At 39.6% G+C, this 72,089-nt stretch overlaps 1 protein-coding gene across 1 annotated transcript; it reads left to right on the forward strand.

Moving 5' to 3' along the window:
- Positions 34,833-36,702, forward strand: LOC109224583 (cyclin-D5-3-like). Its single transcript, XM_019389135.1, has 5 exons — positions 34,833-35,515; positions 35,607-35,693; positions 35,770-36,049; positions 36,130-36,263; positions 36,350-36,702. The coding sequence occupies exons 1-5, from the start codon at positions 35,309-35,311 to the stop codon at positions 36,578-36,580; spliced, it is 939 nt and encodes a 312-aa protein (XP_019244680.1). The 5' UTR covers positions 34,833-35,308; the 3' UTR covers positions 36,581-36,702.

The raw sequence follows: 72,089 nt of genomic DNA on the forward strand, positions 1-72,089 counted from the left end.
TTCATTTAGATTTAGTCGTCAAGAGTAGTTCATGCCATCTGATTTCATATTGAGTTTATGATGATCAATTGATTAGTTTCTTGGTTTGTTGATGATAATTGGCAACTCAAAGTTCAGTAGTTAGTTTGGGGTTAGGATTTGAGTTTGAATTTAGTTTTAGCTGATTAATACTCATTGCAGTGATTGCTTAACTATGGTTCAGTCAGGGTTGGGGTAGGTTAGTGATTCTAGGAATAAGCTAATGGCAATTGGGGTAATTTAAGGGTTTGGAATTTGTTAGAAACTGAAATAAAAGCCCTAGAACATTCTAGAATAGGCACTTAGTTATAATTTCAGGGAAGTTAGTAGGCTAACTTGGGTAACAAGTTAATAACTAAGGGGCTAAACTGAAAATAAAAGAGGGACTAGTGTGAAAAAGGAAAATCTGAAATTGTATCTCTCAGTGCCTATAAAATGGCACCCACATGCCTTGAACGAGAAGTTTTTTTGGAAGCCTAAAATTCCCCCAAAAGTTTCTACAAGTTTTGAGTCTCTGAAAATTTGAATTTCAAATTCAAAAACAAAAATAGCAGAAAATCTCACAAAAATACTGTTCTTATTATAGTTTTCTGAGTTCTTCATATTCGAAACAATTTCTGAGCATTCAAGGGTGTAAAAATGAGTTGAATGTGGATCTGAAATCACAATTTGGAATCAAATTGCATCCTGCTTCTCTCTCCCTGGGTTTTGGCTGTTTGTGAGCTGTGTTACTGTTGATTTAGTTGCTGTTTGTTCACTACTATTGCTGATTCCACCTCTTTCTTCATTTTGTTTTACTTCCAGGTATGTTTGGCTTCAACTGATATGTGAGGAATTGAAACAGCAAGTGTTTTGGATTATTGAAGACATATTGCTCATGTTATTTACATGTCAAGTTACTTGTATGCATGTTAATTTGAGTATTAGGCCACAGTAGTGGGATTGGATGTTCAAACGATTTGAATATCCTATTGTTTGTATAAAACTGGACTGTATGCAATTTTTCAGACTTGCTTTAGTTGGTTTGGTTGGTTATTATATTAACGTGAGGTCAAGTCTATGTATGTTTGCACAGATCTGCATCTCTCGTACTCTAACATAATTGATAGTTTAATTTGTTCATGTCAAAAGTGAAGCTTAGGATAATTAAATTGTTGTTAGCTTTCAGAGTTAGAATATTAAGGTTAGCTTCATAGGTATTAACAGGAGTATCATGAGTATTAACGGGATTAAATTCGATTAGTTGAACTGATCTCATCATAGAGTTGATAATCACCTTAGTTAATCATGGCTTCCTATAATTATTTGTGTTAATTCATAGCTTAATAACTTCACGTGAATAATTGTTTAATTCTAGTTGATACCTGATCCATTGTTTCATGCACATCAAAATCGAATAGCTTGATAGTTTGGCTTGATAGAGGTCTGGACCGTCCGGGCTTTGAAGAAGTGATTTAACAGGCCCGAAATTAAATTGGCATCGGGTCTTTGGGCTCATCACAGGCCCAGGCCGTCCAGTCTTTTGTAAATGCAATTTGGGCCTGTTTGAAAAAAAAACTCCCATTGGGCTGCTTCGAATAACTTACTAAAAATTCTGTTTTCTACCTTCTACAGTTGTTGGACTTGGATGATTTAAAAACTGAATCATAGGTTTTGGGCTTTTGAGTTAAGTGTCACACTTGAATTAAGAGGTGTTTCCTCTTGTTCAAATGTGGACTTGAGCTCGAGGCCCGACTTCCTTGATTACGTTTAAATAATAGCAATTGATAATACTAATTAATTAGGGCCCTTTTAGAGACAACACTGTAATAGAAAATCATAGTTTCTTTTAGGATGGCCTTTAAATAAAAATGAGACGAGCCTCGCCGCACAAAACATATAAATTGCGGGGCCCTCATTAAATGCTTATACTGAAATACTTAGAAATTCGGGACGTGCCATTTAGCGAATTTTCATGGCCTCCCGCAAAGTTAACAAGACGCTAGCCACTTTAGGCGCGCTTTTTAATAATTTTACTTTCTTAACTACGGGTGTGCATTTCATGCGACCCAAATCCAAATCCCAAAACGTTGAATAAGAGGTGTCAAGGATCCGGGTGCATTTCATGTGACGTGATCCAAAAACACGCTCTTAAACGACGTTCACTTTCATAAAAACTAATTAAAAGCGGTTAAACAATTCTAAAATTGCAATAGGATAACATGTATTAAAATCAAACTTTAGCCAAATATAGCAGTTGAGCGACCGTGCTAGAACCACGGAACTCGGGAGTGCCTAACCCCTTCTCCCGGGTTAATAGAATTCCTTACCCGGATTTCTGGTTCGCGACTGTTAAACAAAGTCAAACCCATTCCTCGATTCGGGATTCAAACCGGTGACTTGGGACACCATAAATCTCCCAAGTGGCGACTCTGAACTTCTTAATAAACGAATCCCGTTTCGATTGTCCTTTAATTGGAAAAACTCCTTTATTATACCTTTCACGGGGTGTAGTAAGAAAAAAGGAGGTGTGACAATCACTACAGAATTTTTTGTCACCAACAGTTCGAGATAGCTGACCAGTTACAGGTTCTTGAAGCTGTGTATTTGCTGTTTGCAAAACCTGTTGACAAATACTGCTTGTTTCTTATAGCTCACCTTCAGTTACAAATTGTGATGCCTTAGCACCTGAGTTCTGCCCCATATCTCCTCGATCATTAGGTTTAAATTGCCTATCTTTTACATGATCAGCTGCTGTTTTTTGCTGCTCCAGTTCTTTTCCTTCATCTTGCTCACCATTACTTGTTAAGTCTACTGGTTTTTTAATTGTAGTAGTAGCCTGAGTAACTCCAATTGCTAAACCATCCTCTGCATTACCTGAAAACTGGGCAGTATCACCTGCCTTGATCTTGGCATGATCAACACCACTGTGCAATCCTTTACCAGCTGACAGGATTTTAGTAGCAACTGTAGAGTCAGTTTGATTTTTACCAATATGTCCTGCTTCCTCAACATGACCATCTGCTCCTTTTGAGGTAATACCAGGTCCCAAAATAGCTGCAGCAGCAGCCAATTTGTCATACGCTTGCACTATAGGATTTACAGCATTAGAGATCCTAGCTAAAGCTATCCTAGCAGGCATATCTCTTGAAGGCTTAGATGGTCCTTTATCGAATTTCAACACTTCCTCTATAGGCACAAACGGAGCAGTAACATGTGGTGCTGTTGAATCACTCATATCCCTTGCACCATCTTGGCTTGATCTATCCCTGTCATTGACCTGCTTTACAAAAAGATTTTTTACTCCACTACCTGCTAAAGCTGTCTTATTAGGATTTTGATCACTCCTGAACCCTTCACGTAACAGGTTACCATCAGCTACACTATTTCCAGCTATATCATTGCTCACAGTATCAGTTTGTTTTCCTTCACATGTTTGCAATACCTGCTGCTCGTTAGAAATTACTTTTGTTGTTTCATCCCTTTGTTGCATAGCCCTTTTTGCATTGAGATATTCCCTAGCATCCCCCTGTAATTTGTCCAGATTACCCAGGCCTTGGCTTTCGTCTATACCAACTGCATCTTCCTTATTTTTCTCATTCCTCCAACGACATGCCTTTTCTGCATGCCGTTGATGTTTACAATATGTGCAATATTGTGGGAGGTTATCATACACAATCTCCTGCCAGTATTCAACCAACTTTCCGGAATTTCTATCCAAAATATGAATTCTAACTCTCTTAGGATGTTTGTCCAAAAGATCAAGCAAGACCTTAACCCTAGCCGTGCTTGGTCGCGTTCGTTCTTGGGTCGCTTTGTCCACTGCTAAAGGCTTTCCAACAGCTGAAGCTATAGACATCAATGACTTTTTTGCAAAAAAAATTGCAGGTAACTCAGGTAAGGAAATCCAAACAACATATTTTGATGTTTCTTCTCTTGGATTAAATCCAAAAGTCCATGGAAACGATCTAAAGAAGAACTCGTCGCCCTTAGACTTAACATATCCTGTAGTTCTTGGTAGAACTTAAACAAAATCTTCAAACAAATCAAATCTCACCAGAATATGTCGATATTCCAGTTGTCCGATATTACAGTTGCCCTTAACATCAAATTGTTTCGAAAAATTCTGCCCCAACTCATGAAGATCAGGTCTGCCATACGAGAATTTAAGGATTACTGCTTGATGTAAACCTTCTTCAATGGTGAAAGCATTCACCTCTTCAATGGTGAACTCCACAGTAGGTTCACCTTTGTCAAACGTTACTGGACAAAGCTCCAGCTTTTGCGATTTTACAGCAGAACTTTTTCCAGCGATCTGTGCTGTATACGATGGCTTGGAATTATGTTTAGGATAATTTTGTATGGTGTTTTGACTTGCCTCTCCCACAGCCAAAGGCCGGGGAGAGGGCACAGCAGCCATGGCTGCCTTCGAAAGTGAGAGAAGACCTAGAGAGAGAAAGTAGAGAGAAGGTAGAGAGAACTCAGATCTGCAGAGAGGGTTTTTTTTTGGGTTAGAAGATTAGGGAGGGTCTCTGAGGGTTAATTTGGAGATGGAATCTCGGCCGTTGATTATTTAGATCAACGACCCTTATAATCCAGGGATTTAAATAATAAAACTGAAGAATTATGGAGGTCGTTGGACTTTTGATTTTAACGATTGAGATTAAATAAAATAGGGTATTAAAATTAAAAGAAAAGCAGAGATAAACGACGGCTGTTGATCTATAGGATGGACAATTGGGATATGTTGTGCTTCTTTAGTGAGTGATAGAGACGGGTGACGTGGTGTGCTTTGATTGGTTCGAATGGGTTGGGGAGGATTGCCAACTTGGACAAAGGGGTTGTTTAGATTGGGTTGTATCCGGATTTGGGACTGGTATTTGGGCTGGAATTATTTTAATGATAGCCACTGTGTAATTAATTAAGGAACTGCAATTGTAGCCTTTTAATTTTTAATTAATTTAATTAAGCGTAAATAATATTCAATAAAATGTAGTAAAACCATAACTATCAAATATATTACCAATTATTGTAATTAATTATTTATGAAATACTTTGTTTTCTAAATCATGACTCTAGATTCAAATTATTAACATAGCAGCCTATTTAACTAAAATTGAGAAATAATTCCTTAAATAATATAAAGCCTATGTAGTTTGTATAAAAGATTGTTTTAACAATGTTGAAATTGTAAGTACATTTGTAATTACATAATACTAATACTGGGCGATTAATTTCAAATCAATACTTAATTAATTTGTAAAATATGTATTTATCTATAGAAAATACTTCCAAAGTATTTACTGTAAATTATTAAGTACAAGTAAATTAATTTTAAAAAGGAGGGTCAAAATTAGCCGTCAACATTCATAACATATATGTGACTACGTCCGAGGCTAGTATAGCATCAATCTCAAAATTAGTTGATCATGTTCAAATTAAAGCAATATAGCCTTAATATTAGATCTAGCATGGTTTATTATGCTCACATAGTCAATTAACTGAATAATACAAAGGATCAAGTAGAACACATAACCAAATAAGGCATAGAGTAATCTAGAATCTATCGCGAGCATGAATACCCATAGCACATGATATATGCTCGTCACCTCATTTATACATCACTCCCGTATGTAGCAAACATATCAATTATTAGAAAAATTTCTCTCAACCAAAGTTAGGCAAGAGACTTATCTCATCTGGGCTAGTCCAAAGATCCAAAATTGCATTTCCTTTAGAAATCACCTCTAACAGGCTCAAATCTAGCCAAACATCAACCAAGCAAGTCAACTAATGCCATAGTAAGTAACCCAAATCAATAAAGCTTCGATCTTTGAAGAATTTCCAAAAAGTAATCAAAAGTCAACCCGGGCCGTATGCCCAAAAACTGGAACCAATACCAAAATCTGATGACCCATAACCTTGCGAGTCCAAATATGTGATTAATTTCCAAATCCGAGGTCAAAACCCCAAAATACACATTGTTATCTCGTAGACAAAAACTCCAAATTTCTCTTTAAAAATTCATATTTTAGGTGTATAAATCCATGGGGAATCAATATAAATAACCAAATCCAAGTAGAATTACTTTCTCACAAAGCAGTGATGAAAATCTACTCAAAAAATGCTTCTTGTCGAGCTCCTAACCTTTATGAGAAAAGTGACTAAATCCCAAAACAAATAAAAAAAATGCAGCAGTTGTCACACCCTAACTCATATGCTAAATAATCCCGAAACTCACTCTTTATAAACCCAACATAGTCCTTGCGGTATTACACCAAAGATAGCCTTTTGCATCAGCCAATTTGTCCTTAAAATGAGGGAGATATGATGTTTTGAAGTTTTAATAGAAGTCTGAAATTTATGGACAAACTCAAGGACATAACCAGTTTTTTGGAATTGTTGCATCAGAAAGTCATAAATTAAAAAATCTTTGTTTTAGCACCCAAAACTCAATTGGAACCTCCCGTACATAAACCATATACGTATTTCAATCATAAAACATGCTACGAACCTGCTCCGCACTCAAAACACCGATAATGGGTCGTCACCCGATATTGACCGTGGTCAAACTCCAAATCCTTAACTTAACTATTCTTTCAACCTGTCACACTCAAGCCGTGGGAGGTGCGACCGGCACACGACGCTCGAAGGCCCGTACGAATCGACACCCGGGATTAAACCCTTTTAACATAGAAACTGGCCAACAAGGCCTCTAAGTTGCAGTACCAGAATTTAAAATGTACACTTCTGACTATGGAAGAGACTTTAGCATTGATATATCTACACATACACATATACATACGTTGCCATCAAAGTCACAACCCTCTTTTGCATATAACAAACTACTTGTCTAGCATGCAAGCCTTTAAGAGTATCAAATCATAATACATGTACATAACTTTGTCGGGATAAGGCCCCATCGTATCCAAAATAACTGGAACATGCACTTCGATATCTAGTGATATCTGAACAACTACTCCGATGAAGTGGAGTGCACGACCAATCAGATGGAACAAATACCCTACTGGGGAGGGACGTCACCGGGTCTATTCGTACATGTAGGCATGAACATAGCACCCAAAGAAAAGGGGCGTCAGTATGAAAGATGTACTGAGTATGTAACATGGATAACATGCGTAAACCAATGGCATATCATAAGAGATAGAAATACACCTGCTTAACCTGGATACCATAGACAAGCCACCGGAGGCTGCTAACCGTGCAATATGAATGTATGCATGCTTTTGTAAAACTAAGCCACTCTTTGGGGCCATCCATTAATTTCTATATATATATATATATATGTATATAGACACACACACATTCAACCATGCTTTTGTAAAACTAAGCCACTCGGCCATCCATATATATATACACAAACACCCATACATTCAGCCACTCTTTAGGGCATATCATCACATTTCAGTCAATACCCTGCCTCATAGAGGACTCGATCGTACCCGGCCTTAGGAGGTATCGACTATACCCGGTCTTAACAAAACTCCATGTAGTCGGACGCAAGAGGATTCGGTAGCCTCATATTACACATCACTCCATACCCGGCCTCATAGAGGACTCGGTCGTACCCGGCCTCAGGAGGTCTCGGATGTACCCGGTCTCAATAGAACTCGGTGTAGTCGGTCTTAAGAGGACTCGGTAACCTCACTGCACACATCGTCGTACCTGGCCATACAAAGCATTGGTAAAATCTCATATCATGTCTAACATACCTAAATGATCAGTAGTTGCACAAAAGGTGCTCGGTAAAGTAAAATAGAGATATATATATATATATATATATATATATATATATATATATATATATATATATATATATTCCATGCAAGGTTAATTTCAAGGAAATACCAAGATCAACTAAGAATAAATCATACTTTCTGACTTGGAATACTACCTACAAACACTTTAACTTGAAAGAAAAGTAACATTACCGGCGAGAGAAGATGTATAAGAACATAAGCAACGTTACTGGGAAGGGCTTAGAACAAACTAATCTTACAACATTTAAGTCCTTCAGAGAGAAATATGTTTACACCAAGTTATGCAAGGAAAGAAAGTTGTCCTACATACCTTGTTGAAGAACTAGCTACACTTCTGTGGTGGTTAACTCTGCTTCTGACGAATCTCCATAATCAATACAACAAGGCAATGGATATTACAGTGATGAATAAAGCTTCCTCACGCTAAATCCTTCTAGATTCACCTTCGATTTAGCCTTAGACCGTTTGGGGAACTGTAATGGGGGTTTGAGAGCAGTAGGGATAACCTAAAATGGGTAATATCTTCTAGAATAAGAGAGAAAGAGATACACCACCTATTTATACTGTATCAAGCCTAGGAAATTCCGTCGCTCCATATGTAAAATTGGTCGCCCCGCAGCAGCTGCTGCGACCGATTGGACAATTGGAAAAATCTCCTCACATGCAGTCGCCCCTTTTGTCCATTAACTTGCCACCATCTGGTTGGTTGTACTTAAACCTCATAAATCTTCCAACTTCATATGTGGGGTGTAACATCATCCCCCCTTCGAAAAATTCATCCTCAAATGTTGAATCATAGTCACTTTGCAAACTTCTTTAGTCATTCTGAGTGGAGCCCACCGTAATAATTTCATCATTGCCCCCATATTGTGGAATAAATGGGGGTGCTTGGGTTTCATGTCTTCTTTAGCTTCCCAGGTCTTTTCTTCCTTATTATTGTCCCTCTAAAGTACTTTAACTAAAGCTACTTCTTTGGTTCACAACTTACACACTTAACAATCTAGGATAGATACCGAAACTTCTTAGTAGGATAGGTCTTCCGTAACTTGAATATCTTCAATAGGGGTAATAAAATATGGATCACTCAAGCACTTTCAGAGCATAGACACGTACTGCTTCCAATTCCTGGGGAAGCTCAAGCTTATAAGCCACTTGATATACTTTTTGAATAATTTGATATGGCCCAATATATCGGGGACTAAGTTTACCCTTCTTACCGAACCTCGTCATGACTTTCATAGGCGACATCCTTAGGAATACCTAGTCTCCCACGAGAAACTCCAAATCTCGTCGTCGGGTGCCAGAGTAAGACTTTTTCCTGCTTTGAGTGGTCAATAGTCGACTTCGAATCATTTTCACCTTTTCTACAGCCTGTTGTATCAACATAGGACCCAATAACGTTGTTTCACCACTTTCGAACCAGCCAATAGGAGATCTGCATTTTCATTCATATAGTGCCTCATATGGTGCCATTTGAATACTAGCATGGTAGCTGTTGTTGTAAGCAAACTCGATGAGTGGTAGAAGATTTTCCCAATTTTCTTTGAAGTTCAAAATACAGGCTCGTAACATGTTCTCGAGGGTTTGAAAAGTGCGTTCGACCTGACCATCTGTTTGTGGATGAAATGATGTGCTGACTGCTGAGTTGATTTTGGTACCCATTCCTTTTTGAAATGACCTCTAGAAGTTAGTTGTAAATTGGGAACCTCTGTCCGATATGATAGAAACTGTAACCCCATGAAGTCGAACTATTTCCTTGATGTATAACTTGGCATAATATTAAGCTGAGAAGGTCGCCTGAATTGATAGGAAATGGGATAATTTGGTGATTTGATCCACAATTACCCATATGGAATCAAATTTTCAGCGTGATCCTGATAACCCGATAACAAAATCCATGTTGATCATCTCTTATTTCCAGCTCAGAATTTCTATATTCTGAAGTAATCCTCCTGGTTTCTGGTGTTCAACCTTAACTTGTTGGCAATTTGTGCATTGAGTGGTGTATTCATCAATGTTCCTCTTCATGCCATTCCACTAGTATAGCTATCGAAGATCGTGATACATCCTTGTTGACCCCGAATGTATCTAATATTGGGATTGGTATATCTCTACAAATATCTTCCTTCGGAGTCCCCCGACATCGGGCACCAATAACCGGTCCCGGTATCCAAGGACTCCGTCCTCAGATAGCTCGAACACTTGCTTCTTCTGAAAGGGAATGCTTTCTCTTATTTTCACCAAGGCTGGATCGTTAAATTGCCATACTTTTACTTTGGTTACAAGAGAGGATTCGGCGGCATTTTGAACTATGGCTCCTCCGCTACTGATATCGAGAAATCATACACTTAAGTTAGCCAACCGGTACAAATGTATAGTCATTTCTAACTTATAATCTTCCACATGTTGTAGGCTGCCCCATGGATTTCCGACTTAATGCGTCAGCCACAATGTTTCCCTTCTCGGGATGGTACAAAATACCAACATCGTAATTCTTTAATAATTCAAGCCATCTTCGCTGCCTAAGATTTAATTCTTATTGCTTGAATATGTACTGCAAGCTCTTGTGATAGGTGAATATATCGACATGAACTCCATACAGAGACGCCATATCTTCAAGGAAAATATAATTGGTGCTAGCTCCATGTCTTGAATGCGGTAATCCTGCTCGTGCTTCCTTAGTTGTCTCGAAGCATAAGAAACAACTTTCCCATGTTTCATTAGAACACTGCCCAAGCCCATTCTAGAGGCATCACAATATATAACGTACCCCTCGGGTCATTTGGGAAGAATTAGAACTGGAGCTGATGTTAACCTTTCCTTTATCTCTTGAAATCTCTTCTCATAGACATCGATCCACCGGAATTTTGCTGCCTTATGCGTTAACTTTGTTAATGGAGTGCTATAAACAATAAATTTTCCACAAGTCTTCGGTAGTAACCGGCTAAGCCCAAGAAACTACGCACCTCGATAGAGGTTGTGGGCCTTGGACAATTCTTAATTGCTTCAACCTTTTGACTATCAACTTTGATACTCTTGTCTGATACTATATGCCCAAGAAAAGCCTCTAAGTTCCGCTAGAACTCGCACTTGGAAAACTTGGCGTATAGCTTATGATCCTGGGTGTGTGTAGGACCTTTCGCAAATGCTCTGTGTGCTCTGCTTCTGATCGAGAATACACCAAAATATATTCTATGAACACGATCACAAAAATATCCAAAAATGGCCTGAACACCCCATTCATCAGATCCATAAAAGTTTCTGGTGTGTTGGTAGGGCCAAAGGACATAACGAGAAGTTTGTAATGCCCATATCTGGACCGGAAAGCTATCCTTGGAATATCTTCTTCCTTGATTCTTAACTGATGATATCTACACCTGAGGTAAACTTTTAGAAAAATACTTATCCCTTGCAATTGAACAAATAAATCATTGATCCTCTTGGCGCAAATAAATCATTGATCCCCTTGCAATTGAACAATTAAATCTTCTAGAATAAGTCAGAAAGTAAAACGGATACATATATATAAGTGTCATGCAAGGTCAATTTCAAGGAAATACCAAGATCAACTAAGAATGAATCATACTTTCTGACTTCGGAATACTATCTACAAACACTTTAACTTGAAAGAAATGTAACGTTACCGGTGAGAGAAGATAAATAAGAATAAAAGAACCGTTACTAGGAAGGGCTTAAAATAAACCAATCTTACAACATAGAAATCCTTTAAGAGAGAAAGATGTTTACACCAAGTCATGCCGAGAAAGAAAGTTGTCCTACATACCTTGTTGAACAACTAGCTACACTTCTATGGTGATTAACTTTGCGTCTGATGAATTTCCAGAATCAACACAACAAGGCAATGGATATTACAATGATGATTAAAGCTTCCTCATGCTAAATCCTGCTAGATTCACCTTCGATTTAGCCTAAGACCGTTTGGGGAACTCTAATGGGGGTTTGAGAGCAGTGAGGATAAACTAAAATGAGTGATATCTTCTAGAATGAGAGAGAAAGATCTACACCGCCTATTGATACCATATCAAGCGTAGGAGATTCCGCCGCTCCACATGCAAAATGGGTCACCCCACAGTGGCTATTGCGCTCGGTGGGACAACTGGAAAAATTTTCTCACATGCAGTCGCCCCTATTCTCCGTTAACTTGCCACCATCTGGCTGGTTGTACTTAAACCTCATAAATCTTCCAGCTTTGTATATGGGGTGTAACACAACCAATGATCCAAAATACAGTTGATCCCTTCGGGACCCCATCCTATCATACCAAAAACTACAAATATATTATCCAAACTTATCCAAAGCCTCAAAACACCCATGGGAACATCACAAAAAAAAGTCGAGGCTCAAACCGAATAGAATTTCTCTTAAGTTAAATCTTCATTATTTCAAAAGAGTGTCCGAATCTCACGTAAACACTTCAGATTATTTCAAAACCTTGCACACAAGTTCAATTAAAATATATAGACCTATCCGAAGTCTCAAAACACCAATTGGAGTCCAATAACATCATAGTCAACTCTTGGTCAAACTTATGAACTCTTAAGTTCTTCAATTTGCCAACTCTCGACAAATAGTGTTGAATTCTTATAGGAACCTTTAAAACCAAATCCGAACATACGTACAAAAGTCCAAAATCATCGTACGAACCTATCGGAACCATGAAAAACTGATTTAGAGTCTGTTTACCCGAAAGTAAAACCTTGGTCAACTTTTCCAGCTTAAAGCTTCGAAGTCGAGAGTCATTCTTCTTAATCAATCCCTACCATTCGAAAACCAAAACCAACCATATGCATAAGTCAGAATACATCATATGAAGCTACTCAAAGTCTCAAACCACCAAACAGAATGCTAAAGCTCAAAATGACCAGTCGGGTCGTTACGTTCTCCTCCACTTAAACATACGTTCGTCCTCGAATGTGCCAAAAGTCATTCCAAAGTCATCAAATCACAGTGTAATATCACCATACACATTACCCATTAGTAATCCCATGCCACCAAAATCCATCTATGTCCATTGGCACAACCCCAGCTGAAGATCCTTTCTTCAACCTTAGCCCATAAACAGTAGGACAAAATCCCAACATTAGGAATTCCTTATAAGATCTGATTCTCGCATATACACCTCGTAAAAGTCTCAACAAGCTACGTCAAGCCATAACTATATTCCCAGGATGTACACACACACGATGTACCACATAACTCATGTCCTCATAATAATAATTTTTGACCATAATAGTTGTTCATTACCAAACCCGGTATCGGTATACCTCATATCAAATAGAAGCTTATTCCAAACCTCCACAACACTGCAAATGATAAAAGAAACATGTAAAAGCTCTTATCCACCAGCAAATCAACAAGTTGTGGAGCTCTCTCGCCCGACGAGGACCGCTGCTAAATTCTGAGCTAACTAATGACTTTTTTCTTCCAAACATACCTTTATCCAAAATCGAGTGATCTAATTCTAGGTCTAATAACTTTATCTCACCCAGCACAAGGTGCCCGACCAACATGCCACCAAGATCCACATATGACGCAATTCGCACCCAACGAGCAATAACTCGATTATAACCAAATATGGAAGGAGAACCAAATAAGAGAACTACCCAATAAGTCCAACATGTACAACCCCAACGACACCATGTTATGAATCCATCCCACAAGGGAGAAGCAAAACACACTAAATAACCACAAAGAATCACATCATAAGATAATCCTGCTGCAACACGTAGCCTGAGCCAAACAAAGAAATCCACATGGAAGACTAAATGAGCTATAATGCTCACAGTCAATAACCATGTGTATCAATAGCAAACACGCAAAGTGTATGACCATAACCATGGAGAAACGGATAGCACAATATACCACAAACAGGAAAAACACGACTAATGTGCACTAATCAACTCAACACCCTAAGAGCCATCTCACTCAAATCTCGCCCCAAGGCCTGAACAGAACCACATCATGTATGTGAATAATCAAACAGTCTCATAACCCATCATAGCATAAGAGAGAAACACAAGTAATAAATCATGACACGAATGACATCCATTCCGCCCGATGACACACCCATAGTAAATGATGTGCAAGAGTGAGCAAGCTCGATCAGATGTAGAATACACATTCTCATTAGGCTTACTAATGGGCCCCCAAATCAGTTCCGGTCATCCCAAAATAGGTAAATAACCTTACAAAAGTCCATAGTAACATATCCATAACACATACCATTAGTTGTCTAACTCTTAACATTCCTTCACAGTCCATAACCAAGGAATAGTCTGCCTCTGAAAACATCGAGTCTCTAATCCTCAAGAATACAAGAATCTCTATATGGGATCCCAACTCCACCAATTAAATTATTGACACGTCACTTATATACAATTATCTCTGTCACCCCCGACCTCGGGGAGCGCGAGTAGCGCTCAACCGAGTTACCCCAGTCAAGCAAGCATGTACAATGCCAACTTACCCATGAATAAAGAGATGATATATTTCATTAATTAGACAATAAGAAGATCATATGGACAATACCAATTCATTACCATTAGTTACGTTATTTATAAGTCTCAAAATACATACACTTTCATAGTTTGAAGTGGAACATGTGATACAAATAAAAAATTACTAGTTTGACTTCCCCAACACCGATATACAACCCACACAATGTCTATGAAGCCTCTAACGGATACAAAAGAGTACTATGATAGTGCCGGCAACAAGGCTCCAGCTTTACTTCAAAACATAATGCACAAGTAACAAAAGATGCACAACCCCGAAATGAAGTGGGGCTTACCAAGTTTGCTGGGAAGAGGGTGTACTGCTATCATTGATCAATGTCGCCTGTTGTGGAACCACCTGCATCCATTACAGATGCAGCACCCCCTACAAAAGGGACGTTAGTACATATAGAATAGTACTAGTATGTAAGACTAAACACCCTCTCAATAGAACGAGTAACAATACAAGGAGAAAAAATCATAAAATCAAATGGAAACTTCAAATAATACCACAACATCAAGTTAGGAGCAAGAAAAGTTTTCAAGTTAATTTCATTATTTAGGTTGGGAGATCTATAGTACCAATATACCACCGTGACTTTAGCACGGAGTCCGATCACGACCCAATTAGTTAGGTCGTCTCACCCAAAGACATCCACTCGTAATCATAATCACTACCATGTGCGTGGCATGACGTCCGATCTCGATCCGATCGCTAGGTCGTCTCACCACAATACCGTGTGGATTGACGTCACACTCCGCTAGCAATCATCTCATCCCAATTAAGGGAAATAATCTCAACACATCAATCTCGTCCCATTTAAGGGGAATATTCACAACACATCAATTCGGGGATTTACCCCCAAATCAGTCCTACACCGACACGTGTAGTTTCGGGGTTAGGTTATTTCAATCTACCCTTCCTCGGTGACTAACGATACTCCCATAATGTTCATATATAAAAGTTTTTCAGCTCATTTCATAATCTTTTACACATCTTTCATTGCATTGGCACTAGTGGCCACAAATGTAATATCATTCTTGGCACGTCGACCGTATTTCATATTTTATGCTCACCCCTTTCACTTTCAAAAATTATTATGGGTTATCAACAACAAGGCATTTCTAATAACGACTTTAAGTACATATATGATCAATTAGTCAAGCACGCTTTTTATTGAGTCATGCCAATTGAAAAAAAAGGATAGCCTTTACATGCCTTTAGTGTCGACTTTATCGAAGGCGATGAACTTGGCCTTCTTCACACGTAATCTCAATAAGTGGAAAAAAAAATCAGATCCTTTAATTAGTTACATCAGTAGATAGTTTCACTTCTTAAACAACAAGGATGTCGTCGTTGCTGCCATTTTTGGTTCATTGTAGCATATACCTTCTAAAGGAAATTTACTAGTTAAAGAAGATTCTCACTTTCAAGTTTTTCCCCCTTCTTAGTATCTGCACGTTTAATTGTGTCTTAGTATTAGTGTAAAGTCCATTTAGATAACAATGTCCATTTATTAGGTGGGACCTACATAGAAATAAAAATAAATTAGATTTCCTATCCCCTTTAATCCTTTTTCTTTCGGGGTAAGTGTAAATAAATAGCAAATCCATGTATAGTAATTGAATTCAGAATTAAAAGTCCTTGTCTCATACTTCAAAAATTATTTAATATTTTCCCAAATCATTATCAATACTCAAAAGTGATTTTCTATATCACGCGTCATATAATGTATTTCATATGGTTCGTATAACTTGTTCCTCGTTCCGAACTTTAACGAAACTCATTTTCCTTAACTCGTTTAGCCTCTAACATATCACTTACTAAACATGGGAGTAGACCCTTGTAATCATTAGGATTAACATAATTAGATCTCCTATAACCTCGAAGATAATCTTATTCCCGAGCTTTCGTCGATTAACTTATGACAAAACTTAACGTTCGAAAACACGGGATGTAACAACAATCAAGCATTCACAATCCCTTAGTAGCTCAAGCATACCCTTCTCGTCAAATTCAAATCCTCAAAATGTATAAAAAAAAAAATCACCACCAATATGAAATGCATGCGATGGTCCATAATGTCCCAAATAGCATTAACATCCTCGAAATTCATACCCTATCAAAAAACCCATAATAATAGGCTCTCACTTCCACACCGGTATAACCATCTTCTAAAATAACCACTCGATTCCGGATGCTCATTCTCGACCTACTAACAATCAAACATTGTGAGACATGCCCAATGATGTCCTTCCTCATCCTCCGCCCCAATAATATTGCCTTGAATAACGATACATCTTTGTATCTCCTGGACAAATAGAATACCACATCTACGAGCCTCCTCAAGGATTACCTCCCTTGAACTATCAACACTGGAAATGCAATTCTGACCTTGAAGTCGTAACACACCATCCAAACTAAGGACAACATCCTTAGAACTACCTCACAACACCATGTCCCTGAGGACAAGCAAATGGAAACCATCATACTGGCTATCCTTAATGTGATCAAACAAGGATGACTTCTCAGCAACACAAGCGAGAGCTCTACTAAACTCAGAAATACCCGATCTCACAAATCTATCAACCATGGCTTGAACATCCATAGCCCAAATGCCTCGCCTCCGATGGAACAAGTGTTATGCTCCAAATGGTGAACCAGATATTCCTTCTCATGGGGCTACTATTACCTTAAACACACACCACGTCAAGACCAACGCGTGGATCATCATAATATACTATATTAGTCCATGAACCCATGGGCAATACCAGCACTAGGGTTGCAATAGAGGGCAACGCTTCCACAAGCGACAATAGTAGTCTGACCTCATACATAGAGGAAAAACATCGTGCACCATATATGTATCATCATCAAAGCTCTCTGGTGCCCAACTGATACCGAGTACTCTAAATCGCGTACAAATAAGGAGGAAAGAACTGAAGATATAGGCTTCAAGTCAAGATAAAGTGGCACGATAAAGAATCAAGAAAGGGAAAGTTCCTAAATCCATATAGCCTCTCGAAGATAAGAATAAACGTCTCTGTATCAATCACATGACACAATTAGACATGCTCATGAGACCTACATGAACCTACTTCTTTAGCTTATCACGACCCAAAATTCACCATTGCCGTGATGGCGCCTAACATCGTTTACTAGGAAAGCCAAAAACACATATACAAAAATAAACTTCAACAATGGTAAGAAATGGTCTCAAATAACAGAATAGTATAAACAAATAAAGTCAAAATAACGATACAAGTAAGAACCACCCCAAAATCTAGTGTCGCCGAGTACATGAGCTCTATAGAATGAGTAAATACAAGGTCTGAGTCAAATACAATACTGCCCGAAAGACTAACAGTGACATCATGAAATAAGGAAAGGGGCTTCAAGGCCTATGAACGGTACCATAGTGCTACCTCAAAATATTCAACTAGTCCAGATCCGGCTCACGGGAAACTACCACGATCAGCAATACCTATATTTGCACATGAAGTGCAGGGCGTACTATAAGTACAACTGACCCCGTATACTCAATAAGTAGCAAGCCTAACATCGGACTAAAAGTGGTGACGAGCTTGGCAAGGCCCAATGCTTACTTCTCACAGCCACCAACCACAATAACAACAGAACAATAGCATATAGGGGAAAAGCAGCTCAAATAATAACAGGTTCAACTCTAACACAATAAGAAGAGAAATAGGCATGTTTTTCATGAATATCAGTCAAGGCATCAACTTTTTCCACAGAAATCACTTAGATATAGATTTAACTAGGTAAACTGTGATTTCAAGCTTAAACATCAAATAGAGACATCAAATACCAAATAGAAGAAAATACAACTCTATATCTGCATGTCAAATATGCATGCCAAATCAATACTTTCATTGTTAAATCATCAAGTAGACACAATCTTAGCACATTCATAGTGCCTGAAAATAGTACCCTCAATCACACTCTACGGTGCCTGGCAAAATGCACATGGATCATCACACACACACACTCAGCAATATACGAGTGCCTGGCATAAGGATCTCACTAGCACATATTGTGTTCCTACACTTACATGACCCAAAGTAACATGGGTTATTACCTAACTCTAGAGGGGTGTATCCTAGTCCAAGTGCTGATTGGATCAAAATCAATGATCAATATCGCTCAGCCCAATATGGGGCCTGACGCACACGTCACCTTTCTATCAATACCACTCTACCTAATATGGGCCTGGCACATGCGTCACCTTGCTATCAATAACGACACAGCTCTATGGTCCAAGATCAGTCATGAATCCGCTTAAGTCTCCATATGCCAACATCTCACAGAATCACAATCAACATAAAGCAGGAAATATACTCACGTATCACAACTCATGTCAAACCCGTGTCACGCACAAGGATACCAACACATGTGAGATAACCTATAAAAAGTGCACAAAGATAGAGTTATAATACGCGGATATAATATTATGACTGAAAAATATGACTACAACTAAGGCAAATAATTTAACATGGCAAAAATATCCCTTTCATGCTTCAACAGATAAGCAAATGGCCTAGACATGATTTCCAGATTGAATAATAGCTCACGTAGTCATACAAGTGGAGCAAAACTATATCAAAGAAGAATGATAGAAAAAGAAGGCATATAATAGCCTAAGATCTACCCCGATCATGAATAATCATGGTGCACGCATATGCACTCATCACTTCGCATATACTTCACCCCCAATATGTACAAATATCATGATCAACGGGGAAATACCCTCAATCCAAGCCTAGGCAAGATACTTATCTTCTCCGGGCTAGTCTTTAATCTCGAATCACTCCAAAACCTCGCTCTAACCCTCCAATCGCGCAAATCCAAACCAAACATCATCCAAGAAAGTCAACCATGCCATAGCAAGTGATTGATCCATAAAACTTCATCCTTTGAAGAAATTCCTAAAAGTCAACCAAGGCCCATGTGCCCAAAATCCGAAACCAATACTAAAATCCGATGACCCATAACCTGTTGAGTTCAAATATATAATTAGTTTCCAAAATCGAGTCTCAATCGGTACTCAAATCTCCAAATTACACTCTCTTTAAGTGTAGATAAAAACCTCAAAATTTTATTGCAAATTCCAAGTTTTTGGTGTAGAAATTCATGGGTAATTGATATATAATTAATCAAATCAAGTGAAAATCACTTACCTCGAAAAGATTTTAAATACCCCTCTATTCAATTTATGTAAACCTATTTTCTTTTTAGTCTGTACCAAAAAGAATGATCCTTTCTATATTTGAAAATTATTTTTCTTTATGCAATGATTTATAGACACAAAAAATATATGTGCCTCATTTTACACCACAAGTTCAAAAATCTTTTTTATTCTTAAACTCCGTGTCCAATCAAATAGGTTCACTTAAATTGAAATAGAGGGAGTAATATTTATGAATTATTTTTGGGTACCTTTTCATTAATGATTGTTAAAGATTATTTTTTGTTCAATCTTTCCAAAAGATTACTAAATTGATAGAGATGATCTAAAATACAGAATGTAATTATAAATTTTTGAGCCAGAAGACTATCGAAGTGAGGTGGAAGGGATTACTAGAAAATAAGTATTTCTTTTTTTTTTTTTTTGTCTTAAAAGCCTTAATATTTTTTCATATTACATACATCACTCATTGATTGGTTCTCTCTTCCACGTCAGGTCGCTAGATTATCACGCACTCTATTTTGAAGATTGCTTATGATTCAAGTGTTTAACATACATATTTTAGGAGTCCAAAACCAAAATATGATTCATTTTGACTCAAGCGACCGAAATGTGTGGGAAAAAAATTAGTTACCAAAATATGTATAGCGTATTTTTAAAAGACGCTATACTTTAACGGCCATTTGGCTAGTTAAGCATAATGTCTTTTAAAAAGACGCTATATATATAGCATTTTTTACCAAAACGCTATACATATTAAGTGGGCCCACAAATAATTCTTCTGTGCTTAACTGACATAACAATAATTCAGCTGGGTATAGCATTTTTTTTAAAAACTCTATACCTCTAATAATTTAACCCCCGTGCTGGTTTTTGCCTTATTTAAAGAGGTGAATGATTTTGTAAAAATCCATTCATAAACATCTTCAAGTGTCTGAAATTTTTCAAGTGTTCTGAAATTTTTCAAGTATTTAGAAATTTCTCTTTATTAAGTTGTTTTGCATTTTGTCATAATGTCTGAAGAGCAAAAAATTAGGGTTTCATTATATTGGGGGGGTGAGGTTGTGGTGGCGAATAACTTAGTAAGCTGTAGTTTATCTCAACAATGTCACGTTAAGTTGCCACTTACAATGGAGTATGATAGATTGGTATTATTGTTATATAATAAAATGAGTGTGAGCAAACATTCGGTGAATCTTAAAATAACCGGAAGATATCCGTATTCTGTGACTACGCAAGGGGTTGCTTGTTATGTTGAGTTTAACACCGAAGACGATGAAACTCTAAGAGATTTTTTGGAGACTCCTGATGAATACAGGGAATTTATTGTGATAAAATTGTTGAAAATGTACATCAAGGTTGAAGGCGTTCGCAATAATGAGGTTGCGCAAAGTAGGGAAATCCCTCAATCATCGGGTGGTTATTTTGGAGTTGTTTTAGCCGAACAGGTTCCGGCTGAAAGAGTTTGGCCGGATCTAAACTTGTCTCCAGGGGCGAATGAGGAGCGAGAAAATAATTTCTCCCCTAGTATACATAATCCCCAAGCTGAGTGGTAAGCTCCAATTATCCTTTGTGTTACGATGTATATTTTTGAATATTGCATTTGTAATAACACTCATATATTCCACAGGGGGTACCAACCAGATATGAATTTTTCAAGTTATGAACCAACGGCCAGTTGGAATATGCCTAGTTTTGGTGTGTTGGATCATGGTGATCCATCCGGGAGTCAGTGTGAGCACGTGATTTTTGCCCTATATGAATTACTCCCATAAATTCAAAACAAAATAATTTTTCCATTATTTGCAAATTTTTTGGATTTTTGTGGCATTTTCTGTCAAGTGTTTGCATTTGTCTGTGCATGTTTATTTTATTTAATTAATGAAAAATACAAAACATATGTTGCATTTGCATGTAGGATTTAATTTTATATTTTTTGAGTTAGGTGGTAAATTAGTTATTTTATAAAAGTGGGAAAAGTCACAAAAATAGTTATTTTGCACTTTTAATTTTAATTTTAGAACTTGGGTAATGTTTCCTTTAACTTGGGTCTTAATTAATTGTGTTAATTGTTATTTAGAGTTAGGTAATTTAATTTGACTAGGGATTAATTTAAGTTTGTTTTTATTTTAACTTAGTTTAAAAAGAATTAAAAGAAATTAGAAAAAGAATTGAAAAAGAAAAGAAAACAAGAGAAGGAATTCTGATTTGGGCTGCATTTAATTTCCAAATCCCAGGCCCAAACTTTTCTCCCCAATTACCCCAAATACCCGGCCAAACCCGTCCCTACCTGGTCCAGCTTCCTCACTACACAAACGACCCCGTTTAGGTTAGATCAAATCTGAGCCGTCGAGGTTTTCTAATCTAACGGTTAGGAAGCGGGGGTGGGTTTGATATATAAGTGTCCGAATGAAATTCCTCCCCCCCCCCCATCTCTCGTCTCTCTTTCCATCCCCCCTCCCCCCCTTTTGCAGAGAACATGAACCCTAATCCGCCGCCACCGTTCCCCACCGCCTTAGGGTGGCGGCGCCTGCTCCAAACCCATCCAAATTAACACCAAAAAACCACCTCACTCCCCTCATCTCGAATCCCCACCCCGTTTGCTTCAAATCCCCCTGGAGTTTCTCAAATATTAGATCAAAGACTCGAACCCTAAGTTTCCAAAACTTGAATCAGTGGCCTGTTTTGAAGATTTGAAGTCGGAAGGGGTTTTATTCATGTGGTTTCGTTTGAGAACACATGATTAAAACCCATTTTGGTCAAAATCGGAGGGTGCCGGAGGTCTGTTCAAGCCAACTATCCGCCTATCTATTTTGGGTATTTCTGTTCATTTCCTCTCGTTTCTTTATTTTCTTCTTTTCCTCGTCTCCTTTATTCTCTTTCTCGTTCTTCTTGTTTTTGTTTCATTTTTCTTTTCGACCAATTAGTGAAAATTAGATAGCATGAACTTGTTAGTAATTTCGTTTAATTTTGTCAAACGGACTTAGGGTTAATTCTATTTTTGTTAATTCTTTTATTATTGATCTTTTTTGTCTTCATTTTTAATCCATAAGTGTCGAGTTAATATTCAAAAATGATCAAATTGCTTACTTCTTATATTGTCGATTAGTTTTTGATATGGTTTGGGTCAGAAATTGAGCTTTGAATGTTCATTTTGACTGGTTTAAGATCAGCTTTGGGCCTTTTGCGTCATTTATGACCCGGTTCAAAGAAGCCCGATTGTTTTGGCCTAGAGGATTTTCCTTGAATGTAAAAAAGGGGCTGTAAAGGGGTAATTTAGGGATTTTGAAACTTAGGGAATATTTTTCTGTTAGAATAGAAGCTTCTAGGGGATAAGATGAGAGCTGGATTGATAAGGGTAAGGAATTTCAGATATTTCAAAAAGGTTAAAAGGGGTAAAATGATCATGAATTAAAGGGGTAAAATGGGAAAGGGTCAGCTAGGTCAGGGATGCCTTGGGCATGCCTATATAAGGACCTCTTTCTCTTCATAGTGAGGCAGCCTGGAATACTCTAAAAATTTCAGAAGTGTATCTGCTTCCTTTTGATCAAAATTGCTGAGATTTATTCTTGGATTTTATTGTTAACAAGAGGCTATGATTTTCAAAGATGTTTGACTCATCCGGGGTAAAAATGGACTGAACTTGGGTATTGGAAAGAGTTGGTTCAAGTTTGTTGGTTAATTTGCTGTTCTATTGGTCTTTCTGGGTCAATTACACTGTTTGGTTGTTCGAATCTGAGGCTAACTTTCTGCTGCTGCTGCTATTACTGAGTCCTTACCTTTTGTTCCCTTCCAATTTCCAGGTATTTTCTTGCAAACCATTGTCAACAAATGATGTGCTACAAGTCTGAACCCGATCGAATCTATGTAAAGATCCAAGAACATGAGTTTGAATCTAAATGGAGACATTATTCCTTGCTGTAATTTTTGCTTGATTCTGTTACCTTATGTCATTTAATTTCCCTTGTTCTATAGTAGCTTAGCCTTCTTGCATGTTCCGATTTGCTTATTCATGTTTAGTTGCTAAGGCTGGTTGGTTATTCAGAATAAGTGTTTAAATGCAGAATGTTGACATTATGATAATGATGAAATTTATTGTATGAGTAGACTGTTGGACACGCTACAGGGGAAGATTACTTAAACGTGTCAGTTCAGTGTTCTTATAATTTGGAAATCATAAATTGTTATGTTAAAGTGTTGCCTACGGTCCTATTCTGCATTTAGAGGGCTTTGCAGCGTTTTACTCAGTTGAAATTGCCATATAAATGGTCTATGCGAGCTTCAATTCCCTGTGTTTATTTGTGGGATTAGTTTAGAAATAAAAATACAGGCCTGAACCTCTGTTGCTTTTATCAATGCACTTGATGGTAGAAATGTCTGGTGAGCTAACAACCTGTTGAGGTTTTGGTGTTGGATATGACTCGATATCGAGTCTTAATTTCCAATTTTGACTTTGCAAGTATTTGGTTTATGGAACCTTAGACTTCTGGGCCACCTACAAGAGAGGATGGTGTTGGGTACATTGGGCTTGCCTGCTGAGCCTAATAACTTGTATTGTTATTGATGTGCATCTCACGTAATGGACCTGATTTTTAATTAATCTGTGTCAATTGTTTTAGACCATAGTTTGATTTGCTAATTCGACTTCATATTTTGCGTTGGTATCAGTCGACTGGTTTTCTCGATTGGCATAATAATTTGGAATCTGGTAACTGGGCCTAACGCAGGCCCAACTAAAGAATATTGGTAATCAGGCTCTTGGGCGCCTTTTCTCAGCATAATCTTGGGCTCATTTTGAGCCCAGACTTCAAAGGCATTCATCAAAAGGGGCTTGATCGGTAATCAGTGTGTCCCCCCCCCCCCCTCTGGACATTGGATTCTCTAATACAAGATGTTTTAATAATTAATAGGGTAGAACCTTTGTTTAGAAGTAATCAGAATTCTTATCTTTCTTTAATCGATTGATCGGGATATTAAGTTAGTTGAGGTGTGCCGCGCCAAATAAAATCTCAAATGCGTGGCCCTCATTTAATTATTTCTTTTAAATCCTTAGAATTCGAGGCGCGCCATTTAGCAAATTTTCATGGCCCGCGCAAAGTTAAAAACGCATAGTTGCTTTAGGCGCGTTATTTTAATAACATTACCTTCCTAAACTCGGGTGTGCATTTCATGTGACCCAAATCCAAATCTTAATAACGTTGTATAAAATGTGTTTCGGATTGCGGGTGCATTTCATGTGGCGCGGTCCAAAGATATATTTTAGACGACGTTAACTCTTCTTTAAAATAAATAAAAGCGGTTAAAGGTTTAATATTGTACCATACGTTAAAACATATACTAAAATCAGATAATAGGCCATTCATAACAGTTGAGCGACCGTGCTAGAACCACGGAACCGGGAATGCCTAACACCTTCTCCCAGGTTAACAGAATTCCTTACCTGGATTTCTGGTTCGCGGACTGTAATACAGAGTCAATCTTTTCCTCGACTTGGGATTTGAACCAGTGACTTGGGACACCATGAATTATCCCAAGTGGCGACTATGAATTTTTTAATAAAATAATCCCGTTTCGATTGTTACTTTAAGTTGGAAAAAACTCCCTCGTATACCCTTCCGGGGGTGTGGTAAAAAGGAGGTGTGACAGTCAGTATCAACAAGATAATGTGCATTACGGGATATTAACACATTATGATTTGTAAGTAAATATATAAAGTTGTATGTATTGTTTTGACCAATTTCAGTAACTCATTATTTCTTTGATTGTGCAGTGAAAACAAGCAACTTGATGGTCCTGTCCTCACTCAATTGGCAGATGCGCAGAGTCAGGAAGATAATAGTGATTATGACAACAATACCGATGAGTCTGGAGATGACACACCCTTCCGTGACGAGGGTGATGATGAGGAGGAAGAGAATGCCGAACCTAATTTGACGAGGGAACATGCTCTACCTCCCGTTAGACCAAGAGTGTACGAGTCCCACGTGTCGTTTCATTCAAGGCATATTCCCTACCTTGATCATTTTCCAAGTACGTCGGATGTAGATTCCCTCACAAGGGATATTGACGAAATTTGAACAGCAATGTGGGATGAATCTGGACCAACGGTGCTGTCAAAGGGCATGCTTTTTCCTGATAAGGCGCGCCTAAGCAGGGCGGTGAAAATGTACGGCGTAAAAGAGTGCCGTGAGATGATTGTATGGGAGTCATCTCCGGATGTATACAAGGTTGTTTGCCGTAGATGGTTTACGGGTTATAACTGGATGCTGTGTGCGATAAAGAAGAAAAACAAATATGTGGAAAGTGGGTAAATACATTAGCACCCACAATTGTGAAATGGACACATTCAGTGGGAATCACTTCAACTTGGATGCTGACTTGATTTCTCTTCTCTTGATTCCACACTTTGAAGCGTCCATAAGGTACAAAATCAAAGAGTGTATTACATCCGTCCACCAGGAATATGGGTGTACCATTACCAAAAGAAAGGCATATCTTGGGCGCAAACGTGCATTTGAAATTGTTTATGGTGACTAGGATAAGTCATTTGCATCTCCACCCAGGTACATGGTCGCATTGAGGGTCGTAGAACAACTCGGCCTACAGGATCAGGTTGTACCCGCGGCTCGAGTTCTAAACGGCTTCAATATGGCATGTGAAACCACCAAAGCCGAGATAACTTTGCCAGTAAACATGGCCGGGACCATCCAAGAAACAAAGTTCCATGTGATCGAGGACGATATGAGGTACAATGCCTTATTCGGGAGTTCGTGTATCCATGACATGAGGGCAGTGCCTTCGACCCTTCACCAGGTTCTAAAGTTCCCAACGCTAGAGGGGGTTAAAACAGTCTACGGAAAGCAACCCGAAGCCAAGGAAATGTTTGCCATTGACGAAGTGATACCAATATCGGCTCTCTCATCAACGAAAGGGTCAAGTTCGAAGGGAAAGCAAGAGGTTAACTAGCAACCACAAACACCAGCCTCGACCCAATCGGAGAAGTAGGGGATCGACGAGGATGATGACTATGGGGTCCCTCGATCTTTCATAGTCCCCGATGACTCCGACGCCACCAAGTCGACGGTCGAAGAGCTGGAGCAATTCACGTTGACCGAACATCAGCCCGAACAAAAGGTATACCTGGGCACGAGGCTAGCCCCCGAGCTCAGGGAAAAACTTATTCAGTTCCTTAAAACTAACATGAATTATTTGCTTGGTCCCATCTCGATATGACAGGGATTCAACCCGGAATTATCACTCATAAACTAAGCCTGGATCTGAAGTTCCATCCGGTAAATCAAAAAAAAGACCCCAGTCCGAGGTCAAACATGCTTTCATCAAAGATGACATAACCATATTTCTTAAAATAGGATCCATCCGGGAAGTCAAATATCCCGAATGGTTAGTGAACGTAGTAGTAGTTCTCAAGAAGGGGCATAAACTTAGAATGTGTATAGATTACAAAGACCTAAATAAAGTATGCCCCAAGAATTCTTTTCCTTTGCCTAATATTTGATCGCATGATCGATGCCACGGTCGGCTGCGAGATCCTTAGTTTTCTCGATGCCTACTCCGGGTACAACCAAATACATATAAACCTGGAAGATCAGGAAAAAGACCTCGTTTATCACTAAGTATGGCACCTACTGCTATAATGTAATGCCATTCGGACTAAAAAATGCTAGTGCAACTTATCAACGCCTAGTAAACCAGATGTTTAAAGAACAAATAGGAAAATCAATGGAGGTTTATATTGATGACATGTTAGTTATGTCCTTGCGAGCAGAGAACCATTTGAAGCAATTGCAGGAAACTTTCGATATACTAAAAAGATACAACATGAAGCTCAACTCAAAAAAATATGCATTCGGGGTCCACTCGGGAAAGTTTCTCGGCTTCATGGTATCCAATCGAGAAATTGAGACCAACCCCTATAAAATCAAATCTATCGAGGACATCACGGTAGTTGACAACGTGCAAAGGTTAACGGGGTGCATAGCCGCCCTGGGACGATTGATCTCGAGATCATCAGATAAGAGTCACCAATTCTTTTCGTTGCTAAAGAAGAAGAATAACTTCACATGGACCCCGGAATGCCAACAGTACTTGGAAGAGCTTAAGTGGTACTTATCGAGCCTGCCGCTACTTCACACACCGAAGGCAGATGAACAACTTTACTTGAATCTGGCAGTATCAGAGATAGCGGTAAGTGGAGTCCTAGTCCGAGAAGAATAAGGTACGCAATTTCCTATCTATTATGTTAGTCGAACCTTAGGAGAGGCTGAAACAAGATACCCCCATCTAGAAAAATTAGTGCTCGCCTTGATAAGCGCCTCCAGAAAGCTAAAATCGTACTTTCAATGTCATCCCGTATGTGTCGTAACGCTTATCCTCTTCAAAATATTTTGCATAAGCCCGAACTTTCGGGCCGGTTGGCCAAATGGGCCGTAGAAATCAGCGGGTACGATATTGAGTATCGACCTCGAACAGCTATCAAGTCTCAAATTTTGGCAGACTTCGTGGCTGACTTCATGCCAACCCTGGTACCCGAGGTCGAAAGGAACTATTAGTCAGCTCGGGTACGTCCTGGGGAATCCGGACCCTATTTACGAACGGTGCTTCAAACGTAAAAGGGTCCGGACTCGGCATCTTGTTGAAACTAACATAGTTAGACAATTTATTAGAACAATAAAATTGACTAACAATGAGGCCGAATATGAGGCCATGATTGCAGGTCTCGAACTAACCAAAATCTTCGGAGCGGAGGCGATCAAAGCCTAATGTGACTCCCTCCTCATGGTGAATCAGGTTAACGGAACCTTTGAAGTTCGAGAAGAACGAATGCAAAGATACTTGGATAAGCTACAAGTAACTCTACACCGGTTCAAGGAATGGACTTTGCAACATGTGCCTCGAGATCAAAATAGTGAAGCCGATGCTCGCAAACCTAGGGTCATCGGTCGAAGATAACGAACTCATTTCGGGAGCTGCCGTACAACTCATGAGGTCAGTGGTCGAAGAAGGCCACGACGAGATAAACTCCACGAGCTTGACCTGGGATTGGAGAAACAAATACATAGAGTATTTGAAGAACGAAAAACTTCCCTTAGATCCAAAGGAATCGAGGGCCCGGCGCACGAAGGTAGCCCGATTTAGCATGTCCGAAGATGGAACCTTACTCAAGAGGACGTTTGACGGTCCGTTGGCAATATGTCTGGGACCAGGAGATACCGAGTATGTTTTGAGGGAAGTCCACGAAGGCACATGCGGGAACCACTCAGGTGCTGAATCACTGGTTCGAAAGGTAGTCAGAGCCGGGTATTACTGGATTTATCTGGAAAAAGATGCGAAGGAGTTTGTGCAAAAATGTGATAAATGTCAAAGACATGCTCCGAATCACTGCTGCATTTAGTTTTATCCCCATGGCCGTTCATGAAGTGGGGAATGGACATCGATGGCCCTCTTTCGTCGGCACCAGGTAAAGCTCAATTTGTTTTATTTATGACAGACTATTTCTCTAAGTGGGTTGAAACACAGGCTTAGCAGAGAGTCAGGGAGAAAGAAGTCATCGACTTCATTTGGGACCACATTGTATGTCGATTCGGAATACCATCCGAAATTGCATGTGACAACGGAAAACAATTTATCGGCCGCAAAGTGACCAAATTTCTCGAAGGCCTTAAGATCAAAAGGATCTTATCGATACCTTATCACCCTAGTGGGAACGGGCAAGCCGAATCGACCATCAAAACCATAATACAAAACCTCAAGAAAAGGTTGACCGATGCCAAAGGAAAATGGAGAGAAATCCTGCACGAAGTCCTTTGGGTGTATCGCACAACTTCGAAGTCCAGTACTTTCTTTGGTTTATGGCACTGAAGCTTTAATACCAGTCGAAATCGGGGAGTCGAGCATCAGATGCCGATATGCGAAGAAGGAATTAAATGACGAGGCCATGAATACGAGCTTGGAGCTATTAGATGAACGACGTGAAGCTGCCTTTGTTCGATTGGCTGCACAAAAACAACGGATCGAAAGGTATTACAATCGAAGGACCAACCTTCGATATTTTAATATCGGGGACTTGGTACTGAGGAAGGTCACATTAAATACATAAGATCCAAATGAAAGGAAATTGGGTCCGAAGTTAGAAGGACCGTACCAGATTCTCGAGATCACGGGGAAAGGATCCTACAAGCTTGGAATGATGGACGGAGAACAGCTACAGAACAATTGGAACGTAGCTCATCTCAGACAGTATTACTGTTGAGGTACGACCCCATTTCAATTCTTTCTATTTTTTAACTAACATGCAGGTTATTGACAAAGAGCAGCACGAAGCCTTTAGGTCTGAAAGCACGCGTTGCACTCTTTTTTCCATGAACCGTTTTTGTCCCAATTGGATTTTTCAGCAAGGTTTTCAACGAGGCAACAAAAAGATCGTGCTAACTTAGAATTGAAGGCCGATCACGAATCAACACCGAAGATTATGTTTATAGTATCCGAGATTTCTTTACAATCAACCTCGAATACTAGGGGAGGGGGGTTGCCCTCGAATATCGAACTGTTCTAGCAAGGGAATTATTTCGAAATGAAAGGGTCTCAATAGATAGCATTTATTGGAAGGGCCAAACGATCAAAACGAACTGTGCCCACATAGATTGCTCGAGCCCTGACATAAAACATGCACACATGTGTGACTATTTTTGACAAGAATAAAGAGAAGTACTTTCCTTCCAGCTATCTAATGTCTTGAAAAAATTTCCACTTTACAACCCCGTATTTTCGATCCGTTAAGGAAACGAGCCCAAAGGCCGATTGTAACCAGAGTTCGGATAATCATTTTCACACTTGGGGACTATCGTCCATAAAATAAACTCAAACATATCGAACTATTGAACATCGAGGGCTAAGACCTCTTAGGCTACCCTTGAATTTTAAAGAAAAAATCTCACTTTATACCCATTAAATCCAAACTATTTATCCTTTAATGCCCATGCCCAAACTATTTATTACTCCTACCCATGCTGCCTAAACTATCTACCCGCTTATTCATTTGGGTTTTAGGGTTTTGGAAAAATCATAGAATAGCAATTTGGGTGCCCTAGAAACTAATTTTTTCATCTGGGTGTTGTCCAAAACGGTATGTTTCAAAAAATTGAGGACTAAATCGGGATTTTTTTTAAGGATTTCCATGACGTTACCTTGGAAGATGTAGATGTTGCTTCTTCTTTGGAGGATCCTAGAGAATTAACCATGTATTTTACCAAGAAATGTGTCGGGGCAGGAGCTGGGGGTTGCACTTATTGAGTAGAAATATTGAGATACAGCTACTGCTTTGCCTCTGAATCGGACGAGCATATCGTTTAGCTATTGTAGATCCACAAAAAAGCTCCATCGTCAATTGACATATTAGATGTCAAGCAATGTGAAGACTTGGGCATTGAGGGGGTTAGTTTATAGAGGCAGCTTGCTTCTTTTAATTACTGATTTATTTTTGCATTTACCATGATTTTATCCAGTTGATTGCTAGTTGTTTGCATTTTTTTCCCCGAAATTCATCTACTTCATCTACTTGGGGTCCAAGCCAGATGACAGTCTTTTTGTTAACGAAGATGAAGCTGAACAGCTGTGTAGGGTTCTTAACTTATTTAGCATGGTAAAAAAGTTGCTGTACTTGTGTATCGAGGAACATGTTTCTGTATTTTCTTCAAAATTTCCTGCAAGTGGTATTGAGCATCTATTACTTTGAACATCTTTGGAATTGATCAGATTTCGGTTGCATGGCATATCATTACTTTTTATTAGCTCAAACTAACGAAGATTATGTGGATCAATTCTGCGCCAATAACGAAAATGGCTAGTTTCAATTGTGTTTCACTTTTTCTTGATTGTTCTTTCCCTATCTCTTGCTCTTGCCTTGGCTTAAAATTTTTATTTTGAAGATTTCTTGTTTGATTCAAAGTGGGTGCTGTTAAATATTGCTTATAATACCTTCTGGAAGTTCATACTGAAATTTGATAGCATTTGGAGCTGATTTGAGGTGATTGAGATCGAAATTTTCAGCTGAAAATAGAAGAAGAACACAACTACCCAATAGTATACTGCGACGGTATACAATATGATGTAGGAATATATAGCTATACTGCAACAGTATACTATTATAGTTTACAATATACTGCAACGGTATATTGTAATAATCAAAGAAGAACACAGTTACCTAACAATATACCGCTACAGTATCAATATACTATAGGAGTATATAGTTATACTACAACAGTATACTATTATAGTATATAATATATTGTTATAGTATATTGTAATAATATGCAATATACTGTAACAGTATGCTGTAATAGTATACAATATACTATAATAGAATAGTTATTACCCGTAAATTCACTTGCCTTTTCCCTTTTAATTTGCTTTAAGCTTTTACCCAGCGTGAGGGGCAAATTGAAAATGCAAAAAAAAATAAAAATAAAAAATTATAGTATGCTATATAGTGTAACGGTATACTCTTACAATTAGATCCTTTTAGAATTTTTGAATTTTTTATTGACAACTGATATTATTTCAGTTTAATAATTGAATTAAATTTTTTCTAACTCTTTGCGTACAATTGTATACCCTGTTGGTATAGCCATATACTATACTGGTATTATATGTTAGTTAATATTTTTTGATTGTATTAGCTACATTTAATTTGTACACAATTTAATTTTTCTTTAGACATAATATAAAAAAGAATAATAAAAAATAGTGAAAACAGTAAATAAAATTAGATTATGAAGAGAAAAATAATATAAAGAAAAGAAGTTGAAATGAAATTAGAAAAGGAAAAAAGAAAAAAATAAGAAGAAAACGAGAAAAAAGAAAAGGAGAAAAGAAAAAAAAAAGAAAAAAGAAAAGAAAAGAAGCATAGAAATAAAAAAGAATTGAGAATAAAGAAAAAATTCCCCACAAAAACTACTATGGGTAGGAAATGTAATTAGTTTATGGGTAGAAAAACAAATGGATAGACAAGGGTAAATAGTTTTATTTTTGTGGGTAACTGTGCCAAAACTCTAATTTTAAAGGCCACGGCCATACCTACTCAAGGACTGTTATCTTAGGCAAGCCTAGATAACTCGAGAAAGCAAGCTCACCGGGCTATACTCGACTACAAGGCAACGACCAATTTAATACGGTTCGAATATGTCCGAAATCCATAATAAATATAGGCCTTCGGAAAAGAAAAATTCTTTCACAACCAGTTCTAAAGATTAGCCTCGGTAAAATCTTAAACTTAAGATATTTTCTTGAGTTGGTCCACCCTTTTTATTGTACACCGAATAGAATGGAGAGGCTCAGCAACCTACTTCTAAACCTCCTGTGCTTATTTGGTCTAAAGCCTCATTTGTTTGCACTTAATAGAGGTCTCAATCTTAATCATTCAGATCTCAGATGTTAAGTGCGTTTGTTTTTAAAGTCTGAATCTTAATTATTCAGATCTTAATCATTAAGTGTTTTTTTTTACTTCACAACCACTTAATGCGTCTGAATAGGTCTGTATGATTAAGATCTATAACAGAGACTTAATTTCATTAAGATGCTATCACATATTCATTATTAACTACTGCCACCGCCTACCATTATCAACTACCACCATGCCACCACCACTACCATACTCAACCACCACCACTCCCACCCCACCACCACCACGCCACCGTCATCCTCAATCATAGCCTCCATTATCGATTATCCCCACCACTCCGCCACCATCATTCTCACCCACAATCAACACTCATCCGCCTCAACTGCCACAACTGACCACCCCCATCACCATCAACAACCACAGCCGGCACTGCCCATCATTATAACCTACCACCACCCACCCACCACCTTCCTCAATCACAACTACTACCACCATCCGATATTATTAACTATCACCACCCACCACTACCATCCTCAATCATAATCTCCACCACTACCAATCACTACTAGCTACTAGCATGAACCACCATCATCAACCAAAATAACCACCAACCACCGCCTCTACTCGGCATTCACCCGTTAGCCACACCACCAACAACTATCATATTTTAAAAAACTATATATTTTATTGATATAATATTAGATTAGTTAGTATTTCATTTGAATTTTATGTTTATTAATTTTCAAATAAAGATAAATTTTATACATTCAGATGTTAAAAATCAAACAGTCTTAGTTATTTCTATTCAGATCTTAATACACATCTTAATATATTCAGATGTGTATTCAGATTCAGATGTCTTAATCTTAATACACATCTTGATATTCAAATGTGTATTCAGATTCAGACGTCTTAATCTTAAAAAAAACAAATGAGGCCTAAATATCTGAGGGGCTTTAGTTCGTTTGATAGAACAATCATGTCTTTGAAAAATTAAAGAATACCTTATTTATAGATAATATTTCAATTTTCATTGATGAAAAATTATAATTGAATTCAAATTGTTGCTCAATGCTTATTGGAAGATATTTACTTCTGTATTTATGTGATATCATACATATTTTTAAGAATGGAAGACAATCTGATTTGTCTCGATTATTTAATTTACGATTTTTTAGTTGAAGACACTTTGATTTACTATTGAAAATTTTTCTCCCTTTCTAACGTCATATATTGATTTGCTGTTAGATTACATCCTTTTTTCTTGTTAATTTTTCTTTTGGTTATCTGAAAGAGAAAAATACTTAGCTTTATTCATTTTTAAGTTTGTGGTTTTTGTCTATGAGTCCGGTAGGTATCCAGCATGAATCCACGAGCCTTTCTTTTTAGGAATTTAATAAATTAAACAGAAGTATATTATAAAATATAATTTCATCCTGTATGGGATGTGTCTCTGATGGAATATTTTAAGGCTATTTTGGTCTATAAATATCGTATTTGTACTCTTATAAGTAACAATATAAATATAAATATACAAATATATGAAACTTGCTTACTGAAATGTGATCATTATTGGAGATCTGCAGAAAAGAAAAGATATGCTTTTTCAAAGAATTTACTCTAACAAACAAGTTCTGAAAACTTAAAAATTAAATTTGTAAACTCAGTTTTTACAAAATTTCAAACAAACGCATATGGCGGCTGACATGGTAGCTACTTGACTTGTCACTCGAAAATACTGAATTACTCTAACACCAGAAAGTAAAAGGGTCGTGTCCAATCACCAAAAGAATTACAGCTATTGAAACTGTCCACTCACATTCATCCCATTGGACCGTCCCTTCACGCGCCCATACTCTCCTTAATAGTTACAAAACCCCTAATCTCCCTCACAACTCACAAGTCAGAACTGAATTTTCTCTTTCTCTCTCTAGTCAAACATTAGTCATTCAGCTTTGACTCAAAACTACCACCATCATCTCCGCCGCCGTACTCGCCACGACGTACCGGCAACTCTCTATATTCACGCCCACATCTCAAAATTTACACCGTTTTTGACGGTTATATAAAATTATACAGCACACGTAAAATCAGAATATATAAATTGTATTGGGTGTGCGAACAAAGTGCTGAAAAGATTGGGAGTCCACATATAAGGTGTAGGAATTTATTAGTGATGTGAGGCCTTTTGGGAAAAATCGTGCCGGCTTGACCCAAAGCGGACACCATATTAAAAATGTATTTGAGCTAGTTTATCCTAACAAATTGTACCCCGCAAATTTCTTTCCCGTCCTTATCTCATCACTACCATATTTATCCTAAAATTTCTGCTACTTGTATGCATTGTACACATGTAAACTAACCCCAAGTGGCGCAAAAAAATGTTCTAAGATGGAAAATACATTTTCTTATTCCAGTCTTCTATGTGAAGAAGAACACACACTGATTATATCTGAAGAAAATGGTGATGAATATATACAAATGTTGATTGATAGAGAAATTGCCAGTTTTGGACTCCAAGGTCAAGAATCTTCACATGTTACCAATTTTGACTGGATTCAACAAGCTCGTTTGGCTGCAGTTCAGTATATTCTTAAAGTTAGTCCTAACAAAAACCCCATTTTTTTTTTTTGGAATTTTCCTTCGATGTTTTTTATGAGAATGTGAAAAATATGTTAACTTGATGCAGACAGGAGAATCATTTGGATTTAGATTCAAAACAGTTTATATAGCAGTGACATATTGTGACGGGTTTCTTTCAAGAAGGTTTCTAGATGTAAGCCAATATTTTTTTACAAATTGGATATTACTCATAGATAATATTGATTGATCATTGTTTAGGATTTTTGTAGGGTGAAAAACACTGGGCAGTAAAGTTACTAGCAGTGGCATGTTTATCTTTGGCTGCAAAAATGGAGGAATGCAAAGTGCCAACATTAACAGAATATCACATTTTTGAGAGCAGTGTGATTCAGAGAATGGAGCTCTTGGTACTTAATACACTGGAATGGAGAATGGGGTGTATCACTCCTTTTAATTTCATTAATTATTTTGTATCAAGATTTTGCATAAATGATTCAAGGAAATGTGTCATCTCCACAACTGTGGAAATCATCTTTACTGCTCTCAGAGGTAATTTTGATTTCTCATTCAAAGTCTAGTTTTCTGATTTAGTCAATAGTGATTTTTTTTTTTTACCATTAATTAAGCAGATATAAAGTTAATGAGTGTGAGACCATCTGTACTAGCAGCAGCGGCTACATTATTGGTACTAAACAAAAGTTTGACAATGGAAGCTTTAGAGGTTGAAATAAATGTCTTACATTTGAATGGTATTCTTCAAATTGTGAGTCTCTGACCCTTTACTTTTTATTAGAATAATATCCCATTACATTGTTCAAATAACCTTTTCATTTGTAACTGCTACTGCAGGATGATGTGTTTTCTTGCTATAATCAAATGTTATACCTTAACAAGGAAATATATAAGTCACCCAAGTGCTTATTATCTCCTCAATTGTCACCAAATCAACTGCTGAGGAATGGTAAATTAGAAAAATCTTCAGTTCCATCCAAAAGAAAGAGCCTCACTTTCCTGGAGATTGACCAAATTGATGATAAACCCCAGCAGAAGCGTCAATGCACAAGTAATGTTGGCAAATAAAGCACAAATTCAACTCCAATCAGTTGGGTTATAAGGGTCTCAACCGTTAAAGAAATATTAGTAGGAATTGTTGGTTTTAGTGTTTGTTGAATTTATTGTTTATTAATTTATTTTGTTGTTAATTCGTTTCTCAAGCTTACTAGGATAGTCTGTCTTATCTTCAAATCAGAACGGGGTAATGTGTAGTTGTTATAGCTCCCTCAGACCTCTTGTACCTCTTTTGCGGAAGATGAATAAAAGTACTTAGTTGGTTGCAAAAAAATTAAATAAATACAACAAAAAGTGCTAACTTTTAAAGTTTTTTTCTTCTTCTTAAACTTGGGATGCTTTTATAATATAATTGCAGGTGTCTTTTGGAAAAAAGTGGAAAGCAATTTGGGGCTATGAGAGGATGAAAGTTTAGAACTGTTTGTGAGATTTGATGCATCTATGTCTCTTGTTGGCCAATAGCCATCAACAAGAAAAAGAAAAAGGTTTGTAGAATGCTATTGGATTTGTTTTGAATTTTAGGGACATGCAGCCTTTTTGAGGGTAGGGTCCTTGTGATCTTTTTTCTCCGCCTAATGGGAAATCTTGAAAAGCTGTGAGAAACTAAGGGCCTGTTTGGCCATAACAATTTTTATTTTTATTTTTTTAAGAATCAGTGTTTGTTCATGAAAATTTCAAATTTCACTTGAAGTTGAAAATTTGAAAAACTCCAAAAAAGAATCTCCAAATCAGTCACAAAAAATTTAAAAACAATTCCAAATTTTATTTACTTCCAAACACAATTCTAATTTTAAAATACAATTTCCACTTTAAAAAAATTTCACTCTTTTCGGAGTTTTAAAATTCTCAAGTCATTTTGTAGAGTAGTGAAAAGGAAAAGAATTTGTACTTTAATTTAACTTGATAGTAACCACATCTTTGTGTACTTCAATTTCCTTTTCTGAAGAGGACTGTTCTTTCCTTGATATGTAGGGGTGCTACCAGATGTCTATGTCTTTGTACGTTAGGGTTGCTTCCTTTTCACTCAAATTTACTGTATTATACGTATGAAATTTTGGTTAAACATATTTTATTTTTCACTCAATTCGATAGGTTTAATGATCCTTTCCTATAACTTAAACTTTTGTAATGCAAAGTCAAAATATAAAAGAGTCAAAACTGTCGAAAAATTGAAGAAAAGCTCTTTAGTTAAAAGTAAAAAAAAGAACCTTTATAGGAAGAGGATTGGAATCTATACATTGATCTATATCTTTTTTGAATTGTATGCACAAGACAAATTTAATCCCGAGTATTATATTAGAATAATCCCCTAATTCCAGCAACCAACGGTCTGGGTTATATTTGGTTGCCCTGCATTAAAGGTTGTTAAAATAGTGCAGGCGGTGTCTATCTCATCAACTGAAACGTGTCTTATATATTAACTCTACAAAGAGAAATTTAAAAGGAGGATGTTCATCCTCAAAATAACCTGGTAGATCGGTGTAAGTCATGCTTGTACGGGTCAAAATCTGCATCAAGGAGATTTAATATGAAGTGGTATTACGAAAAATAATATGGCCAAGACTAGTAAAAGGGGGCTCATAGCCGAGCAGTCAATAACCGACGAGATCAAGTATCAACAGCAATAGTAATGGCTAGTTTTGTAATATGATCTTTAGGAGAATATTCTCTTTACTTGTACTTTTAGGGTTGACTGGGGAGTATGTCCCACATAAATAGAAAAAGAGATAAGTGAAAGGCATGGAAGATCCATTTGATAAGAACACTTTTTGAGAAAAAGATTCTCTCTCTAGAAATGATACAAATATTGCTTTTTCATTAAGATTTTTCCGTCCATTATTCAATACTTTTCCACTAGATCCGAGAATAGTTCTAATATTCTAGGATTTGTCTGTCACTCATCACTGTCAGAAGGACGAATCATCCACCTCATTCAATATTGGGTGAATCTTTCTCCATATTTACGTTAAAGCCATTTATTGTTATTTACTACTTGATATTTATCTCTCATTACTCAAACCGTTTGGAACATTAAATGCACACCGCATTTAATCCCTCACCAACGTTGTTCTACATTAGTTGTGTTAACCGATAATAAATCTAGGGATATTATCATTAACTAGGTTTAGCCCCTCTTTATATAAAAATAATTAGTTTAGCCCAAGATTTACATTTTTTGGTCAAACAATTTGGCGCTGTCTTTCCTAGTTAAATTTTTAGTTTCTTCTAGATATATAACTGGCACAGTTCAAAAAAAACACACACAAAACTCCTACTTCCTTGTACCACACAGATATGACATGGCAGGTAACGGAGAAGAAAAAATGAAGGCAGTGGCCGATCTCACCACCAACCTCTTAAACACCATCAATGAGGTTTCTGAAACGGAAGACGAAGATATAACGCTTAATGCCTCTTCCATGCGAAGTGGGTCGCCCATTCCTCACGGCAGTATCACAACATCCCGCGGTAAAGGAGCTTCCACGTCCACAACAGAAGAGGCGCTACCAGCAGTGAAGAAACTGCTTGAGGCTTGGCTGACAAACACGTTGACCAGCATCCTCGACAACCCCGCCCAGGAGGCAGTTAGAGAAAAAGCAAGGACTTGCATTACACGAGTAACGACCGAGCAACACAGCCCTCTCCCTCTAGTAACAGGTATCATTCACAATTTTAATGCAGGTGACGACACCCTCACAGCCATTCTGAAAAAGATGGAAGAAATGGAAAATGAAAACAAAATGCTTTGGGACCAAATGAGAGAACACCAAGAAAGAGTTGACAAAATATCGGGTGCCACAAAACTCTTGCCGAAAAGAGATGCTGGTCGGTTCGTTGAACAACCCTACGGTGATGAAGCCGCCTCGCATGCCATACTCAAGACCTTCAAGATGCCGCCTTATCTGAAAATATACGACGGTAAGACCGACCCCGAGGATCATGTGACTCACTATGCCACTGCGGTAAAGAGCAATGATCTCGCCAAAGAACAAGTATCCTCTATCTTGTTGAAAACGTTCGGCGAGACCCTCACTAGAGGAGCATTAATTTGTTATTCACAACTGCCCGCGCACTCCATTGAAACATTCGAAGAGATGGCCGACAAGTTTGTAATGGCCCATGTTGGGGCAAAAAGGCGGAGGCAAGAGTGAACGATACATTTGCCATCAAACAATCGCCCGAAGAGGAATTAAGTAACTTCCTCGCTCGTTTCAACCGAGTAAGGATGACCTTACCAAATGTATCAGAAGGCATGGCTGTAGCAGCTTTCCAGAACGGGCTGAACACGAATGGTTCGAGGGCGACCAGAAAATTATTAAGTCGGCTTATGAAATATCCTCCAACCACTTGGGATGAAATACACAACGCCTACTGTGCCGAGGTCCGTGCTAACCAAGACAACCTGAATGGGCCAACCCATCGATTGACCTCGGTACAAGCCGAATCCAGGAAGTATCAAAGAAATGATTCCAAGAGGGATCTTGCAGCTCTACGACCCAACCAAGAAAGGCATCAGCCGTATATCAGAAGCGTCATCATTCCCCCTCCCTCCACGAGGAGGGCCCATCTAGGCCAAGGACAGGGACTCACCGGAACGAGAGGGGTATGCCTCCTTCATTATCCGCTCACAATTTTTGTGTGTCGCCTTCAGAAATAGACTACGCGCTGGAGAAGCTCGGAACAAAAGTGAAGCGGCCACAAAAGATGAGGTCAGACTCGAGCACCAGAAAGTCAAACGCCCTCTGCGAATTCCACCAAGAGCGAGGTCACAAAACTGAGGATTGCATCGCTCTAAGGAAGGAGGTTGTAAACATGCTTCACCAAGGACACCTAAAAGAATTGCTGAGCGGCCGAGGGAGGACCAACTTCGCCCGAGGACGTGAAAAACACCAGGGACCGCCGAAACCACCTTCACCAACTTGCACCGTTCAAATGATCATCGGAGGTGGCGACGACGCATCGATCAATGGCGTAAAATTCACCACAACCCACAAACTCAAACGGTCGATCACTCATGAACGGTATGACGAACTCGAAGAAAGTATCATCTTCAATAAGTGGGATGCCCACGGTTTGGTTTTCCCTCACTATGATGCCTTTATTATTACTTCACGAATATTAGATACATATGTAAGACATATTATGGTGGACGATTGGAGCGACGCGTGCATTATGCACCCTCGAGTGCTTGCGCAAATGAAACTCGAGGATAAGATAGTGTCGCATTGCATCATGCTAATAGGTTTTAACAATGCAGCTGAACGAACGTCTGGGGAAATCACACTCCTCATCCTGGGCAGCGGCGTCACTCTAGAAACCATATTCCACATCATGGACAACGCCATAATAGGTCAACCCTGGATACACGCCATGAGGGCCATCCCCTCCAGCTTGCACCAAGTTGTCAAATTTCCAACCCCATGGGGAGTATTCAACATATGAGCACATGTCGAGAATGCTATCGCATCGCCCATGATTGAACATATACCCAATAAATGAAGGGCAAAGCAAAAGATGCATAGAAATTAACATGGTCGAGGTCGAGCTGTGATGAAAGAGCGGACGTCACAGAGACCCCGAAATAATAGAAACCACGAGATCAACCGTAGAAGACCTCGACCCCGTCCAACTTGATGATAACAACCACAACAAGAAATCTTACGTCTGCTGCAAGCTTCAAGAACCAGGTAAATTTCGTCAATTCTTAACTACTAATGCAGACATGTTTGCTTTTTCCCATGCAAACATGCCAGGTATCCCGAAGGAGGTCGCCACACACAAGTTGAACGTCCACCCGTTCTACCCCCGGTAAGGCAGGTCAGCGGAAGTTCAACTCCGCAATAAACGATGCAGTCCATGAGGAAGTCGAAAAATTGTTGGAAAATGGCTCTATCAGGGAATCAAAATACCCCCAATGGGTCGCCAATGTGATCATGGTGAAAAAGAAGAACGAAAAGTGGAGGATGTGCATAGACTTTACAGATTTAAACAAAGCATGCCTCAAAGATTCATTCCTACTACCTCATATCGACCAGCTCATTGATGCAATGGTCGAGCATGAACTGATGAGCTTCTTAGATGCCTACTCGGGCTATAATCGGATCCTCATGGAAGAGGAGGACCAGGAGAAGAACACCTTCATCACCCACCAAGGAACATACTGCTATAGAGTGATGCCTTTCGGACTGAAAAACGTAGGGGCGACATACCAAAGGTTGATGACCAAAATGTTCAAAGGCCAACTCGGAAAGACCATGGAAGTCTACATAGATGATATGTTGGTCAAGTCCAAAAGGAAAGTAAGATCACATCGACCACCTGAAAGAATCCTTCAATATAATCAGGCGGTACGGTATGAAACTAAATCCTGAAAAGTGTGCATTCGGCGTGACCTCAAGAAAATTCTTGGGCTTCCTAGTATCACAAATAGGTATCGGGGTCAACCCCGACCAAATCAAAGCTATAGAAAGAATACAAAGCACTTAACCAACAAAAAAAATAGGTTTAGAGGCTGACCGACCATATCCCCGCCTTGTCGAGATTCATCTCACGGTCATCTGACAGATGCTATAAGTTTTTCGGCTTACTCAAGAAGGACAACGGCCTCCAGTGGACTTCTGAGAGCATTCAAGCCCTGAAGGAGTTGTAAGATTATCTAGCATCATCATTGTTTCTTTTCAAAGCAGAACCTGGGAACACCTTCTCGTCTACCTCATCGTATCTGTAGTAGCGGTGAGTGCAATTCTCATTCGAGAAGATAAAGGTACGCAATCTCCCATCTATTACATTAGCAAAACCTTAATCGATGCCGAGATGAGGTACCCCCACCTCGAAAAATTGGCCCTGGCCTTGGTCGTAGCTTCACGAAATCTTAGACCCTACTTTTAGTGCCACCCCATATCGATAGTCACAACTTTCCCTTGATAAGTATTCTGTATAAGCCCGAGCTATCGGGCAGGTTAACCAAGTGGGCCATAGAATTAACTGAGCATGATATCACATATCAGCTATGGACGGCGATAAAATCACAAGTCCTTGCCAACTTTGTCGCCGACTTCAGCGCAAAAATAATACCCGAAGTAAAAAAAGAAGCCGCCCATGCCTCTCCACAAACACAAGATCTATGGATATTGTACACCGATGGCGCTTCTAATGCATCAGTGTCCGGACTGGGACTTGTTCGCGAAGTCCCGACAGGCGAAGTGATTCACCAGTCCATAAGGTGCTCGAACATGACTAACAACGAGGCCGAGTATGAGGCGTGATTGCAGGATTAAGGCTAGCACTCAAGTACCAGGCGAGACGGGTCATCCTACTCTGCGATTCTTAACACATCGTCAATCAAGTCATAGGGACTTTCCAGATCAAAGAGCAATGGTTACAAAAATACCAGGCTGAGATCTGCAAACTACTGCCCGAGTTTGATAAATCCCAGCTCGACCAGATCTCTCGGGCACAAAACATCGAAGCAGACAACCTCACCAAATTAGTGGCAACCACTAAAAACATAACTAGCGAAAGAAACGTGGTCACCCTCCTCCACTCATCGATAGATCAAATCGAGGTAAGGACTATAAATCTAACTTGGGACTGGCGCCACCGTATTGTTACATACTTGCAAGATGGCGTACTCCTAGATGATAAAAAGGAAGCCAAGAAGCTTCGAATGCAAGCGGCCAGGTACAATATCATCCACAACGACCTATACAAGAGGACATATGGCGGACCCCTAGAAAAATTCTTAGGCCCGAATCAAACGTGGTGCGTCCTAGAAGAAGTCCACGAAGGCCACTGCGGGGCTCATTCCGGGAATCGAGCTCTAACCAGATGTCTCATATGGTTAGGTTATTACTGGCCCACCATGAAAAAAAAGGCCGCTGACTTCGTGAATAAATGCGAGCAATGCCAAAAACATGCAGTAATGATCCACCAAGCGGGCGAGCACCTCCACTCAGTCACTTCCCCTTGGCCTTTCATCAAGTGGGGAATGGACATCGTCGGCCCCTTCCCTGCGGGGCGAGGTAACGTACGATTCCTCTTGGTTTTAACTGACTATTTTTCCAAATAGGTAGAATCAGGAGCATTCGCCCAGATACGCGAACAAGAAGTGATCGCCTTCATATGAAAAAGCATTGTGTGCCGCTTCAGCCTCTCCAAAGAGATCAGTTGCGACAACGGACCCTAATTTACCGAAAAAAAGGCCGCCAAATTTTTTGAGAAATGTCATATCAAAAGAATAATCTCCACACCATATGATGTACGGGCCTATAAGGCTGACATGATCCTTTATATACTCAAAACATTGGCCGACAAAGCCATACAAGAATCCGTATACATGACATCTGTCTACAAGCCCCGCCATACCAAACAATACACATCTAAATCATACTAACCAAACAAGCAACTCCGGAGCAAATGGAGTGCACCAACATCTTCCGCTGAGCTGATCGCCTACTTGGAGGACTTTTGACCTGTCTATCGGGGCCTGCGGGCATGAAAGGCAGCGTCCCCAAGAAAAAGGGACGTCTTTACAAATAATGTACCGAGTATGTAAGGAATGAAAATCAGTAGATAATAGGCATGAGAGAAACATGGAGTAAAAGACTCGACATGTAAATCTGAATAGCTCTGTGAAATCATTTAATATTTAAAATGTCATGCATATACGTATAAATGTCATGTCGTGCATAGGTACATGTGTTCATAACATAATCAAGCCTCTGAGGGCATCCCATCATATCATCTCGGCCACTATGGGCAAAATACATCTAACGTAATACCAACTGATCAGGTGGTGGTGCGTATATAACGCCATAACCTTTTCCATATCCCATATATATATATATACATATATATATATATATATATATATAATGCCATCTGGTCATGGGTCAATGTGCATATGTAAATGCATGAAATGCATGTGAAAATATGTCAATAAAATCTCTCGTTACATCATAAGACCATTGTTCCTCTGATTAATATCATGAAATAAATTTTACCAACTTACGTATTTTTGAGACCCATGAACAGATGATAGAATAATATGACACATAGGAAATCAAGAACATCGACATTTCTAAATTTTCTATGAATAGAGTCATTTATGGAATTTGTGTATTTTCTCGTTTCATTCGTGTCGTATAGGTCATGCCAAAAAGAAAGAAGGGATAGCCTTAACATAACCGGAGTAGGGAAAAATTCATATAATATTCTTGTAGGAGAATTGATGTCACGACCCAGATTTCTCACCCTCGGGGTCGTGATGGCGCCTACTCGTGGTAGCTAGGCAAGCCAAGAACCTTTACAAACATTAACCTATCTTGTTTTATACGTGATTAAACAATTAAATTATCAATGAATAAGCAGTTAAAAAGACAACGAAAAGTAAAATTTAGCGGAAGTTTGAACTAAACATAGAAACAACGTCTAGAAAGCCAATACATGTCTCTACCTAGCACCTGGTGTCACAACAATACACATACTGTCTAGGATTACTACAACTAAGAGTTTGAAATAAAGGACATAGTCTGTCTCGAATACAAATGTCAACAGAACATGAAAACTGAAAGAAGAGACGCCGGGCCTGCGGACGCCAGCAAGGCTACCTCGGAGTCTCGTGGACTGAAGGTCGGCTCCCTAACTACTGTTGCTCACCGTAAGCTGCTCCGACACCTGGATCTGTGCAAAACAGCACAGAGTGTAGCATCAGCACAACCGACCCCATGTGCTGGTAAGTGCCTAGCCTAACCTCGGCGAGGTAGTGACGAGGCTAGGACCGGACTACTAATTAAACCTGTGCAGTTATATAATATACATCGAAAAGTAAGCAGGAATAAACAAGTAAAGATGGGAGGGGGAAACATGCTGTGGGGGTATACCAGTATTATCAGTAAATCTAGAGTAACAGTCTAATGGCAGCTTAGAATTTACGGCGAACAAAGAAAATTAATGTCCAAAATAATCACACTTATATCAATAGTTGTTGCGGCGCGCAACCCGATCCCAATATATAAAAACACTGTTGCGGTGTGCAACCCGATCCACATCATTTAGCATTGTTACGGCATGCAACGATCCACAAATATCATTGTTGCGGCGTGCAACCCGATCCATATCATTTAGCGTTGTTGCGGCGCGCAACCCGATCCACAAATATCATACAATGCACGGCATCACCCTTCCTGCTTTATCACTCTTCCTCATCCAAACAACAGTCACAAATAAGGGCAAGAAAGTAAACAAACAATGATAGAAATCTCGGCAAGGGAATGCAATTAAACAATTAAATCCCGGCAAGGGAACAATATCAATAAGTCTCCATGTCCCGGCAAGGGAGAAAATCAACAAAACAACAAAACGTCCCGGCAAGGGATTAAACCAATAACTCTTTCTCTTTCTTTCACTTTCATCCCATAGTTCATATTATCACTTGAGCCAACGCTCCAAGGATTTAAATATCTCATATACCTTCACAATTTGTATTTCAACTCGAGCCAACGCTCCACGAAGTTCAAAGATCACCATTGCCTTTCACATACTCTTTACAACATATAGAAATCATCAATCAAGTATGGAAGCTGTAACAAATCAGGATATGCGCAATATAAGGACTCACGGTCATGCTAGACACCAATGTATAGAAACTCGTCACCATGCCTATACCTCGTACTCGACAATTAGCAAGTAGCAATTAAGACTCAACTCCTATTCCCTCAATCTAAGGTTAGATCAAACACTTACCTCAACTTTCACGCTCAAATCAATCCACAACAACCGCTTTCCCTCTCGATTTCGGCTCCAACTCAATCAAATCTATACAACAATGACTTCAATACATCAATAAATGCTAAACAATACGAACCCAATGCCTAATTATAGCTTTTCCATCATTTTTCCCAAAAAGGTCAAAAATGCCCCCAGGCCCACATGGTCAAAACCCGAGGTTCGAACCAAGACCCGATTACCCAGTCCCCCACGAACTCAAATATATAATTCATTTTGAAATCGACCTCAAATTGAGGTTCAAATCTCCAATTTTAGAAAAACCTAGGTTTTACCCAAAATACCCAAATTTTCCCATTAAAATCTTTCATTTGAAGTTGAAACTATGTTAAAAGATGTTAAGGGGTGAAGAAAATGAGTTAGAAATCACTTACCAATCGTTTTGAAGAAGAAGGGTTGTTTGAAAAATCGCCTCTTATGTTTTGGGTTTTTGAAAAATGTAAAATAACTGAAATTCCCGTTTATTTATACCCCTCTGAAGTTCCCTGCGCGGACCGCGCAAAAAGGACCGCGGCCGCACAGGCCTCCCTGAAGACCTGCGTATCTTTGCCCCCTGCGGACCGCACAAAGACGACCGCGGCCGCACAGCATCCACCGCGGACCGCTCGAAGGCGACCGCGGCCGCACTGGCCCCTCTGCGGCCGCACACGATTTCTCGCGGACCGCGCTAGAGGGTTCAGAGACCTGCAACATCTGATCTTTTAAGTCTAAGGCACTCCGGAACCTACTCGAAACTCACCCGAGCCCTCGGGGCTCCAAACCAAACATACACACCACCTCAAAAACATCCTACGAACTTATTCGTGCGATCACATCGCTAATATAACATCATAAACATCAAATTAAGCCTCAAAATCCACGATTTCTTCCAAATCTCACAAAACATCAAATTTTCCGTTTCAAGTCCGAAACACGTCAAACGACGTCCGTTTTAAACCAAACTTTACAGAAAGTGCTTAAATCATATATAAGACTTGTACCGGGCGCCGAACCAAAATACGGGCCCGATACCATAGTTTTCTAATCAAATTTCATTTTCAATTGCCTTTATTATTTCCAGAAAGCAATTTCACACAAAAATTCATTTCTCGGGCTTGGGATATCGGAATTCGATTCCGGGCATACGCCCAAGTCCTATATTTTCCTACGGACCCTCCGGGACCGTCAAATCACGGGTCCGGGTCCATTTACCCAAAATATTGACCGAAGTCGAATTTATTTATTTTAATGTCAAAAATTAGCATTTTTCTCACACAATTCAAATTTAAGCTTTCCGGCTACGCGTCCGGACTGCGCACGCAAATCGAGGCAATCCTAAATGAAGTTTTCAAGGCCTCGGAAGTACAGAATGGGTAAGAAAAACAGGTGATGATCCTTTGGGTCGTCACAATTGATTGCAAGAAATCTCGTTGCTAATGTCTTGTTTCTAACGTTCTGTTGGTGTCTTTGTTTGCAAGAATTGAAAAATAAGCTATGTTGAAAGCTTGAAAATGGCCAACGTTTTCCAGGAAATGTTAAGAAGGCTAACGTTTGTTTTGAATTGCAAAATGCTAATACCTTTGACTTGTAAAGTTCCTAAGGTTCTGATAGTTGAAAGCTTTTGAAATAGCTAAGGTTCTTTGGATTGTAAAATGCTAATGCCTTTTGAATTGTAAGGATTTGTATAGTAATCATAAGAAATGATGTGTCTCTTTCTTTACTAACCTAGTTGCCACCTATCCAAGAAGACTAATGCTTGTCTTAGGTTGTGGCCAGTTGCCACGTTTTTGGAGGGGTGGGGTAGGAATTATTAATCTTTATCCACTTATTAGATAATTAGGTAATGTTCCGTTACCCGGTAATTAACCAATTACCCGCATAATTAAAAATTATTTCAAATTACTTAAAATTATATTTATTTTTAATATAATTTATACGTCATACTACCGTGGTCATATGGTTCCTTGCATGGTACTAGTCCATAATTATCGGGTATTATCGCTCGACCCGTATTTTATCCCAAATCGGCCACCTTCAACGAAACTCGTTTTCTTTAATTTGTGTACCCTTTATCCTTTATGACACTTACTTATCGCTTGTTATAAATAGCATAAGTACGTTAACCTCAAGATAATCTCATTCCCGAGACTACGTCAATTAACTGAAGAAGAAACTTTTAACGTACGAAAACGCGAGATGTAACATCCTTTTGTTAAACTTGGACGAAAAATTCATTTTCTTTGACTTGCTTCCCCCTCTCACCATCACAAATTTACTCATCATTTGTTTAAAAATAGCATAATCCTTATAATCTCCAGATAATCTTTTTTCTTGGACTAATGTCAATCACCTTACGACAAATTCAACGTACAATATTACAGGGTGCAACATCGTCGTAATTTAATACTGCAAAGCGTAGCATCATCGTAATATAATACTGCGGGACGTAATATCAACGTAATATTGCGGGGCGTAACAAGTAAGTCCCGATCCATAGGAACCACGATGGTCCTCGAAGACCCATCTAACCTGACTTCAACGCGAGTACACCCATCGCTCAGCATCCGAAACTTGTCAGGATCTAGATCGGACCCCGTCTTATAGCCGCCCTCAGTAACCCCTTTGCCTCTCTTATCGGTAGACATGGTGGGAACATCAACTGGCAGCAAGGGCGATGGCTCATCTTGCCGCACAGTACCCAGAACCTTTACAGATGGTCCGCTAGCTCCGACGTCGGCATCGAAAAGGGGCACGCTCACTGCAATTTTCGCTGATGGCGGAATTTCAGACTGGAGATATGCACCATCTTCAGACACGGCGGCGGCCGGTTCACAATCATTTCGGGTAGAGTCTAAGGCTCGGACCATTCCATCGCCGACGTCTACTGACCTCCTTTTACGAGGAACTAAATCCTCCTCGCTCGGTGATGACTCATCTATTAAATGAAACAAGGGAGAGGACGAAGTCACTAGTATTGATGTCGTTGGTCGAGCCGGCCTAGTTGGAATAGGAGGCGGAACGGAAGTAGAAAGCGTAGGCCTGGCCACAGCCACAACAGGAACAGACTCCGATTTTGTGTTTCTCTGGCGAAACGCAGGAGCTGGGGCCCTCCGCCTCCTGGAGGATCCCCAGGCTAAAAACAAGAGAGTAAGTTAAGAGTCGGTCCTCACAGAATGATAAAGAACAAGCGACCAGAAGACACGACAATAAATATTTAAAAAAGGGTACCCACCGGTTACGAAAGGCGCAGGCCTGAACTTCTTGATGAAGGTCGGCCATTCGCGAATCCCCACTGTATGAGGGAGGACCTGACTAACCCAATCGTGAATATCCTTAATCAAAGGAGGGGGTTCAACCTCGGCTACATGGAGAGAAGATGATGTCAATACAATTAAAATTAGCCAACGCGCAATACAATGAGAGAAAAAGGAAGAGAGGTGCTTACAGGCATAATTCCATATCTCGAGGAACCCGCTTGGCCACAGCGTCCTTAGTTTTGTTGACGTAAAAGTAACTGAGCCAAAACTAGCGGTTTGCCTTGTCATCCATTTTCACCACTAGACATTTGTTGCCCCGGTGGCGAAGATGTAGCACCGTCCCCTTGTGAAAGTTGGGAGCGAAGAGGTGCATCAAGTGGCGAATGGTCACCTCGACCCCGGCTAACTCCGATTACTTCGAGATCATGCGGATGAGTTTGTAGTTATAGGGGGAAAGTTGAGCCGGGTAGACTCGGTAATAGAGACAGAACTCCTCAGCCAAGGGGAAGATTAGGAAAGAATAACCTACATGGAAGGGGTACGCGTAGAAGGCGCAATACCCAAGGCGGTGTGTTTGCACCACATCATGCCCCGCAGGAACTAGGTCTATATGAGCGGGAATTTTGAATTTAGCCCTAAACTCAGCAAGGGCCACCTCTTTCATCAATGACTCCGAGATCTCGGGGTCGTCCTTAGGCATCTTCGAGAAGTCAGATCTAGCCTTCTCACTACGGGGAATTATTTCTCCACCGTAGGGAAACTATCATTTCAGCAACAATGGCGACCCCTTCGTCATGGGGAGGCATGCGCACTCCCAAGGGAACAGGGTCAGGCACCCCCCCTCAGAACTAGAAGATACATTAACCATCTTTCTTTAGTTATATATGAAGAAGATACAAGCACAAAGGAGTCATGAGTAGCAGAAGTCACCAGAATTGGTGAAAATAGGGATACGAGAGTAAAGGTAACAGGAGCAGGAACTCTGAATGAAGAAGGAAGAAAGAGATACAAAGATTCAATATTTGAGCATGCAAAGAATAAAGCAAATGGTTTCATATCCCTATTTATAAGAACCCATGCATCAGTATCGAGAAAACAAACAGTCAATGCCCAGCGTTGGTATCGAAACAGCAGAGGCACGAAAAACGATGCAAAGCATCGGGAAAATGCGTCATAATGACGCATGATATCGTGACGTCACTCTGAATCGACATGACCATAGGTTATGGTTCACAAAGTGCCACGTCGCCACCTCATCAGATACGTTACTACTCGACCTGCTCGCCTAAATTGTTCAACCACAACTAACAGAGTCCGCTCGTCGACATCGTCCAGAGCCGGCTTCAATAAGCGGAGGGACTAACTGTATAGGCCAAAATCTGTCTCAAGGAGATTTAATATGAAGTGGCATTACGAAAAGTAATGTGATCGAGGTCGACTAGTAAACAGTGGGGCTCATAGCCGAGCAGTTAATAACGGCCGAGGTCAAGTATCAAGAGCAATAGTAACGACTAGTTTTGTAATAGGATCTTTAGGAGAATATTCCATTGAATATTCACTATACTTGTACTTTTAGGGTTGATTGGGGGTATGTCCCATATAAATAGCAAAAGAGATAAGGTGAAATGCATGTAAGATTCATTTGATAAGAACACTTTTTGAGAAGCAGACTCTCTCTCTAGAAAGGATACAAATATTACCTTTTCATTAAGATTCTCTCATCCATTATTCAATACTTTTACACCAGATCCGAGAATAGTTCTAATATTCTAGGATTTGTCTGTCACTCATCACTGTCAGAAGGACGAATCATCCACCTCATTCAATATTGGGTGAATCTTTCTCCTTATTTACGTTAAAGCCATTTATTGTTATTTACTACTTGATATTTATCTCTCATTACTCAAACCGTTTGAAACATTAAATGCACACCGCATTTAATCCTTCACCAACACTGTTCTACGTTAGTTGTGTTAACCGATTATAAATCTAGGGATATTATCATTAACTAGGTTTAACCCCTCATTATATAAAAATAATTAGTTTAGTCCAATTTATATTTTTTGGCCAAACAATGCTACCCGTATTTAGTTCTAATTTTGATGAAAACTTTCCCGAGATGAACTTCTCCAATCAATGACTACCCAAATGAATTTAAGGAAAAATGAAATTAAAAAGATTGTGGCTTGGTAATTTTAATAATTTGTACCGAATTGGTCCCTAATGGAATTGTTTTGTGCAGCAAGACCATGTCAAAAAGATCCAAGTTGATGACCTTGTTTCTTGATATCTAGTCTCAAAACCTTACTGTACTTGTTATTCTTTCTTAGTGTACTTATCGTTGTTTCTTGATATATCATCCAATACTCTCATTTTTTGGCTAGGGGTAGGGGTATCCAGATTGGAGGGGGGGGGGGGGGTTTCTGTGCAGTCAAAAGCTCTTGTCACAAGCTGTCAAATGTTAAGAGATATTTGGGAGGGAGATGTAGATACTTCCCTGACCCTGGCACAGCCAGCTTGCCTGCTTTGTTGGCATAGAGAAAATTGAATTTTTTTAGCCTTGCAGCTCTTTGCTACTTCCCGTATTTCCTGTCTCTATATATTTTAATAATTCTTACCTTGCATGCGCCAACTGACCCGGTAAAAACTTATAGGTCTCACCAACAAAGGTTATGGTGGAGGGGTAAGTACTCCTTCATCCTTAACCAGAGGTCTCGAGTTCGAGCCCCTTGATATGGGGTCGCCTTTGTTAGGGAGCACCTTACCCCAATGTGGGACTTTTCGGCGCGAATCCAAATTTAATCGGGCCCCAATATGAGTATCGGACACCGGATGGGAAACCAAAAAAATAAAAAGCCTTATACGTATCAACATGTTTTCCTCAAATACTATCTTGTTAAATTATTCAACGAGTTGAGAATACTTATCATGGTTAAGTGAAACCAATTTGTATACGAACACACTTTGTGGCATTTGTTTGTAAAATTTTAAACTTTTGTTGCAAGTAATTATTTGAAGTTTTGATTCTTTTTCTCAAGGAGAATTTGCAAGAAAGCATTGTTTGAGTTCAAGTTTTTGAACTTAGTGGTTTGGAGGTGTGTTCTAAATAAAGTTATTTTAAATTTTCAACTTTCACAAAAGAATAATAATAACTAGAAGTACTCAAATATAATTTCAGCTTCTATAAACTCTTTTTTTTTTCCTTACTTTAAATGGATCTTCTCTGAAGGGGTAGAGCTAGTGAGCGAGAGTTTATCTAAATCACCTTTACCAAAATATTACATTATTAAAAAGGATTAAATTTTTTTTTGCGTATACATAGAAGATGTTAAATTCCTTGATGAAAATTTTACCTCCGCCCAAAGGCAGATTTAAAATTTCTAGTACATGTGTGCACTACTAAAAAAAAAAGAGAAAATGTACTAAGTGAGAATCGATCTTTATTCCTCTTGATAAATAACTTATCCTTCAACCAAATGCACCATTCAACCTTTTTGGAGCATGGGTGCTAGATATTATATCAATTTTAGAAAATATGTACATAAATATCTAATTTTGTAGAGAAACCATAGGTTCACGTGTTCCATAATTTTGTCTATAAATCCGCCCTTGCCTCCACCGTTGTTTCTCTAGTAATGCCAACGTTAGCAACCCTTTCTGTGGCCACTTAGTGTCACGACGCCAACCCCTTCTATTCACGTCTGAGAGAGTAACGGGTTTTAGATTTTTTTTTAGCAAAGATCACTTTTATCCCACGATCGAAACTATTTATATTTTATTATTGTAAAAGTGTATAAAATTTGTATAATTTTGTGTACATAATATACATAAATGCATATGTGTAATGACCCAACCGGTCGTTTTGAGCTTTTGCACTTTGCTCGCCAGTTCTCGGGCGTGACTTGCCCCATGTAATGTATTATGACTTATGTAAATCGTTGGTTTTGATTTTCAGGGTAATCGAAATAAATTTAGAAGAACAGTTCTCAGTTTGAAGCTTGGAATTTAAAGGTTTGACCAAGTTTTGACTTATTGGTAAACGACCTCGGAATGCAGATTTTATGGCTCGGATAGCTTTGTTAGGTGATTTAGGACTTAGGAGCGTGTCCGAAATATTGTTGTGATGTCCGGTGTAGAATTAGGCTTGAATTGGCGAAAGTTAGTTTTTGGCGTTTTCGGTTTATAGGTGAGATTTTGATACAGGGGTCGGAATGGAATTCCGGAAGTTGCAATAGCTTCTTATTGTCATTTGGGATGTGTGTGCAAAATTTCAGGTCATTTGGACGTGATTTGGTTGGGTTTTTGATCAAAAGCGGAATGCGGAAGAGTTTAGAACCTTAGGCTTGAATTCGATGAGTTTTGGTGATTTTGATGTTGTTTGAGGTGTTTTGAAGATTGGTACAAGTTTGAATAAGGTTACGGGATATGTTTGTATTTTTGGTTGAGGTCTCGGGGGCCTCGGGGTGATTTCGGATGTTGACGGAAGAGTTTGAGGTTTTGAGGAGTTGTAAATTTTTGCTGCTTCTGGTGTTTCCGCACCTGCGGATTGGGGACCGCAGGCGCGATGCCGCAGATGCGGAAAAGGTGATCGCAGAAGCGGAAAAATGCCTGGGAAGGCAGGAACCGCAGATGCGGTTGTAGGGACCGCACCTGCAAAGGCGCAGATGCGGAATTGGCATCGCAGATGCGGTTTGGGCTGATCTAAGTGAAAGCTGCAGAAGCGGCTCATTGACCGCAAATGCGCTACCGCAGAAGCGGTAGAAGCACCGCAGATGCGGAAATGCCTGGGTCAGAATATATTAATTCCTCCTTCGCGATTTTTAGAGGGTTTCTTCATTTTTGAACGGGAAAAGAGCTTTGAGGCGACTTTTGAAGAGAGGAAGTTAGTGTTCTTCATTGAGGTAAGGATTGTGGACCCAAAAACTCGATTATTTGTGATTAAGGAAAGAAATATCAGTGTTTAATTCGTGAAAATCAGTAGAAAAAGGTGGAGTTAGGGCTTAAGAGACCTTCTAGGAATGATTTGAGGGGTCAAACGAACTCCGATTTTCGAGTTCTTTATATGTACGGACTCGTGAGATGATGAAGAACATTTTAGTATAAAGTTTGTCAAGTTCCGGGACGCGGGCCCGGGGGTCAGTTTTGACTAATTTCGGATTTTGTGCTTAAAATCGATATTTTTCAATTGTAATTCATTCGTTGAGCATAATTTAATGATAAAAATCTGAACTTGGTAGATTTGGAGCACTCGGAGGTCGTTTCGAAGGGCAAAGGCATTTCAAGCTAGGTTTCATGCCGGATTGAGGTGAGTAATGATTTTAAATGCTTTCCTTAGGGTATGAAACCCCGGATTTCACAGCATACAGCTATGTTGAGGTGACCTACACGCTAGATGACGAGCGTAGGGTAGAGCACCGCTGGGGATTATGACTTAGTCCATCCCGAATGAATATTTTACTGCGTATTGAATAGCTAATTGTTTGATATTATTATATTTTGGGCTAAAAGCCATATGTGGGCTTCGTGCCAGTTGTTTGAACCCTTAGGGAATTTTTAAATGATATTTTCCTTACTGATTGATTTCATACTGGTGCTCAGTCATATTATATTTTTCTATTTTAAAAACTCAGATGTATTATTCTGTTTTAAACACATTAAATGATATTTTCAAAGGTATTTGAGCTGAGCTTCATATTTTACTGTGGCCCGAGGGGCTTATGAGATTCTGACTGAGTAAGGCCGAGGGCCTGTGTTGTGAGGATACATTTGGGTCGGGCTGCACGCCGCAACGGTGATACATTGATTATGATAATGAGGCCGAGGGCCTGAGATTGTACGCCACGAGGTGGCTTGAGATTTGATATGAGGCCGAGAGCCTGTTTATGATGCCACGAGATGGCTTGATTATGCGCTTGGGCCGTAAGGGGCCCCTCCCGGAGTCTGTACACCCGCAGTAAGCGCGGGTACCCATTGTGATTTGAGATATAGCCCGAGAGGCTGGTATTGTTCTGTGACATTGCCCGAGGGGCTGATTCTGTTGTTACTGTGCCTGAGGGGCAGTTATTATGTGTTTACTTTTTAGTTGCTTTCCTGTATATTGTTTAACTGTTTAAGAGAGGTTTATGAGATTTCACTGCTTAATTATATTCACTGATTTGTTATGCCTCTTGTAGCTTAATGTTGTGCCTTACATGGCTTTATATTACTCAGTCTTCATTTATTTTTATTACTCACTGAGTTGGAAGTACTCACTTTACTCCCTGCACCTTGTGTGCAGATTCGGGTATTTTTGAACCCGGTAGCGGGTGTTGGTTGCTCAGAGGCAGAGTCATCGGAGTTTAGCAAGGTAGTTGCCCGACGTTCGCAACACTGCTTTTCTCCCTCTCAATTTTATTAGATTGTATCTAGAACATTTTAGACTCTTGTTATAATCGGACCTTAGTAGATGCTCATGACTAGTGACACCCCGATGTCGGGCTGTGTTGGGTTTGTTTTTCCGTAAATCATACTGTTAACTGCTTATGTTTGAGATTTTATCATGTTTACGACTAATGCTTATTATTTTACTGCTTAGGACTGGAACGGGAATATGTCGGCTGGCCTTGTCTTCACGAGAGGCCCATCACGACCGCGTTGGGTTTAGGGTCGTGACAATATGCATACAAAAAATATATATTTTTCGGCTATTATTCTGATAGCGACTATACAATATTAATATCATTTCCCCTTTTTTTGGCACCTCTACTGACAATGGACCCAATCGAACTTAAATAAAACGAGTTTTAGATTCTTTTCATAAGTGCTTAAATTTTTGTATAAGCCTATACTCCTATCGAATAATTAAGTTAATTTTTTATTTTCATATAAAGACTCGAAACTATACCAAATCGAACCAACTTATTGTTACACCTAAGTTTCAATGATGACAATAGTGCAAATCTAATCTAATCTACTTGATTCCAGGAAATTAGGAGGACAATCAAAGGAAACCAAAGGAAGTCAAGATATCAAGGCCATAAAAAAAGAAACAAGATCAAGTGCAACCCTTATAGGAAGACATTCTTTACTTCAAGGATCGATTTGGTAAGAGAAATCTGAAGATTCTGAGGATTAATCAATCAAGTCAAGTCATAAGTACTCCCTTGATTGTGAACGCGAAAAGGAAGGAAATCATTAAATCCAGCCCATCTCTTGAGCAGGATTTCGAGGCAACCCTTGGGGTCAAAACTCTTGGAATATTTTGTGCCTTAATCAATGGTCAATCTGCAACGGCTAACTCAAAAAGAAGTTCGCATGATCTCAAGACTTACATATAAGAGGACAGACAGACTCAAGAAAAAAATTACGCAACTTATCACTATTTCTATACCTTTCTAGTTCTTAGCACAAACAATGTATTCTTGAGTTTACAAGTATCTCAAAAGATAGGAAGTGTTAGAAAACAAAACAAGAGTTGAGTCAAGTTTAGAGAAATACTATTGCTGAAAATCGTTGGTGGTGAACGATCTAAAAGCCACTACTGTTGTAACTAATTATTGAAGATCTAAGAGAACCCTTATGATCCAAGGGAACTGGATGTAGGTACTACACCAGTACTAAACAAGTATAAAACTCATGTGTTCTCGGCCTTTAAATTCTATGCAATTTATTTCTACTGCAATGAAACAGTTGAGTTGGCTGATTCCTTTTTAAGTCGACTAAGTTTTACAATTCACCCCCCCCCCAATACTTTCAATTGGTATTAGAGCAAGGACTCATAATATTGCCGAACAACAAGTGAGAAAAAGATCATGACGTCAAATACAATCGTTAGAGCACTATTTCAAGAAGGGACTTCTCAGGTAAGACCACCACACTTTAATGGCCAACACTTTTAACATTGGAAAGTGCGCCTGGATACCTATACAATGTAATACGACATCAAAGTATGGCATGTGATCAAAAAAAGAAATCTTCCAATTCCTCCAAAGAAGGATAAAGATGGTGAGATCATATTATCGTCTGATCCTCTAGACATAGATGTATACACTGAAGAACAGAAAACCGTTATTCAAGTGAATGCTAAGGCTAAAAATATCTTATACAATGTCATAAGTGGTGAAGAGTATGAGAAGATATCAAGTTATGAAACTGCTAAAGAAATGTGGGACTGGTTAGAAGTCACATATGAAGGTACCAACAAAGTTAAGGAAACAAGAATAGATCTCCTGGTGCATGACTATGAATTGTTTCAAATGAAAGACGGAGAATCCGTTGAAGAAATGTTCTCTCGATTCAGCAAATTCTTAGGGACTTGAAATATTTTGGTAGACCAATTAGAAGTGGAGAACAAGTCAGAATAATACTAAGAAGTCTACCCACTATTTGGCAACCCAAAGTTATTGATCGTGAATGTCAGGACCTCGACAAGATATCATATGATGAACTCAGAGGCAATCTAATTGCTTTTGAAAAAACCCACTTAGACAGACAAGTTCATCAAGAGAAAAGGAAAACAGCTCCATTTGAAGCAACTGTGGCTGAGTCAGAAAATGAAGAAGAAGAAGAAGGAGGAGGAGGAGGACGAGGAGAACAAGATGGAAACATAGCTATGCTCTCCAAATTAATAATAAGCATGATGGGGAGAAACAAAAATAATAGAAGAGGTAAGCCGAATTTTAGAAAAGGGAAGATGGGAAATAAAAATGACAAAAATAATGGAAGATTCTATGAATGTGGAAAAAACTAACACATTCAAGTAGAATTTCCTAAACTGAAAAAGAAACTTAGCAGAAATTTCCAAAAGAAAAAGTCTTTTGGAGCATGGAGTGATGAAGAAGAGTCTGATCATGAGAAAATATCCAACATGTTCTTCATGGCTATAAGTGATGACAATAATGAAGAAACAAATGAGCTGGGTCTCATGGCAGATGAAGGAACCAGTGAGGTACGTTCACCTATGTGTCCTAAATGTAATGAACTTCAAGAATTTATTGATATTGCTCTTTTAGAAATTGACAAGGTCCTAAATGGCTTCGAAAGATTCAACTAGAAAAGAAAGACTAAGCTCTGAAACTTGAAGTATGTGAGATAGAAAAAGACATTCTTCAAGAAGAAGTTCATAAACATCAACTTCAAATGAATGGATTGAGAAAATCCATCAGTGACAGTTCCATCAGACCTAACCAGTCAACTCCTCGTAATAGCCCACTTAGGGCAAAAACTCATACTGCATGCTTTATTGTGACAAAAATGGGCACAAATCTAACCATTACAGGTTCATATATAAGACTTCTGAAAGTCCTATTAATCCATCTTGTTTTTATTGCAAAAACATGGTCATACCTCTAATCATTGCAGGTTTAAGAACAACAAAAGATGGGTTTGGCGACCTAAGGCCTCTAACCAGGCTAACAATCAGAACAATAACCATCCGGGACCAAGTAGGCTTGTGTAGTGACCCGATTGGTCGTTTTGAGAGTTGTAGCATTGTTTCCCCCACTTACTGCTTATTTTATGCTTAATAGTTACTATGTGACTTGCTGGGGTAGTTTGTTCGGTTCCGGGAAGGTTTCAGAATGAGTTGAGACACTTAGTCTCAAGGTTGGAAGCTTAAGTTGAAAATGTTGATTGGATGCTGACTTATGTGTAAACGACTTTCGAATGGAGTTTTGAGGGCTCTGATAGATCTGTCGGATGATTTTGGACTTAGGAGTGTGTCCGGATAGTGATTTGGAGGTCCCGTAGTTGAATTAGGCTTGAAATGGCGAAAGTTGAAATTTAGAAGTTTGACCAAGAGTTGACTTTGTTGTTACCGGGATCGGATTGTGGTTCTGGGAGTTGGAGTAGGTCCGTTGTGTCATTTTTTACCTGTGTGAACAATTTGAGGTCAATTGGACGTGAAATTGGTAGGTTTCGGCATCGAATGTAGAAGTTAGAAGTTCAAAAGTTTATTAGGCTTGAATCGATGTGCGATTCATGGTTTTAGCGTTGTTTTATGTGATTTGAAAGCTCGACTAAGTTTGTATTGTGTTTTAGGACTTGTTGGTATATTTGGTTGAGGTCCCGGGGGCCTCGGGTGGAGTTCAGATGATTAACGGATCAAGTTTGGAATTTAAAAGACTATTGAAGCTCACCAGGTCTGGTGCAATCGCACCTGCCGAGTTTTGATCGCAGGTGCAAGCTGGGGAGCAGAGATGTGGCCTGGAGAGGAGTGTGCACTGGTCGTAGGTGCGAGGGTATTTCCGCACCTACGTGGTCGCAGATGCGGAGTAAGGGCGCAGAAGCGGGCTCAATGAGGAAGCTATGAAGCGCAGATGCGGAGGGAGTTCCGCAGATGCAGACTCACACCTGTGCGTATGGGATCGCAGAAGTGAAGGCAGAGATCTCAAGTCTGGCTGCAGAAGTGGAGAAATGTCCGCACCTACGGGACCCTAGATGCGGTTAAGTGGGTCGCAGGTGCGAAAACACTAGCAGTGTTACATCCGAAGAGTTTCGTGATTTTTCTCAGTTTGGACTTTGAAAACTTGGATTAGGACATTTTTGAGAGGTATTTCGAGGGGTTTCTCTAGGTAAGTCACTTGTGATCATTTTTATTCAATAATTTTATTTCCCCATTGAATTTCCCACCTAGTTTGTGTATTTTTTAGGTGTAATTTTTGGAGTTTGAGGCTAGGGATTTGGAGAGTTTAATTTGGGGATTTGAGTGACGATTTGGTGTCAGATTTTGATTAATTTGGTACGGTTGGACTCGTGGGCTTCCGAATTTTGTAACTTCTATTGGAATCTGAGACATGGACCCGCGAGTCGACTTTGAGTTGACTTTTGATTAGGAACTTAGTATTTTCTTATGGAATTGATTTCTTTAGCTCGTGCTGATTGTATCGAAATGTTTGTGGTTAGATTCGAGGCATTTGGAGGCCGATTCGTGAGGCAAGGGCGTGTTGGAGTAGATATTTGCATGATTTGAGGTAAGTAACACTTCTAATATTGGTTCTGAGGGTATGAACCCCAAATTATGTGCTATGTGATTGATGTTGAGGTGACACGCATGCTAAGTGACGGGCGTGTGGGCGTGTACTATAGTAATTGTTATTTAGTCAATTCCATGAAACTGCGTAGCCATTTTATCTGAACATTTTTACAGTACTCTATGTGTTAGAGCACTTGAGCTATGATTCATGCTAAAAATCATGTTTAGGCTATATGCTGGTACTATTGGGACCCACAGTGGTCATTCTTTGCTATTGAGTTATTTGCTTAATTGCAGTTATATACTCAGTCACATTCATCATTTCGTATCATATCTCAGTCTCTGTTATCGTATATTGTCACATCTCATATCATTAATTGGGGCTGCTTAGCATGAGTGTTGTGAATCCGAAAGATTTGAGAGATTAATGACTGAGTGAGGCTGAGGGTCTATTGTGTGTGATATTCAGCGGATCAGGCTGCATGCCATAGCAGGCTTTATTGATTCATGCCAAGATTTGGCTTATTATAGCAATTGGGCTGGATCTACCACTCTAGAGTCTGCACATCCATAGTGGGTGTAGTTGCTAGTTATTTATTTACATTTTGGGCTGGATCTACCCTGGTTTTATTTGCATTTGGGCTGGATCCGCCCTGTTATGTGTTGAGTTTTATTGCAAAACATGAAAGCATGTCTAAATTCTTGTACTATTACCTATAGATTATGAATTTCTGAGATATCACTATCATATTTTTCTGTAACCTTCCAAACTGTTAATGTTGTATATGGGCTGTAATACTCGAACCCGTCACTTTCAGTCTAAAGGTTAGATTTGTTATTTATTAAGTTGGTTGTACTCATGCAACACCCTGCACTTCGTGTGCAGATCCAGGTGTTTCCGGTCAGGGCGATTGCTAATTCTCAGAGTTCAATCATTCGGAGATTACCGAGGTAGATGCCCTGCGTCCGCAGACCTTCACTCTCCTCCCCTATCCCTTAGTTTTATTTATGCAGTTTTGGTTTCTTAGACTATTTTTCAGACTTTATATTTGTATAGATGTTCATGTACTCAGTGACACCCTTGTTTTGGGAAATTCTGTATTGAGTTATGACATATTATCCAACTTTTTGAAAGTTTTACTTATTTAAACATGTTTTAGTATATTTAAATTAGAAAGTGTTGGAAATGTCTAAGTTGTCGGCTTGCCTAGTACCATGATAGGCGCCATCATGACTCGTTGAGTTTTGGGTCGTGACAAGCTAGTATCAGAGTCTAGGTTACAAAGGTCTCACGAGTCATGAGCAAATTTAGTAGAGTCTTGCAGATCGGTACAGAGACATCTGTACTTATCTTTGAGAGGCTGTCGAGCCCTTAGGAAAACTTCACATTCTTGTATTCTTATCGTGCGTTGATTCCAAGAACTAAACTTTTGTTATTCTATTCTCTCAAAGATGGTGAGGACACGTGTTACCGGACAGGTCGGACAACCACCAGTACCATCAGCTAGGGCCACGAGAGGTCGAGGTTGCGATAGGGGCCGTAGTAGGGGCAGAGTGCAGTTCGTATAGCAGCTAGAGCAGCACCTGCAGATCCACCAATTGCTCCAGCTCAGGAGCAGGTTCCAGATATGGTTGAGCTAGTGGGGCCAGGTCAGGCACCAGCTGTGCCCATTGTGATTCCAGGCCTTTATGAGGCTTTGGCTCAGATATTGACTGTGTGTACTATCCTTGCTCAGACGGTTTCTATTTAGATCGCGCCAGCCACTTCTCAAGCCGGTGGAGGTACTCAGACTCGTGCACCTTCAGTTCATCTCGTGCACCTTCAGTTCAAGGTTCATCTGCACCAAGTCCCTCTGGTAGTTATTATGGTTCTCGGGGTCCGCCTCAGTATTTGCCACCATTTTTTGATAGTGGATGTTTCAAGTGTGGAGAGTTGGGTCATTTGAAGAAGTTTTGTCCCTATCTTACTGGAGGTCCAGTTCAGCAGAGGAGTCAGGCCACGACTTCATCACCAGTTACTTCACTACCCGCCCAGACAGCTCGGGGTGGGGCTCAGACAGCTAGGGGTCACTATAGAGGGGGAGGCCTATCAGGTGGCTCTCAGGCTCGATTCTATGCTATTCCTGCTACGCTAGATGTCGTTGCTTCAGACATAGTGATCACATGTATTATCTCAGTATGACACAAGGATGCTTCTGTATTATTTGACCCTGGTTCCACTTATTCGTATGTATCATCATACTTTGCTCGTTATATAGATATGTCCCGTGAGTCCTTAGCTTTATCTTTTCATGTATCTAAGCTAGTGGATGATACTATTATTGTGGACAGTGTGTATCAGCCATGTGTAGTGACTATTGTGTTATTGGAGACTAGAGTTGATCTCTTATTGCTTAGTATGGTTGATTTCAACGTGATCTTAGGTATGGATTGATTGTCTCCATGTCATGCTATTCTGGATTATATCATGATAAGACCGTGACATTGGCGATGCCGGGGTTGCCAAGGATCGAGTAGAGAGGTTCTCTTGATTATATCCTCAGCAGGGTGATTTCTTATTTGAAGGACCAACGAATGGTTGGGAAGGGATGTGTGTCGTATTTAGATTTTGTGAGGGATGTTGGTGCTGATACCCCTACTATTGATTCCCGATAGTGCGAGACCTTCCGGATGTGTTTTTTGTAGACCTGCCGAGCATGCTGCCGGACAGGGATATTAACTTTGTTATTGATTTGGTGCCGGGAACTCAACCCATTTCTATTCCTCTATATCGTATGGCACCAGCTGAGTTGAAGGAATTGAAGGAGCAGTTTCAGGAACTTCTTGATAAGGGATTTATTAGACCTAGTGTGTCTCCTTGGGGTGCACCGGTTCTGTTTGTGAAGAAGAATGATGGTACTATGTGGATGTGCATCGACTATAGGCAGTTGAACAAAGTTACAATCAAGAAAAAATATCCTTTTCCGCGCATTGATGATCTATTTGACCAACTTCAGGGAGAGAGGGTGTTCTCTAAGATCAATTTGAGGTCTGGGTATCACCAGTTGAAGATTCGGGACTCAGATATTCTAAAGACGGCATTCAGGACCCGATATGGTCACTATGAGTTCCTTGTGATGTCTTATGGGCTGACCAATGCCCTAGCAGCGTTCATGCATTTGATGAATAGTTTATTTCAGCCATATCTCAACTCATTCGTCATAGTATTCGTTGATGATAACCTAGTGTACTCACGTAGCTAGGATGTGTATGCCTATCATTTGAGGGTTGTATTACGGCGACTGAGGGAGGAGAAAGTTTATGCCAAGTTCTCCAAGTGTGAGTTTTGGCTTAGTTCGGTGGCATTCTTGGGGCACATGGTGTCCAGCGAGGGGATTAAGGTGGATCCAAAGAAGATAGAGGCGGTTCAGAGTTGACCCTGACTGTCCTCAACTACTGAGATTCGGAGATTTCTCAGCTTGGCCGGTTATTATTGTCGCTTTGTGAAGGGTTTCTCATCTATTGCATCGCCTTTGACAAAATTTACCAAGAAGGGTGCTCCTTTTAGGTGGTCGGATGAGTGTGAGGAGAGATTTCAGAAGCTCAAGACTGCCTTGACCACAACACCAATTCTAGTTTTGCCTTCAACGTCAGGCTCTTATATAGTGTATTGTGATGCTTCTCGAATTGGTATTGGGTGTGTCTTGATGCAGGGGGAGGGTAGAGTAATTGCTTATGCTTCGCATCAGTTGAAGCCTCATGAGAAGAACTACTCTATTCATGATTTGGAGTTGGCAGCCATGTTCATGCATTAAATATTTGGAGGCATTATCTCTATGGTGTGTCATGTGAGGTATTTACAGATCATCAGAGTCTCCAACACTTGTTCAAATAGAAGGATCTATATTTGAGACATCGATGATAGTAGGAGCTGCTAGAGGACTATTATATTACTATTCTATATCATCCCGCGAGGGGCAATATGGTGGCTGATGCCTAGAGTAGAAAGGCGGTGAGTATGGATAGCCTTGCATTTATTCCCATTGGTGAGAGACCGCTTTCAGTTGATGTTCAGGACTTGGCCAACCAGTTCGTGAGGATAGATGTACTTAAGGATGCAGTTCAGCATGATGATGCCAGGGATGTTATATTGGGGATGATGGGGGTATTGAGAATGCAAGGTCGGATTTTTATGCCTAATGTAGATGGGTTACATGAGTTGATTCTTAAAGAGGCCCACAGTTCGCGATATTCCATTCATCTGGGTGTCGCGAAGATGTACCAGGACTTGAGGTAGCACTACCGGTGGAGGAGGATGAAGAAGGATATAGTGGGGTTTGTAGCTTGGTGCCTAAACTGTCAGTAAGTGAAGTACGAGCATCAAAGACCAGGTGGATTGCTTCAGAGGCTTGAGATTCTAGAGTGGAAATGGGAGCTATCACCATGGATTTTGTAGTTGAGCTCCCATGGACTTCTAGGAAGTTTGATGCTATTTGGGTGATTGTGGATCTGTTGACCAAGTCCGCTCTTTCCATCCAGTTGGGGCTACCTATTCTTCGGAGCAGTTGACTGAGATTTACATCCGCAATATTGTTCGCCTTCACGTCTTTCCAGTGTCCATCATTTCAGATAGGGGTACGCAGTTTACATCGCCATTTTGGAGAGCCATGCAGCGAGAGTTGGCACACAGGTTGAGCTGAGTATAACATTTCACCCTCGGACAGATGGGCAATTCGAGCACACTATTCAAATATTGGAGGATATGCTACGCACTTGTGTCATAGATTTTGGGGGTTCTTGGGATCAATTTCTGCCGCCCGTAGAGTTTTCCTACAACAATAGCTACCAGTCGAGCATTCAGATGGCTCCGTGGGAGGCTTTTTATGGAAGACAATGTCGGTCTCTGATGGGATGGTTTGAGCCGGGTGAGGCTAAGCTATTGGGTATTGACTTGGTTCAGGATGCTTTGGGCAAGGTTAAATTGATTTAGGATCGGCTTCGCTCGACACAATCTAAACAGAAGAGTTACAGCGATTGGAAGATTTCTGATGCTTCTTACATGGTTGGGGAGAGGGTCTACTCAAGGTTTCACCCATGAAGGGTGTTATGAGGTTCGAGAAGAAGGGAAAGTTGAGCCCTCAATATATTGGGCCGTTTGAGGTGCTTCAGAGGATTGAAGAGGTGGATTACAAGCTTTCCTTGCCACCTAGTATGTCGAGTGTTCATTCACTATTTCATGTATCTATGCTCCAGAAGTATGTCGGCAATCTGTCTCATGTTTTGGATTTTAGCAAAGTTAAGTTGGATGGTGATTTGACTTATGATGTGGAGCCAGTGAACATTTTGGGTCCGCAGGTTTGAAAGTTGAGGTCAAAGGAAATAGCTTCAGTGAAGTGCAGTGGAGAGGTCAGCCAGTTGAGGAGGCTACTTAGGAGACCGAGCGGGAGATGCATAGTAGATATCCACGCCTATTTAAGACTCCAAGTATGTTTCTAGAGCCGTTCGAGGACAAACGTTTGTTTAAGAGGGGGAGGATGTAACGACCGACCGATCATTTTGAGAGTTGTAGCCCCGTTCCCCCACTTATTGCTTATTTTATGCTTAATAGTTGCTACGCGACTTTTCTGGGAAGTTGGTCCAGTTCCAGTGAGGTTTCGGAATGAGTTGAGATACTTAGTCTCAAGGTAGGAAGCTTAAGTTGAAAAGGTTGATCGGATGTTTAATTATGTGTAAATTACCCCGGAATGGAGTTTTGAGGGTTCTGATAGCTTCGTTGGGTGATTTTGGACTTAGGAGTGTGTCCGGATAGTGATTTGGAGGTCTGCAGTTGAATTACGCTTGAAATGGCGAAAGTTGGAAATTTAGAAGTTTGACCGAGAGTTGACATTGTTGTTACCAGGCTCAGATTATGGTTCCATGAGTTGAAGTAGGTACGTTGTGTCATTTGTGACTTGTGTGCAAAATTTGAGGTCAATCTGACGTGAATTGATAGGTTTCGGCATCGAATGTAGTTGTTAGAAGTTCAAAAGTTCATTAGGCTTGAATCGATGCGTAATTCATGGTTTTAGCGTTGTTTTATGTGATTTGAAGGCTTGACTAAGTTTGTATCGTGTTTTAGAACTTTTTGGTATATTTTTCTGAGGTCCCAAGGGCCTCAGGTTGAGTTCGGATGGTTAACAGATCAAATTTGGAATTTGAAAGACTGCTGAAGCTCACTAGGTCTGGTGCAATCGCACCTGCAAAGGTTTAAGTGCAGGTGCGAGCAGGGGAGCACAGATGCAACCTGGATAAGAGTGTGCAGTGGTCGCAGGTGCGAGGGTATTTCCGCACCTGCCTAGTCGGGGATGCGGAGTAAGGGCGCAAAAGCGAGCTCAGTGAGGAAGATGTGGAGTGTAGATGCGAAGGGAATTCCGCAGATGTGGACTCGCACCTGTGTGTGTGGGATTGCAGAAGTGAAGACATAAATCTCGGGTTTTGCCGTAGAAGCGGGGAGGGAAATGTCCGCATCTGCGGGACCGCAGATGCGGTTAAGTGGGTCGCAGGTGCGAAAACACTCGCAGTGTTATATCCGAAGGGTTTCGTGATTTTTCTCATTTTGGACTTTGTAAACTTGGATTAGGGAAATTTTTGAGATGGATTTCAAGGGGTTTCTTAAGGTAAGTCACTTGTGGTAATTTTTATTCAATAATTTTGTTTCCCCATTGAATTTCCCACCTAGTTTGTGTGTTTTTGAGGCGTAATTTTTGCAGTTTGAGGCTAGGAATTTGGAGAGTTTAATTTTTGGATTTGAGTGACGATTTGGTGTCGTATTTTTGTAATTGGTATAATTACACTCTTGGTTGAATGGGATTTTTTAACTTTGATTAGATTCCGAGATGTAGGTTCGGGGGTCGGCTTTGAGTTGACTTTTTGACTTTTGATTAAGACGTTAGTATTTTCTTATGGAATTGATTCCTTTAGCTTGTGTTGATTGTATCAAACTATTTGTGGCTAGATTCGAGGCATTTGGAGGCTGATTCGCGAGCCAAGGGCGTGTTGGAGTAGAGATTTGCACGGTTTGAGGTACGTAACACTTCTAAACTTTATTTTGAGGGTATCAACCCCGAATTACGTGCTGTGTGATCGATGTTGAGGTGGCACGCATACTAGGTGACGTGCGTGTGGGCGTGCACCGTAGTAATTGTGATTTAGTCGATTTCATGGAACTGCGTAGCCATTTTATCTGAACATTTTACTGTACTCTATGTGTTAGAGCACTTGAGCTGTGATTCATGCTAGAAATGATGTTTAGGCTATATGCTGGTACTATTGGGACCTGCAGTGATCATTCTTTGTTGTTGAGATATTTGCTTAATTTCAGTTATGTACTCAGTCACATTCATCATTTCGCATCATATCTTAACCTCTGTTATAGTAAATTTTCACAGCTCGTATCATTGATTAGGGCTTCTTAGCATAAGTGTTGTGAGCCCGAGAGACTGAAGAGATTAATGACTAAGTGAGGCTGAGGCCTATTGTGAGTGATATTCAGCGGATCGGGATGCATGCCGCAGCAGGCTTTATTGATTCATGCCAGTATTTGGTTTAATATAACGCTTGGGTTAGATTTGCCCGTCCGGAGTCTGCACATCCATAGTGGGCGCAACTGCTAGTGATTTATTTACATTTGTGCTGGCTGTGCCCTGGTTTATTTGCATTGGGATGTATCTACCCTGGGCTAGATCATCCCTGTTCTGTGTTGAGTTTTATTGCAAAACCTGAAAGCATGTCTAAATTCTTGTAGTGTTACTTGTAGATTATGAATTTCCGAGATATCACTGTCATATTTTTCTGTAACCTTCCGTACTGTTAATGTTGTATGTGGGCTGTAATACTCGAACCCGTCACTACTTTCAGTCTAAAGGTTAGATTTGTTACTTATTGAGTTGGCTATACTCACGCTACACCCTATACTTTGTGTGCATATCCAGGTGTTTCAGGTGACGGTGGTTGTTGATTCTCAGAGTTCAGTCATTCGGAGATTATCGAGGTAGCTGCCCTGGCATCCGCAGACCTTGACTTTTCTCCCCCATCCCTCAGTTTTATTTATGCAGCTTAAGTTTCTTAGACAGTGCTCATGTCCCTCATGTTGGGGGCATCAACGTTCTTGAGAACGAACGGCATGACTCTATAGCAATAAACTCCCCAAGGTGTGGTGAAGTCTGTCTTTTCTACATCTTCCTCGTGCATCAAGATTTGGTGGTACTCAGCGAAACAATCCACAACGACTGCAGGTAATGCTTCGCACAGTTGTCGATGAGGATGTGGATATTTGGTAAAGGGAATTCATCCTTAGGACTAGATTTGTTGAGATCTCGGTAATCCATGCATATCCTGATCTTTCCATCTTTCTTGGGTATTGGAACGATATTTTCCAGTCAATTGGGGTAATTGGTGACCCTTACCATATTCACTCTATCTGCTTGGCCACTTCCTTCTTTATCCTCAGACTCCTTCACGCAGTGTAGGTACAGAAGGATCTTGACATTTTGGTGGACCATTCCCCTTGGACTTGGTGTATCAATAGATCGGATTCCCTAAGACCAAGAGTTCTTTGATGTTTATGTCGACTACTATTCTGATCCCAAGGATGCACGCTTCGTATTCAGCCAAATTATTGGTTCAAGGGAACCCTATCTTCGCTGATGCTGGATAGTGTTGTCCGTATTCCAAAATCAGGAATGCCCCAATTCTGACTCCTTTAAAGTTTGCTGCTCCATCGAAAAAACTTTCTCCATCTAGGGCAAGATTCTACAATATCTTCTCTAGCAAATAATACTTCTTCATCGGGACAATACATAGTAAGTGGATCATAATCCCCATCCACCGGATTCTCTACAAGGTGGTCGGCAAAAGCTTGCCCTTTGATAGCTTTTTGAGTGATGCACACAATATCAAATTCTCTAAGGAGAATTTGCCATTTAGCTAGCTCTCCGGTAGGCATCAGCTTCTGGAAGATGTACTTGAGCGGGTCGAGCTGAGATATCATATGCGTAGTGTATGCTGACATGTAATGCCTTAGTTTCTAGGTGATCCAAGTCAGAGCGCAACAAGTGCGTTCTATCAAAGTATATTTGGCCTCGCATGGCGTGAACTTCTTACTTAAGTAGTAAATGGTCTGCTTCTTCCTACCAGTCTCGTCATGTTGTTCCAACACACAGCAGAACGAGTTATGCAAGACTGATGGATATAGTAATAATGGCTTCCCGGGCTCAGGGGGGAACCAGCAATGGTGGATTTGATAGATACTCCTTGACTCTGTTGAAGGCTTTCTAGCACTCTTCTATCCATTTTATGGCAGCATCCTTTTTCAGGAACTTGAAAATGGGTTCACAGATTACCTGGACTTGTCTATGAAGCGACAAATGTGATTCAATCTACACAGGAAACTCATCACATATTTCTTACTTTTCGATGGTGGCAATTCTTGAATGGCCTTAATTTTTGATAGGTCCAGTTCTATCATTTTTTTGCTTATAATAAAGCCCAACAGATTTCTATCAAGGACTCCGAACGCACACTTTGCTGGATTCAATTTCAAACTGTACCTCCACAGGTGTTTGAAATTTTTTCTCAAATCGTCCAAGTGCTCTGAACTCTTTCGAGACTTGATGATGACGCCATCCACGTACATTTCAATCTCCTTCTGAATCATGTCGTGCTAAGGAGGTGACTATTGGTGATGATGGGGTACAGAGGCTTTAGGCTGGATCTGTGTTCCTAAGATGGATGGTAATAAGTTGTTATAATTCCATATTTTTAGTGTATTACATGCCTTACATTTTGGTGTTTTAATGATTAATTATACGATGTTTGAGCTTAATTATCTTATTTTTATTTGTAGGATCATTGGAATGCATAAAGAAATGAAAGTTGCACAAAAGGACATTAAAGACACAAGTAATGAGCACGAAAAGGAGAAAATCAGAACAAGGCAAAGTTACCTCGCCCTGCTAGCTTAAGGCACGCTCAACCTCACCCCGCCAGGACTATGGTGCGCTACAGACCAAGCCTCGCCTTTCTTAAGTCCTGGTTCCCTATTCCAAGAATAAATTATTTTCTACTCAGTTTTGGACTAGGAGACTCCGGCACTAGCCTATAAATACCTCCTAAACGTGATTAGTGAGGGGGGTGTTCAATTTTCAAAGGCGGCAAAGTCTTAGAAACACACATGGAACACGGAATTCATCAATTGTTCCATCTTTCATCTATTATTCATATCTTCTATGTTTAAAAACAACACTTTGATTATTGTCATGAACATAAGTGGTTAAGAACCTCATTATTCTGGGTTATGGGTTTTTATTGACTATTATAGTTTGTCGGTTGATTATTTTGCTTGAATTATCATATTAATTCAATCTTGCACTTAATTATTCTATTGTGTTGCTAACATTAGAATAATATCTACGAATTTATAGTAGAACTCCAAGGTGGGAACTATATATTGCATATAAGTTTGAGTAGAGTAAGTTCTTGAATCTGGGCATCGGAGAATAGATTCGCGATTAGGACAGACATATTTTGGTTGCCTTACTTGGTTATTTTTGCGAGAAATATACATGGATTCTTGTTAATTCTAATTCTATAGACATATAGTATTAGGTTGGCTCGAATAGGAAAGCGAAGAGTCAACAGAACTTCGCGAGTATAATAAACCTTGTTAACCATCAAATTAGATAAATCAGGTAATTAAACCAACCAAAAGAACACAATAAGAGAGACATTAATCCCACAACCACGGAATATTCCCATCTCATTGAATTCTTCCAATGTGTTTGCTTGTTTGCTTTGCACCTTTGAATTTCTTGCTTGTTTAGTAATTTCAAAGTAATTTTTAGTCATAAAAATCTCAATAATCTTCTTCACAACCGCTTGAGCAATTCACTTATAAAAGTTTAGACTAGACAAGAGTTAATCATAAATCCTCGAGGGACGATACTTTCTCATCAGTTTGTTACTTGTCGATCGCGCATACTTACGTGTATGTTGGGACAAAATAGGTTTTTGGTGCCATTGCAGGGGATTCAGAAATTAGCTAATTTTCTTAAATAAGCTTTTATTTGTTTTTGTTCGAGTTTTAATTTGCTTTACTGTTTTTGACTCTACAAGTGTTCACCTTAAATGCTAAGAAGAAGTAACAGTCTGAACAATCTTCCTCCTCCTGATCCTAAACCCAAAAGACTTTTTCACAAGTTGAGGAGTGAGGCATAAGCAAGAGCGAAAACTGCAAAGTTGGGCATCGTAGTCCAACTACAGGCAATCGAGATGGAAGAGAATGATGAGAGACTGGTGATCGAGGCTGCAAGGCCTAGTATCCTAAACATCACTCAGGCTATCGTAAAGCTTGACATAACTATTTAGTTTGAGCTGAAACAGTACATGGTGCAACTAATCCAGTCCACAACGCAATTTGTGGGTTTATCACATGAAGATCCGCAAAGGTATAAACAAAATCTTTTAGAGATTATGGATCATACAACTATCCGAACGTCTCGAAGGACCACGTCAGACTGACCTTGTTTTCCTT

Source organism: Nicotiana attenuata, chromosome 3, assembly GCF_001879085.1.
Source record: "Nicotiana attenuata strain UT chromosome 3, NIATTr2, whole genome shotgun sequence".
Lineage (NCBI taxonomy): Eukaryota > Viridiplantae > Streptophyta > Magnoliopsida > Solanales > Solanaceae > Nicotiana > Nicotiana attenuata.

Excerpts from the sequence above, each read along its gene's own strand:
- LOC109224583 (XM_019389135.1), top strand. The coding sequence starts at position 35,309 with ATGGAAAATACATTTTCTTATTCCAGTCTTCTATGTGAAGAAGAACAC. Across the intron at positions 35,694-35,769 it reads TTTCAAGAAGGTTTCTAGAT|GGTGAAAAACACTGGGCAGT; the intron begins GTAAGCCAATAT and ends GGATTTTTGTAG. Across the intron at positions 36,050-36,129 it reads CATCTTTACTGCTCTCAGAG|ATATAAAGTTAATGAGTGTG; the intron begins GTAATTTTGATT and ends TTAATTAAGCAG.